Genomic DNA, 72,089 nt, shown 5'->3' on the forward strand with positions numbered 1-72,089 from the left:
ATGCTCAACGGACCATTTTTGGACTTGAAAAGATTGTAGATTTTCTGCTGTTGTGTTGCAGAGAAAACCTTCATCGCGTTTGCGAGGGGGTCTCGCGTTCGCGTAGAGCATCTGGGTGAAGCAGCTGAAATGTGCTTCGCATTCGCGATGATGTCTCGTGTTCGCGAAGGTAAGGACTCGTTGGCCTCCGCGTTCGCGACATGGTCCTCGTGTTCGCGTAGAGTTTGCTCGTGTAAGCTATGTGTTCGCGAGTGGACTTCGCGTTCGCGAAAGAGGAATTTGGCCAGCAGTACTTTTGTGCATCGCGTTCGCGAAAAAAGAATTACCTGGGCAGATATAAGATTTCAAAATCGAGGGTTTAGCCATTTTTATCAAAACTTAAGCTTGGGAGCTAGGATTTAAGCGAGATTTTGAGGGATTTTCAGAGATATCGATTGGGTATCGATTCTATACTCCTTTTTGCTTGTAACCATTAATCTAAACATAAACTCATCTTTTAATTTCGAAATTTATATGAAAATTGGGGAAAAGTTCTTAGACCAAGAAATTGAGGTTTGATTGGGGATTTGACATCGGATTTGGATAATTTTGATATGGTTAGACTCGTAAGAGTTTGAGGATTCTGAAACTATAAATTTTACCCGATTCCGAGACGTGGGTCCGAGGGGCATTTTGGTCATTTTACATAATTTCGCATATAAGCTTAGACTTTAATTGTAGAATCTGTTACTTGAAGTTGAAACTGAATTGAATAGATTTGGGCCATTTGGAGTCGAGTACTCGTGGCAAGAGCGTGGTTTCGGATTGATTTTTGAGCGGGTTCGAGGTAAGTGGCTTGTCTAACCTTATGCGGGGGACCTTCCCCTTAGGATTGGTATATTTGGTAATTGAAATGCCTTGTACATGAGGTGACGAGTACGTACTTGTGCTAATTGTTGGAAATTCGGTTTTCTTTAAGTAATTATTAGCATGTTTCCTTTCCTGTTTCTATTACTTGCACTATTAAGCCTGTTGTTAGCTTAGAAAAGCATGTCTAAGTGACTTAATTGCTCTATTTGTTCAACCTACCTTACTTGAATTTTGTGCAGCATGCTAGGCTAGAATCACTTGTTGCCTTCATATGAAATATTGTCATTTCTATATATTTTCCTGTTGCTGCTATGTATTTATTTTGGGACTACGGATGTGGGATTCCGGTAGCTCCCCTTTGTCTGTTTATCTTAGGACTACGGATGTGGGATTCCGGTAGCTCCCCTTTGTCTGTTTATTTTGGGACTATGGATGTGGGATTCCGGTAGATCCCCTGCACAGTTATATGGAACTACGAGAATGCACATGGTAGATTCCCCCAGTACTGGGTATTTATATTTGGGACTACGGCACGGGATTTCGGTAGATCCCCGCGCACTATGAGTTGGACTACGGGACGGGATCCCGGGAGATCCATTGGATATGTACATATGGGACTACAGGACGGTATCCTGGGAGATCCCCGATTGTTATGATTGGTGCTGAGCTATATTTCCTTTCCGTGTTTACCTTGTTTCTGTATAGTTGTTGTTGTCATGTACATCCTGTGTTATTTCATTGTTGTACTTATTTATACTATTCTGTTCTATACTGTTGACCTTATTATTTTATTTAACCTCAGTAGGGCCCTGACCTTCCTCGTCACTACCCAACCGAGGTTAGACTTGGCACTTACTAAGTACCGTTGTGGTGTACTCATGCCCCTTCTGCGCATGTTTTTCATGTGTAGATCCAGGTACCGCTACTCAGGCCTATCATTTTTGAGGAGGCGACTGCTCTAGAGACTTCGAGGTACATCTGTCGTGTTCGCAGACCGAGAAGTCCCTTTCTATTCCTGTTTTTAGTATTTAGCCCTTCTGTACTCTCCTGTTCTTATTAGACATTCTGGAGTTAGAGCTATGTAGTATTGATCTTAGCTTGTGATTCGTGGGTTTTCGGGTCTTGTATTTATGTATTGGTATTGAGAGTTAAACATGGTGTAAGCCGAGCGGCACATATAAAAATTGTTACTACTTTATTTCTATTTTAAATTGTTTGCTTCCGCAAATTTTGGTTTTTCTTTCGCAAATTAGGTTTACCTAGTCATAGAGACTAGGTGCCTTCACGATGGTTCACAGAGGGCGAACCGGGGTCGTGAAACGGTGGGAGTCGGCATTGAAGATGTACCCGCCTTTTGGATTTAGCTACCACTTGTCCTTGGTAGTATTGGATTTGAATCCTGCTTATGTACATTCCAAACATATGTTATATTTATTACATACTAGTTTTGTATATCTAAGTCTTAGTGGCTCCTAACTTGTACTACCACTCCTTGATTTGTTGTATAGAAACTCAGTTATTCCGTTTATTGATTTTTACTGTCTCACTTGAGTTGTGTTGACTACTGTTTGACTTACCTAGCAGGCTGGGTTACATGCCATCACGACTAGCCGAATTTTTAGATCGTGACACACACGAAATGTCAACAAAGTAAACCCCCGGGCTCACGTGTCTCAATTCTAAAAATTCTCGAAAATAAATATTACCCATAGCACCACAAACTCAAATATACAATTTATTCTTAATTCTATGTCCAATATCCTTGTTAAAACTAAAAAATACTATTTCTAGGTTTTCTTCCAAAATTCCATAATTTTCACTAATTTTCATGTTTAAATCCATATATAATCTATATATTTAGCTCACAATGAGTAGATATCACTTGTCTTATGATAGATGATGAAAATGCGCCTTCAAACCGCCCCCGAACGCGTCCGAATCACACTTAGATATTCTGGATCACAACCAAACTTCACGCACATGTTCCAATTAATAAAATGAACCTATCCAAGGTCTCGGAATATCGCTCGGAGTTCGATAACATCAAAGTCCACTGTAAGCGTAACGACCTGACCGATCGTTTCATGAGTTACCACTCCATTTTCTCCATTTCTGCTTTTTATTGTCTTGTTCAGCTGTATTATGTGATAGTGGTTTGGTTGGTTCGGGTTCGGAGAGGTTTTGGAAAGGAATGAGACACTTAGTATCTTTTGAGTAAGCTTAGGTTGGAAAAGTCAACCGGATGTTGACTTATGTGAAAAAGGGCTCAGATATGAATTTTGATGGTTTGAATAGCTTTGGGAGGTGATTTGGGACTTAGGAGCGTGATCGGAATAGGTTTTGGAGGTCCAGAGTAAATTTAGGCTTGAATTGGCGAAATTGAAATTTTGGCGTTTTTCGGTTGATAGGGGAGATTTTGATATAGGGGTCAGAATGGAATTTCGGAAGTTGGAGTAGGTCTGTTGTGTTATTTGTGAAGTGTGTGCAAAATTTCAGGTCATTCGGATGAGGTTTAGTAGACTTTTCGATCGAAAGTGGAATTTGGAAGTTTTGGAATTTGTTAAGCTTGAATTTGATGATGATTTGGTGTTTTGATGTTGTTTTGAGTGTTCTGAAGATTGGTACAAGTTTGAATGAGGTTACGGGATATGTTTTCATGTTTGGTTTCGGTCCCGAGGGCCTCGAGTGAGTTTCGGGTGGTTAAACGGATCAAATTCATGTTTGAAAAGTTGTAGATTTTCCTTCAGGTCTATTGCAGTAATTTGTTCATTGCGATCGCGTAGAAGTGTCCGCAATCGCGTAGGCTTTGTATGGCAGAGGTGGAATTTGTTCAGTGTGATCACAAAGGTCAGTATGTGATCGCGATTGGTTGAGAGATTGTTGTTCGAGTGTGGAGAGTTTGGGCATATGAGGAGGCAGTGTCCTTGTCTTCTTGAAGGTCCATCTTAACATAGGGGTCAGCCCTCGACTTCAGCTCCAGTTACTTCACCACCCGCACAGGCAGCTAGGGATGAGGGTCAGTCGGCTAGGGGTCACCCCAGAGGGGGAGGTCGATTATGTGGTGGTCAGGCCCATTTCTATGCACTCCTAGCCAGACCAAATGCCATTGCGTCAGATGCTGTGATTACAGGTATTGTCTTAGTCTGCCATAGAGATGCCTCTATATTATTTGATCCTGGTTCCACATTTTCATATGTGTCATCATACTTTGCTCGTTATTTGGATATGCCCCGTGAGTCTCTTGTTTCATCTGTTCGTGTATCTACTCCGGTAGGCGATACTATAGTTGTGGACTATGTATTCCGGTTGTGGGTGGTGACTATTGGGGGTCTGGAGACCCGAATGGACCTATTGTTGCTTTGTATGGTAGACTTTGATGTGATATTGGGCATGGATTGGCTATCTCCGTGTCGTGCTATATTGGACTATCATGTTAAGCCAGTGACGTTGGCTATGCCTGGTGTGCCATGGATTGAGTGGCGAGGTTCGACTGATTTTGTCATTAGTAGGGTGATTTCGTTCTTGAAGGCCCAGCGGATAGTTGGGAAAGGTTGTCTTTCATACTTAGCCTTTGTGAGAGATGTCAATGCAGATACTCCTAGTATTGATTCTGTTCTGGTTGTGAGGGATTTTCTCGATATGTTTCCTGCAAGCCTGTCGGGCATGCCACCGAACCGGGATATTAATTTTGGTATTGATTTGGTGCCGGGCACTCAGCCCATTTCCATTCCACCATATCGTATGGCACCGGCAGAGTTGAAAAAATTTAATGAGCAGCTTCAGGAACTCCTTAATAAGGGGTTTATTCGGCCTAGTGTGTCGCCGTAAGGTGCGCCTGTTCTATTTGTGAAGAAGAAGGATGGCACGATGAGAATGTGCATTAATTATAGGCAGTTGAACAAAGTTACAATTAAGAATAAGTACCCTTTGCCTCGTATTGATGATTTATTTGACCAGCTTCAGGGAGCGATGGTGTTCTCCAAGATTGATCTCCGTTCAGGGTATCACCAGTTGAAGATCATGGACTCGGGTATTCTTAAGACAACATTCAAGACCCGTTATGGTCATTATGAGTTCCTTGTGATGTCTTTTGGGCTGACCAATGCCCTAGCAGTATTCATGCATTTGATGAACAGTGTGTTTCGGCCTTATCTCGACTCGTTTGTGATTGTTTTCATTGATGATATTCTGGTGTACTCACATAGTCAGGAGGAGCACGCGGAACATTTGAGAGTTATGTTGCAGAGGTTGAGGGAGGAGAAGCTTTATGTAAAGTTCTCCAAATGTGAGTTTTGGCTCAGTTTAGTGGCTTTCTTGGGGCATGTGGTGTCCAATGAGGGTATTCAGATTGATCCGAAGAAGATAGAGGCAGTTTAGAGTTGGCCCAGACCGTTCTCAGCCGCAAAGATTCGCAGATTTCTTGGTTTGGCAGGTTACTACCGTCGATTCGTTTAGGGATTTTCATCTATAGCATCACCCTTGACCAAATTGACTCAAAAGGTGCTCCATTCAGGTGGTCGGATGAGTGTGAGGCGAGCATTCAGAACCTCAAGACTGCCTTGACCACAGCTCCAGTGTTAGTTTTGCCATCAGCCTCAGGTTCATATACAGTGTATTGTGATGCTTCGAGAGTTGGTATTGGGTGTGTGTTGATGCAGGAGTATAGAGTTATTACTTATGCTTCTCGTCAGTTGAATCCCCATGAGAAGAACTACCATTTTCATGATCTAGAGTCGGCTTCCATTGTTCACGCGGGATTTAGAGGCATTATTTGTATGGTGTGTCTTGTGAGGTATTTACTGATCACTGTAGCCTCCAGCACATGTTCAAGCATAAGGATCTCAATTTGAGGCAGCGGAGATGGTTGGAGCTGCTAAAGGACTATGATATCACTATTTTGTACCATCCGGGAAATGTCAATGTGGTGGCCGATGCCTTGAGTAGGAAGGTGGTGAGTATGGGGAGTTTGGCGTATATTCCTGTTGGGGAGAGACCTCTTGCAGTTGATGTTCAGGCCTTGTCCAATCGGTTCGTGAGGTTGGATATGTCAGAGCCCAGTCGGGTATTGGCTTTTGTGATTTCTCGGTCTTCCTTATTTGATCGCATCAGAGAGCGCCAATATGATGATCCTTATTTGCTTGTCCTTAAGGATAGAGTTCACCACGACGATGCTAGAGATGTGACTATTGGTGATGATGGGGTATTGAGGATGCAGGGCAGGATATGTGTGCCCAATGTGGATGGGCTTCGGGAGTTTATCTTAGAAGAGGCCCATAGCTCGCGGTACTCCATCCACCCGGGTGTCGCGAAGATGTATCAGGATCTGAGACTAATGCTATATTCTGGGCCGGGGCCGGGGCCTAAATGGGCCAAACAGACCGGGCTTAACGGGCGTGGGCTTAGCGGGCCTGGGCTCTGGCGTTCCCGGGCTTCGTGGGCTCAACGGGTGGAACCAGCCCGTGACGGGCCTAAGCCCATATGGTCCTGGGCTAAACGGGTCGGGCTCGTGGGCTTAGCGGGCTTTTTTATTTCTGGGCTTTTTTTTTAAATTTTTTTTGTTTAAGGCAATTTCTTGTAAACCATATCATGGCTATATAAATAATATATATGTAATATATATGTAGAAATCTAATTATTAAAGTGCTTGACGAAAAAGTAAAATAACAAAACAATAGTAAAACTAAATTGCCATGCATAATAAATTAATAAGAAAGTACAACATGAAGCATAAATACGTCTAATAATTTTAAAATAACACAAATTGTTGAAATATCTTAAAGACGAATTTGCGGATAAATACCATCAACACAATACGTTATATGCCTCCTTAAAATGCCTGTGGTACACCCTGAACGAAAATTTAAGACTCTTCCACAGTTCTTGCATTTTAATATTTGGCCTTCTTCATTTTCTTCAAGCACTTCATAGTAGTGCGAAACAAATAAGCGCACTCTTTCCGAACGAGGCATGATGTAACTTGAAAATTAAGATTGAGACTTGAAGTCTTGAAAATTGGAGATTGAGATGTTGAGAGAAATTTAGATTGAGAAATGAGTATTGAGTATTGAAATGAAGAAGAGGGAGGGGGGGTATTTATAGTGTTAGAGAATGTTAGTTTTGTAATTTGAAAAAAAATGGCTATTTGTGCAATATGGCCGTTGGTATCATTGGGGGTGGGGCCCTCATTTTGAATTTTGAAAAATCTTGTTTTGTAGTATATATAGTATACTAGTATAGTATATATAATATATATATATATATATATATATATATATATATATATATATATAGTATACTAGTATAGTATACTATATATAGTATGTTATGTATATATATTTCCAAATATAATTTCTTATAATGTTTTGTTGTATATTGTATGTTATGTATATATATTACCTTATATATTTTCTTGTAGTATATATTGTATGTTATGTATATATATTATAGCTTATAAATAATTGCAAGTTAAAGACAAAAAAATATTGCAAAAAGATATTCAAGGGCATGTCTTATAATTTTTATTACCAAAAATGGTATATCTTTCTTAGTCTTCCTCCCCCCAATGGAATGAGCACAACAAGGTACTAATACCACCATTAAAAGGGAAAAAAACTAAAAGAAGATATGCCAAAGTACAAGGTACACCATAATCTACATTGTATCTCTAACAAATTTTATAAATCCTTCAAGGTTCGGAGGAGGTTGCGTTGGTGGTGGTGGAAAAGAAGCTTGTTCATCACCACTTCCGGGCGAAGCAGCATCCTCCGCAAGTTCTGCCATCATTTCTTCATAAGCTTCATCTATCGCCGGTTGTGATCCCGCAATTCCAAAGTTTCTTCTTTCCGAGCGGATCCAATCTCTGAACATTACAGATTTTTCCAAGCTCTCCCTCATTGACGCTCTATGATCACCTATTTGAAGTCTTGCTTGACTGAAAGCGCTCTCTGATGCAACAGTTAAAACTTGAATAGATAAAATATCCTGAGTCATCCTTGCAAGAACCGGAAAATGTTTTTCCTTTGCCTTCCACCATTCCAAAAGATCAAAAGTGTCGTCTGGATTTTCCTTTTCAAGTCCCTGCGACCAATAAACTTGAAGCTCATTTAGATGTGAAGTTTCATCATAATTATCACCTTGAGAACCCCTGAACTCCGTCCAAGATTTAAGTATTTTTAAGCCTGCGCTCTTTTAGACGATTGTGAACTAGACGAAGTAGGGGTTGGAACATTTGGCCTAGCATGCTCTAAGGCAAGTTAATAATCATTATAAATTGTTTGAGCATTAATTTTATTTGAGGCTTTTGCATCTGCAAGTGTAGCAAATTCCTCATTTGAAAGATCTAAAGCCTTATAAATATTTGAGTACCAAAAATGAGGACCTCCTAATTTCATTGTAGGATTTAACATTGCAGCAACACCATAAATAGGAGGGATAAGGAAAAAATATTTTTTAAACTTTTCTTTCATTGCATTTATAGCAAGTTGATAAATTTCCCCACCCTCCGAAAATTCAACAAACAAATCACATAGTGCTGCAATATAAACTAAACAGTTTGAAATAGTAGGATAATATTGCCCAGAAAATGCATTTGTAGCAATTTGAAAATGTTCTAAAAAATCTATAAGAATTTTAACATTCGTCCAATCTTGAGTAGTAAGCATTTCATCATCATCCTCACCACCCACCCAAGCATTAAACATTGCATTAATTGGGTTTTTATATTCATATGCAACTACTAAACTTCCGTACATATAATTCCATTTAGTCGGGCAAGCTTTAGGAATCTTTCTTTCTCTAAGGCCATATTCATCACATTTTTTAAAATATTCTCTTAGTCTACTTCTACGGTTTGAATAAAAAAGCCAATTAAGAGCCATTCTAACCTTTTCAATTTCTAAATTTAAAATTCGCATACCATCACCGACAATTAAATGATAAATATGACAAATACATCTAACATGGAATATATTCCTAAATGCGGGATTTAGTGTTGTTGTAAGTATGCCTATAGCACTAGTGTTACTAGAAGCATTATCCATAGAAATTGCCATTATTTTATCTCTAAAGAAAAAATATCTACAAATATCTGCAACAGTGTTAGCTATAAACTTACATGTGTGACATGAATTAATTATTCTATACGCAATAATGCGTTTTTGCATTGTCCACTCCTCATCTATCCAATGACTTATAACAATTAGATAATCACAATCATTACCACTTCTACCAATATCAGTAGTAATAGAAATTCGATTACTTATATGAGTAAATAAATACCGCAAATATTGTTCATATTCATGTTTATATTTATAAATATCGCTCTTAACTATTGCGCGAGGCCAACCTTTATAAGTAGGATTAAAAACTCTTCTAATATAATGCACCCAATTAGGATTAGAGGGAAAAGAATAGGGTAAGCACATAACGGTAACCATCTTTGCTAATTCTTCACGATCTCTATTTGGATCGTAATATAAAATACCTCTGGTCACAGTGTTAATTCCTGGTTGAACTAGATTTGAACATGTACTAGGGTTAACATCAGAATCTACATGTGTTCCCTCTAGCTACGCTTTCATTTGTAAATATCTAGCTTTATCTCTAGGGTGTGTTTTTATGTGCCTAGTCAAACTACCCGTGCTGCTACGGTCTCCAGTATATTTATGCCCCAGTAATTTCCCACATGTTTTACACTTAGCCTTATTTTGTTCTCTTACTTGAGTAAAAAAATCCAAACTAATGATGTTTCTAGGCGTTTAGAAGGTTGTCTATTAAAACTAGGGGTTTCTACAGGTGGGTCGGACGGTACATCAGTTGGGTTATTAACAGGACTAGTAGGTGTATCATCTAAATCCGGTTGGGTTTCATCTTCATCCTCATTTTCCTCATCATTTTCAAAGATAGTTTCATTAGGATAAAGAGCATTCATAGTTTCATCATCTAAATTTTGACCTGGTGCAACATTATGGCAAAATTGACTATCGGAAAATTGAAAACAGGGGTTATCACTATCAAGAATAATAGGAGCAGCAGGACGTCTACCAGGTCTGGGTCGGGGAGCTGGGGGAAGGGTAGTAGGTTGGCCACTACTTTCACCAATTTTAGCTTTACCCTTACCACCAAAAATATTTTTCAAAAAAAATGTAATATTAATTATAATTATACTAAATAAAACTAACAAAACTATAATATTAAAACTTAAGAGTTGGAACGCGTTTACCGAATTGCCGAACAACTTCTTGAAAATTGAAAATCATTGAAGACTTGAATACTTCAATTCACCAACTTCACAATTTTTCACGAAATTTCAACAATAAAATAAGCAATTATAGTAGAGAGATTGACAGAGATTGATGAATTGGTGAGTAAAAATAAAAGAATGAGGGGGTATTTATAGTTGAGAATTGGGAAAAAGTGTAATTATATAAAGTTTGGGGTTAAAATAAAGTTTGGGAGCCAAATGGCTATTTTTTAAACTTCCAAACGGTCAAAATTGCAGCCCAGCAGCTATAATTTTAATTTTTGACCATTGCTATTTTTTTTAAAAAAATTAAAAAAGTAGCCGTTAGGCCTGGTAAGACCGGCCCAGGCCCGCCAGCCGGTCCTAGGCTTAGCGGTCCCGGACTCGTGGGCTTTTTTACCATACCCGGCCCGCCAGGCCCGTTAGGACCGCGGGCCCGGTCCGGTCCCGGTCCCAGCCCGGCCCACTGTACAACATTATCTGAGACATCATTATTGGTGGAGAAGAATGAAGAAGTATATTGTGAAATTTGTAGCTCGGTGTCTCAATTATCAGCAGGTGAAATATGAGCATCAGAGACCGGGTGGATATCTTCAGCAGATGGATATTCCAGAGTGGAAGTGGGAGCGGATCACCATGGACTTTGTAGTTGGGCGCCCACGAACTTTGAAGAAGTTCGATGCTATTTGGGTGATTATGGATCGGCTGACCAAGTCTGTGCACTTCATTCCTGTATGTACTACCTACTCTTTAGAGCGGTTGGCAGAGATCTATATCCGAGAGGTTGTTCGTTTGCTTGATATCCCAGTTTCCATCATTTCAGATAGAGGTACTCAGTTTACTTTGCAATTTTGGAGAGCCGTGCAGAGAGAGTTAGGTACTCAGGTGGAGTTGAGCACAGCTTTTCACCCTCAGACAGACGGGCAGTCCGACACACTATTCAGATATAGGAGGACATGTTGCCCGCTTGTGTCATTGATTTTGGAGGGTTATGGGATCAGTTTCTACCACTCGCAGAGTTTGCTAATAATAACAATTATCAGTCGAGTATTCAGATGGCTCCATATGAGGCTTTGTATGGGAGACAGTGTAGATCTCCAGTTGGTTGGTTTGATCCGGGCGAGGCTAGGCTTTTGGGTACAGACTTGGTGCATGATGCTTTAGACAAGGTGAAGGTGATCCAGGAGCGTCTTCGTATAGAGCAGTCGAGACAAAAGAGTTATGCTGACAGGAAGGTTCGTGATGTGTCCTACATGGTTGGGGAGAAGGTTCTGTTGAAAGTTTCACCCATGAAGGGTGTTATAAGATTTGGGAAGAAGGGGAAATTGAGTCCTCGGTTCATTGGGCCTTTTGAGGTGCTTCGGAGGATTGGGGAGGTGACTTATGAGCTTGCTTTGCCACCCAGCTTGTCGAGTGTGCATCTGGTATTTCATGTTTCTATGCTCCGGAAGTATATTGGCGATCTGTCTCATGTTTTATATTTCAGCATGGTTTAGTTAGATGATGCTTTGACTTATGATGTGGAGCCAGTGGCTATATTGGAGCGTCAGGTTCGAAAGTTGAGATCAAAGGATATAACTTCAGTGAAAGTGTAGTGAAGAGGCCGGCTCATGGAGGAGGCTACCTGGGAGACCAAGCAGGAGATGCGGAGCAGATATTCTCACCTATTTGAGGCTTCAGGTATGTTTCTTGACTCGTTCGAGGATGAACGCTTGTTTAAGAGGGGGAGGATGTAATGACACGGCCGGTCGTTTCATGAGTTACCGCTCCATTTTCCCCATTTCTGCTTCTTATTATCTTGTTCAGTTGTATTATGTGATACCGGGTTGGTTGGTTTGGATTCGGAGAGGTTTTGGAAAGGAATGAGACACTTAGTCTCTTTTGAGTAAACTTAGGCTGAAAAAGTCAACCAGATATTGACTTATGTGAAAAAGGGCTCGGATGTGAATTGTGATGGTTCAGATAGCTTCGGGAGGTATTTTGGGACTTAGGAGCGTGATATGGATTTTGGAGGTCCGGAGTAGATTTAGGCTTGAATTGGCGAAATTGAAATTTTGGCATTTTCCGATTGATAGGGGAGATTTTGATATAGGCGTCGGAATGAAATTCTGGAAGTTAGAGTAGGTTCGTTGTGTCATTTGTGACATGTGTGCAAAATTTCAGGTCATTCGGACAAGGTTTGATAGACTTTTTGATCGAAAATTTGGAAATTTTGGAATTTCTTATGCTTGAATCCGATGATGATTTGATGTTTTGATGTTGTTTTGAGTATTTCGAAGATTGGAACAAGTTTGAATAAGGTTATGGGATATGTTGGCATATTTGGTTGGGGTCCTGAGAGCCTCGGGTGAGTTTCGGGTGGTTAAACGGATCAAATTCATGTTTGAAAAGTTGCAGATTTTCCTTCAGATCTGTTGCAGACATTTGTTCATTGCGATAGAGTAAAAGCGTCCGCGATCGCGTAGGCTTTGTGAGACAGAGGTGGAATTTGTTCAGTGTGATCGCGAAGGTCAGTATGCGATCGTGATTGGTTGAGAGATTGGTGTTCACGAACACGTGGTCAATGTCGCGTTTGCATAGGAGAGAAGGAGCTGGTGTGAGGTGGAGAGATTGTTCTATGCGATCGCGTGGGTTGGACCGCGATCGCGTAAGTTATTAGAGGCAGAGCTCCGCAATAGTGTGGAGTTTATTGCGATCGCGTAAGGTTAAAATGAGGGCAGTCAGTTTTGTGCTTCGCGATCGCGAGGCATTTTCTGTGACGCGATTAAGGAATTTTAAATCGCTGGACAGAATGTTTAAAAGGCCATTTTCGCGATTTTTGGCCATAGTTCACCATTTTTGAGTCGGTTTTGGAGCTTCTTGGGGAATATTGAAGGGGGAATTCAAGAGAACTTCTTTGAAGTTTATTGAACCTAAAACTCGATCCTATGTTGATTCTTACTTATTTAAACATGAAATTAGTGGGATTTGAAGCCTAAAATTTGGGGAGTTAGGGCTTGAAATTGGAGACTTTGATTTAAGGATTTGAGGGGTCATTTGTGGTCGGATTTTGATGTGTTTGGTATGTATGAACTCGTGAAAGAGTAAGGATTCTAGTTTTGTAATTTTTATTGGAATCCGAGACGTGGGCCCGGGGGTCGGGTTTGGCAAATTTCGGGATTCTTGATGTAAATTGATTATTTTCGCATGGGCTTCGTTCCCTTAGCATATATTGATGTTGTAATTCTAATTTTGGATAGATTCGACACGAGTTGAGGCCGAGTCGAGAGGCAAGGGCGTCGTGGAGTAGTATTTCATTCGATTTGAGGTAAGTAACAATTGTAAATCTGGACCTGAGGGTATGAAACCCCAGTATTTCGTATTGTTTTGATAAATGAGGTGGCATACATGCTAGGTGACGAGCATATGGGCGTGCACCGGTAGGGATTTATGACTTGGTTCGTCTCATAGTGGCTATTAAGCCGCGTATTTGATTTGAAATCTTATGATATCCCGTATTTTTTAGATTGATACTATATTTTGGGTTGTACGCCATGTTTGGGGCCTTGTGCCGACCTGTTTAGACCCTTAGGGGTATTTTTACTACTTTCCTCACTCTATTTGTTTTGAAAGCATATCCTCAGTAACGTTTTACCTGTTTAATTGTTTAAATCCGATTTCATCACTCTACTTCTTAATATATGAAAACGGTTTGGGCTGAGTTCCCTGATTTCCACTGATATGCCCGAGTGGCTGTGAGGTTAATGACTGAGAGAGGTTGAGGACCTAATGGTGAGGATTATATATATATATATATATATATGGATTGGGATGCACGCTGCAGCGATATGATGCTTGGGCTGTAGGAGCCCCTCCGGAGTCTGTACACCCCAAGTGAGCGTAGTCGACTATAAACTATGGATCGGGCTACACGCCGCAGCAGTTATTACTATTATTATTTATTATTATGAGATATCTAATGAGCCGGAGTGCTGAGTGTGAGTATTGATTGACGTGAGCTGAGTCACGAGTGACTGAGTGGCTTGCCCGAGAGGCTGTACTTATGAGTGATACCTTGTCCGAGGGGCCCGTTTATGATATTTTTGCTGCTTTCACTCTTTTTTTTATACTGAGCCTCTGTTGAAAGATGTCGAATAAATGATTTCAAAGTATTTTAATTGAAACTGAAGTTTTACGAGATAACTGGCTATTGAACTGCTGAGTTTGACTTGATATTTCTGTTGAAAACTCCTATATGATTTTTAACTGCTCGTCACTGCACTCAGACCTTATTTACTTTAGTTACTTACTGAGTTGGCATACTCACATTACTTCCTGCACTTTGTGTGCAGATCCAGATGCCCGGGCATTAGAGTGAGAGCTTCCAGCACTCTCAGAGCTTTACCGGAGATCGCAAGGTAGTTGCACGACATTCGCAGCCCTGCCTTCCTCCTTCCTATTTTAGCATATTGTTGTTTCGGACTTATTTTGCATTATTCAGATAGTGTTTTGGTTGTATTTAGAGGCTCATGACAAGTGACACCGGATTGTTGGGCTGTGTTGGTATATTTTGTATTGATTTCCGCATATTCTCGTTGATTTATATATTTCATATGAGAATTTGTGACTTAATCGATTTTAGAAAAATAATTTTATAAAAAGAATTCACTGTGGTTACTTGTTGGGTTGGCTTGCCTAGTACTGTGATAGGTGCCATCATGACCGGGACATTTGGGGTCGTGACAGTAAGTCAAACTTTACTAATTCAAAAACCTTCAAAATACAAACCTCCAACAATATGCGTTGAATCGCTCCCGGGTCATCCGATACTTGACCCCAAGTCTAAAATCATCATACGAGCCTATAGGAACCTTCAAATCCCGATTCTGAGGTCGTTTACTTAAAAGTCAAATATTGGTAAACTCTTCCAAATTAAAGCTTCCGAATTGAGAATTCTTCTTCCAAATCAACTCCGAACTTCCTGAAAATCAAAATCGACTACATGTGCAAATCAAAATAAATAAAGTAAAGATACTCAAGGTCTCAAACCCACCGAACGGTAGGCTAGAGCTCAAAACGACCGAACGGTAGGCTAGAGCTCAAAACGACCGATTGAATCGTTACAAATGAAGGGGAAAAGGCTACAACCATATTTGTCATTCATCCTTGAATCCAACATCTCCCATATCTTCTACTAGAATTAATAACATCTTCATCTAGTTTATTGTAAAGTTCCCCAAATAATGTCAAATATAAAAGATTAAGATTTTAAATTTTAAAATTATATCCAAATATTTTAAGTTAATTAAAGTCTACCAATATATTCCTTTCAAATTCCACCTTGAAGCATATAAATGGTCTCAATAACTTTGAATTATCACGTGAAGCATGTAGAGCATAACACGATGGAACAACTCATTATGTAATCACCAATGAAACTTAGGTTTAGAGAATGAGATTGATCTAAATAAATTTACCATATTCACGATAAAAAATTAATCAAAGTAAGAAAAAGTTATCTAATCACATTGAAGCAATGCTATGGTGCTAAATATTGCTAGTGAAGTTATAGAACCTAATCTACGAGAATATTCGGGGTCGGGGACATGGGCTCATTAGAAATAAGAATTTCAGAAAAGATCATACACCAAAAGTTATAGTAATATTAATATTCAATTTACATAAAACTTTGGAATTACTATCACCAAACTTATGAAAACGAATTTCAGTTAGAGAATAAAAGTATAATTACATAATGTTGTAATTTGAAAAATATTTTCAGTAAAACATAGATAAATTACCAAATACATTATGGTCGACGATTGTTCGGTTAGCTTGTAACAAGTAAAAAGTGACAAAAAAAATAATTTGATATCAAGGATAAAAGGAATACACATGTCTCACAAACAAATGCACCTCTACTAACATATCTCTATTCAAATAGTAATCCACCATTATTGTCCCTCTGGGTTTAATTCTCAAGTTTGATTCTTCAGAAATAGAAAGAAAGTCCCCTTAATTTCTTATCCAAAACTGAAAGTAATAATTTTTTCAGTTTTTAACAAAATACTGTAACTTTTTCTAAGCAAATATACTTCCATTTACATTTGCAGTTTTAGTTTCTCAATGAACAAATATAACCTACTTTGTCGAGGAAAAAGAAGCTGAAAGAACCAACATTGCCTATTTTTGTTAATGTTATCTAATAGATCAAAGAAGCAAAAAAATACGGGTTATTTAAGCTCTTATTTCGTTAATGGTTCGGTCGATTTACATCTTTGTATGGCAGTACAAATATAATACAAATTTAACACTAAATGATAAGTGCTAATATGAGGTTATAGCAGCTTGGTCAGGAGTTTATGGATAATTGATTACCCAAGTGGCAAGTCGCTTTCACCAATCCGTCGAAATTCTCTTCATCTAAAGATGAGTAATAAAATATAACGATGAGGGAAGCAAAGAGTTTCCATCTTCTTTATTTGCTTGGAATTTGTAAAGGCAAGGAAAGAATAATCTTTGTGTAAGGAAAAAATTGCCAAACAGATAAATAGCTTGTAGGAATGATTGTATCTGCAATTTTGACTACTCCTATCTGAGATTTTTTTTAAACGACGATTAAGTAACCTTTAGAAGTGACTTTTTAGATTTTAATAGAGTACTTAATAAAGAAAAAGGCAAAAATTTAAGAAAAATAAAATAGAAATCCTAATCTCTAAAAGGTGCCATGTCAACACTCATTGACCCTCCTTTATGAATATATATAGATTAGATTAAAAATAATCTAAAGGTTATTAGTATTATTAATTATCTAATTTGGTGTCAAATTTTAGGGAATTGTATGCATTGCGTTAGGATATTGTCTAATTTCATGGTGTATACAAAGAAAAGGTCGTGTATATATTTTATTTCTCTACCCTTTGATGCATCATCACAATCGTTAGTTGGGGTTTGGACTCTATTGAAATCTTTTAAAACTCACTTGAGCTTGAATTTGAAAATTTGAGTTTTTAAAATTGAAATTTGGTTTGAGTGTGTGTATTATTGGAGTAGATTGGTGTCACGATCTAAAATCCCACCGGAGTCGTGATGGTACCTAACACTGTTTACTAGGCAAGCCAGCAACAAATACCCGGATGTGCACATGAAGTGCACAGTCTAGTATAAGTAGAACCGACCCCATATACTCAATAAGTAGCAAGCCTAACCTTGGGCTGAAAGCAATGACAAGCTTGGCAATGTCCGATGCTCACTTTACACAACCAACAATATCAATAACAGTAGAATAATAGCACATAAAGAAAAGCAGCTTAATTAATAACAGGCTCAACTTTACACAACAGGAGGAGAACTAGACATGCTTTCAGATATAACAGTCAGGGCATTAACTTCCATAGAATTCACTTAGAAAAGTATTTAACAAGATAAAAATTGTAATATCAAGCTCTAAACATCAAGTAGAGACATCAAATATCAATTAGCATGAAAAATAATATAACTCTATGCTTACATGTCAGTTATATATGCCAAATTAATGAAGAATCATAATTTAAATATCAAATATACACAATCTCATCACATTAAAAGTTCCTGGCACACAATACCCATCAATCATAGTCTCAGCACTCTCACGGTGCCTGAAAAGATACCCATGGATCCTCACGCCCACACATATACATACTCTCAATATTGTACGGGTGTCTGACATAAGTCCCTCTCCAAACACATAACGTATGTCTGCACTCATAGGGCCCAAAGTTGCACGGGTTATCACCTGACTTCGGAGGGACGGATCCTAGCCCAACCGCTAATTGAATCAAAATTCAACGATCATCATGACACAACCCAAATGTCCCGGCGTACGCGTCACCTCACTATCAATATCACTCAGCCCAATATGGGTCCTGACGTATGTGTCATCTTAATATCAATATCAATACGGCTCTATGGCCCAGTTCAATCATCAATCTGCTCATATCTTAATATGACAACATCTCACAATATCATAACCAATATACCGCACGAATTACGCCAATGTGCCACAAATCCACTCAAAACTATGTTACACAAGTAAGAACGCTAGCAATATGTAGATAACATGTATGAAGTATGCAAAGATAGTGATATAACAAGCGAATATAATATTATGGTTGAAAAGTATGACCACGACTAAGATAAATAGCTCAACATAGCAAAAATAAATCTATCATGCCTCAACAAATAAGTAAATATCCTATACATAAATTCTAGCATGAATAATAGCACATATAGTCATACAAGTAAAGAAAATACGATATCAAATAAGCATGATAGCAAAATAAGGCATATAATAGCCTAAGAACTATCGGGATCATGAATAACCACGGTACACGTATATACGCTCATCACCTTGCATATATGTCACCCCAATACATAACAAATATCACAACCAATGGAAAAAATACCCTCAAACCAAGCTTAGGCAAAATATTTACCTCATCCGTCTAGTCTTCAAACTCGAATCGCGTCAAAAACCTCGATCCAGCCCTCTAATCGCACAGATCCAAGCCATGTATCATCCAAGGAAGTCAACAATGCCATAGGAAGCAATCCCAATACATAAAGTTTTGATTTTTCGAAGAAATTATCAAAAGTCAATAAAAGTCAACTCGGGCACACGTGCCCGGAATTCGAACCAATACCAAAATCTGATGACCCACGAGTCCAAATATATAATTAATTTTCAAAATCGAGTCCAAATCGATACTCTAATTCCCAAAATATACTCTCTTAAAATATATACAAAACCCCAAAATTTTCTTTCAAAATTTAAAATTTTAGGTATAGACATCCATGCGTAATCAACACATAAAGCCAAATCCAAGTGAAAATTACGTACCTCCAATGTAGTAGTGAAATTTCTCTTTAACTTCTCCTCGTCTCGAAGTCTAGAGCTCAAAATATGATTTAATGGGCAAACTCCCAAAATTGACAACTTAAATAGTTTGCCCACTAGTGCATATCGCGATCGCGGCAGATTCACAAAAATCATCTTGCCTCAGACGTTGCTTCGCAAACGCATCACATAGCACGCGAACACGTAGGCCAATTGGCATCACTACTTCGCGAATGCAAAATCCGAGATGCGAATGCGACCTCCTATTGACCAACCTCCCCCAGTACATTGCGAACGCATGCCTAATACGCGAACGGAAGCTACCATATCTCTCTCCTAATGTGGTCCCTCCATCGTGAATGCATTGTATAAACCACCAGCGGCCCAAGAATCCTCCACGAACGTGCTCGTCTTTCCGCAATCGCGTAGCTTAACAGATGCACCAGAAAATCGAAACTACAATCTCAATAAAAAAAGGCCTAGAAATCACCCCAAATTCACCCGAACCCTGGGGAACCCCTTCCAATTATACCAACAAGTTCAAATACATTATCCAAACTTATCCAAAGGCTCAAAACACCATAATTAACATCAAAATCAAGAATTGATGGTCAAGATCATTCTCTTAACTTCATGAACTCCTGGCTTGCAACCAATCATTTGATTCAAGCCTAACCAATCTGGATTCCAACCAAACATTGCACACAAGTTTCTATTGACAAAACGAATCTATTTCAACTTCGGAACAAAAATTCGAATCTGATGCCGAAAAATTAACTCCCCATCAAACTTGCGAACTCTCAAATTCTTCAAATTGCCAACTTTCGACAAATAGAGCCAAAACCTTCTAGGAACATCCAAATTCAAATCCGAACATACATCCAAGTCCAAAATTACCATACGAATCTAGTGAAACCATCGAATCTTAATCCCGAGGTCGTTTACTCAAAAGTCAAACCTTGACCAACTCTTCCAACTTAAAGCTTCTAAATTTAGAATTACTCTCCCAAATCAATCCGAACCTCTCGAAAATCAAAACCAACTATATATGCAAGTCATCATGCATAATATGAAGCTACTCAAGGTCTCAAACCGCTGAACGAAGTGCTAAAGCTCAAAATGATCGGTCAGGTCGTTACAATTGAATATCAAGGAGTTTGAATCTAAATTTTGGGACAATTTACTTGACATTTGAGGTGGTTTGAATTGAAATTTGAGCCAAATTCAAAGTAGATGATAAATATGGAAGAAGATGATATGTGTATCTCATTTTGCATTTCCAATATATTACTTGTGTATCTCTATATATCCATGTATATGTATGCGTGAGATACATGTTACATACATATCGCATTGAAATTTTTACCTCGATTTAAACTATGAATTTTGACTCCAACCTAGTCCAAATTACCTCTATTTTTCTCAAATGTTATATATTGCGTTATCTATGTGGTTTCAACGAATTTCAACCAAACCCATCTATAAAAATATTTTTTGCCTAGGTTTTTCGAATGTTATATATCATTAATAATAAACTTTAATTTCAAGCTAGTCGAAATACCTCCAATCTCTCTCAAACTTTATATATTGTTTTGCTTATGTATTTTCAATGAATTTCAATTATACCCATTAAAAATTCTTTTTTTCTAGGTTTTTTGCATGTTGTATATCATTGGTAACTTTTTGGCTATTTTTAATAGCATGACTTAATAACTAATTGTTGGTAAGTCTATTTGTGACTTTTCCTATAGTTTTATTAGATGATTATTTGTTACTAATGGACCATATCAAATCATTTTTTATTTGGGTGATTAGATTTACATCAACAAAATTATAAACTATATCAAACTTTTAGCTTTCACTAAAGCGTATTTATATATGATCTTTGCAGGTATGTAAATAGAATGAAAATATAGAATATTTTTATTATTAGTCGAGTTGTGTAAGCGAAATCAAATTTCCTATTTTGGAACGAAAATGATGTTTATTTTGAGTCAAATGTGGCATGTCATTAAGAGTTTTGTCTTTCTAATCGATTCATACTAATTGGGTCGAAACAATTTTCAGATATAAAAGATTATTTATTTTTAGTTGAATTATGTGAATATCAAATTTTTTATCTTAAAATGAAAATAATATTTATTCTGAGCTAAAATGTGGCATGCTATTAAGTATTTATCTTTTTCTATCGATTCATGCAGATTTGTTCGAAATAACTTCATGCCAGATAGAAATGAATAAAAATATAAACAACTTACTTAAACAAGAATAGTAGTAATTTAAAATCTCTATCCCTTGCTCTAATGGATCAAATAAATTAAATTTGCAGTTCATAAAATTAGAAAAGAAATCAATAAATACTGATATTATGTTAGTTCAATTTTGGGGGGGGGGGATGTATATATAATAAAATTAAATTAATAATGAATTTAGTTTATTTTTTGGAAAAAAATGGACCAAACCACAAAACACCCATATTTATTCTCCAAACTCTTACAAATAACTTTTTTGCCTAAAAAAAGCATTAATGGACAAACCATAAGTTAAAAAGATGAAGTATACTGTATACATAAAAAAGTAGAATATTTTTAAAGGACAAAAGAATTTATATTTTCTCCCTTATCTTTTCTTTTCTTTTTTCCACGTAATTTTCTCCTCCCTTTTCTTCTTCGTCTCTCTCCGTGTCCCTCCCCCTTCTTCTGAACATTTCGCCGACCAGTCCCTTCTTTGTCGATACATACACACACTTCACTATTCATATATAAACAAAAACACTTCACATATTCACATACTTCTCTTCCGTTGATCTCTCTCTCTCTCTCTGGATCCTTATCCAACACCGTCACACTCTGGTATGCCAACTTTCTTCTGTCTTCTTTAACACGTTTTATGTACCTCCCCATCACGGATCACCTGCCGAAAATTTTGTTTCATTTCTATCTGTTTACTTTTACTTTGATCTGATTTATATGTATTTTTAGTTGTTTTGTCTCTCTTTTTTCGTTGTTCTTTGTTTTAATTGGCATTTGAGTCACTTGAATTAAATTCTTGGTTCTTGAGCTCTTCTTGATAACATAGCACTTGCAGTGCATTTACTACTCCCTCATCCCAAATGATTTGGGTTATTTGACTGGAGACAGAGTTTTAAAAATAATGGAAAACTTTAAACAGAATACTCTAAGTAGTCTTAGTACCAGAATACATTCTCTCTTTTTTTTTCTTTTTTTTTTTGTATCTACCGGACCCTTCTAAGTGTAAAATGAGATTGTAAAGATTATGTAGTTTCTAGATAAGGAAACGGTCTTCGTGCCAATTCTTTTGGGATGGATGAAAAAAGAGGAGTGCTACTAAATTGGAGTTGAATTGGCATGCGGATTCTTTTTTTTCTTTTTTTTTGGAGGGGGGGGGGTGGCTCATTGGTCTAGGCACTTTTCGATGGTTGCTGTGTTGTTGACGGCGTCCTTTAACTTTTCTGGATCTTTTCATAACAAATATGCTGCTATTGCTTTCTGTTTATGTAAAGTAGATTGGATTTCACAACAGCATGGATTTATCTTTACAAAGGCGTTTAATATTTTAGAGAATTAGGTGTAAATGTTGCATGGCCATGTGATTTGATTTAGTGCTTGGTAGTTTTGTGGCATTGAGCTAAGAATTCGATATCAGCCAGACTTTTAGTATATATGGATGCATAAAGTGTAATAGTCATGAACCAGGTGGCACCGCATTATTATCCTATGATGATATCTTTTAGTGCACCGTAAAAAGGAACATGTCTTCTTGTTGTATAATAATTGCAGATAAGCCTATAAGGCTATAAGCAACTACTCTGCGATACCAGCACAGTAGAAAAGTTTTGGTCCTGTGTGCTGCTTTGCCAACCATTTCCTTGTTTTCTTGTTCTATTGATAATGTAATGAAGATTCTGTTTTCCTTAACTTTCTAGTGAAATCCAGTTAAATCTAGTCTTGGAGCATGTGTTCGAGTTTCTACCAACTTATGAGTTATTATTGAGATATGATAACATATCATAGTTGATAAAGAATGCTCCCAATTCAAATGGAATTTGCATTGGCCTGATCTTTTGGAATATAGTAAACATGTGGATAACATTAATTTGTTTTGGCTCTTTCCTGTTGTATCTACGAGGGAAATCTAGACTCGAGAACAACAATTAGAGCTGGCACATCAGGTATTTAGTGGGAATCTGACCTACAATAGCTTTTGCAAATGATAACGATTTCATCATCTTCTGATCTGTCTTTTGGGAGCATATGGGAACTTGAATTGAAATAGATAGGATAGGTCCCAATGCTTCAATACACCTTTGAGTTTTCAATGGGATTTAGTTGAGATTAGACTCAATATACCTCCTCGACTTGTCAGAGATTTAATTTAGGTTATTTAGGGACGTTATTAGGAAAAACTCTCTTCTACAGAAACACTACCTTTTGTAACAGTTGCTAATTCTACAGAGTTTGCCTCTTTCTTTCCGCTTCTCCTTCCAGTCACCTTTAGTACATACACAAATCTAGGTTCTCTGAATGTCAAGTTGATTGAAGGTTTGGTGTAAACTTTACTGTCAAAGCAACAAGCATTCTAATGTCGAGATGTTCAAAAGGCATGACTAGTTGTACTACTCACGAATTGTCATTTTAGTTGCCTTTTCGCAGGTTCTCAAGTATAGACTATTGCTTCAGACAAACTATACTTATATTATGTAGGATTGAATCTCTGAGTAGCTTTTCTTGCTCTGTATATTGACAAACTCTTTGCTTTTGAGAAGTCTTTTCCCACGTGATGAAGAAGAAAAAGAAGTACAATTTGATCAAATTACTTCTAGATTAAAATGCGAAATGAATGAATCAACTTTAAATCTTTGAACATCAATAAAGCTAACCAGGAAAGCAAGCCTACTACCAGGGGCAGTTTGCACTGCCATGTGGATTTTGGGTTTGTTTAGTGTAGCCTATTAAGGCAATCCAGAGAACCTCCAAGAAATTATGCATCTTTGAGTCAGAGGTGGCTTGGGGAAGTTACCTTTTCACTTTCTGGAAATGAAGATGACATTGCTTAGGGGACCTTTACCTCCAGAATAGGAAATTGGTAGAGGATTTGCTCCCGTAGATTAATCCCTGGCACCTACGTAAAACATATTTATGCAACTGAGATCTTCAAGTTTCACCTAGAAAATCCACAAATGAATAGTAGTAAAATATCTAAGATGGGCTTCGACAAATAGTTGCATGTCTCTAAATTTAGAATATAATAAGCAGTTTGGGCTCAGGACAACTTGATATTGCAGGAATGCCAAGTCATTTGACATTCAAATTGTTTCTGCTGTAAATTATGTTATTTGGTTTAATTATCAACATCTGTTGATACCTGTGCTATGTGATTTTATGATTCTGCCTGGCAGTAGGCCAAAGTTATGAGTTGTTTAAATCATTTCTGTTTTTTTTTTATAAATATTTTCAGAAGGATTTTTTGTCCTCCCTTTTTTCCTTTTGCCTGCCTTAGGATTTTTCGTATTTTGTACACACCACCACAACGTAAGTGTGCATGCAGACATATACCTAACTCAAGCTGAAGAATATGTTAATATTTTTAATTTGTATATGCCAAACTTATCAAAAAAACATTGTAAATGTCAAATTTAATTTCTGAAGTTCCCTTTTATGATCTATTAGTTGTGGATAGATGCCAGTTGCAAAACTCCGCATAGGTGGTACTTCAGATGCAATGAAAGCAGATGAGGTGAACGATTCACTTGATACTTTCATTAGACAAGCTATGGGAAAGGAACCTCTGCTTTCTTTCCCAAGAACGGGGGAAGGTCCTGTTCAATGGATTCAATGGCTTAATTCTTTAGATCAGCCAGGTACCGAACTTAAAACCTGGTGTTCATAGCATACAACATTTCGTCTTTTTTTTTTTGTTGGTTAACCATCTGGTATCAAAGCACACTGGCCCGGCTAATCCGGATTCTAGCTGCATAGGGAAGAGCTCCCTACTAGAAGTTTTTCCATTCCTAGGGCTCGAACCCGAGCCTTTGATAAAGGGTGGAGGGAAAGGGATCCCATCCATTCCACCATGCTCCTTGGTGGTATAGTATAACACATTTCACTAGGTTCTCATGCATGTTAAATTAGTGGATCAAGGAATTTACCGATATTTCAACAGATGTGGATCCCTCAAGCTGAATAGAATGTGAGTTTAGTCATCCAAAATGCTTTAAGCGACAGTGTTTGATGCATTAGCTGCAGATGCCAATAAGTAGCCTGAAAAGGACTATCTGAAGATTCTCCAGACTGTAACAGGTCACATACAGGACTATGGCTTAAGTCATGAATATTGATAAGCTTCTGTTACTTTTTTTTGCAGATATTACTGGATGGCCTTTTTTGACACCTTCAAGAGTTCAGATGCAGAAGTGTGAGAAATGTTCGAGGGAATTTTTTTCACCTATTAATCACAGAAGACATATACTTGTGCACCGCAGATCCTTAAATCTTGATAAGGTATATCTCAGACTTGGAGGCCTTTTTCTTTTTACTTTGATGTGTTTTAATGCTGGAAAAGATTTGGAGGTTTACCATTTGTGTACATGTAGTTATTGTAAAGGCTCGCATAAATTCTAAGCTAGGTGCAGCACATAATGGGTGCTTCTTAAGCAGTGCTTCAGTGTAGGTTCTAAGGCGTTAGCACCCATGGTTCTCTCTTGATGAGAGCAACACTAACCATTGAATATAGTTTGTAAAAAAACAACAACAACAAAAACAACAACCCAGTAAAATCCCACTAGTGGGGTCTGGGGAGGATAGTGTGTACGCAGACCTTACCCCTACCCCGAAGGAGTAGAGAGGTTGTTTCCGAAAGACCCTCGGCTCAAGAAAATAAAAAGACAACAATTGTTAAGGAGACATTGTGAGCAATATGCTATTAGAATATGAATTTTAATCAATGTTAGCGAGACACTTCAGAAAAAAATCTTTCTACACTACTCAGAAATTCAAAATAACTTGTAAACTCAATTAATATATTTTTTGATTCATATAATTTACTTGCAGTTCTTTCAATCTTTGGACACCATATAATTGTTATCTGTGCTTATAGTTATTCTTGCAGTACATATTTATATTTTATATTTTTTTCTTCGTTTGCGCTCTTCTTCATTAAGGGGCACGCTTAAATAGTTAAATAGGGTTTTGCGCTCAGAGCCCCAGCAGAAATTGGTGTTTTTTAAACTCTTTTCACCTTTGAAAACACTGGCATATCTACTGTCATTTGCAGTATCATTTCCATTGTGGTGAATGTTCTTGTTTTTTGATTAGGTAACTAAATCTTGATATCATATATACTTGTAAATATAGGGTGCGTTGGGTGTGCATGTGTTGAATCTTATGTTTTATTTACATTTTGTAGGAGTCGCACAAATACAGGGATTTGTTGGCAGCATTCTGGGACAAGGTAATTTTCTCTTCCTCACTCCCTAATTCTTTGTGTGCCTTGTTCCATAATGGTTATTTATGTTGTCTGTATCGCTGCTGCATACAGCTCTCAGTGGATGAGGTTAAGGAAGTTGTATCATTGCAAGATATTTCATTAAAGGTAACTGCCTGATTCTATGTTCTGCTGTCTTATGTATGTTTTTTCTTGACTTGGAACTTAAAGTGAGTTTTTCTTAAATGGAAAAAATATATGAAATGGAACTGAAAGTGAACTCTTCCCCTTGCAATTTTGACACAGAAATGTGATGATAATTTGGAATTGACTGAAGGTTGAATAAATGCCCCTATGGACAGTAATAGAATAATAATCTAGGCTATTCGTGTTGTGCAGCAAGACAAATATTCCTCTTCTGTTCTGGTAGATAATGTGAACTTGAGAAGACCAGATAGAACACCTGCATGTGTTCCTCCCTTTGGCTATGAGAAATTACAGCTTATTTCCCCTGGGTTTGCATAAACTGGATGTAGCCTCTGTCTCCCTTTATTCAGCGATAATTTTCTGTAGTAATTGAGCATTTCCACATTTAAGCTCATTGTATTAGCTTAGTTTTGATTAGAACTAACTATATAGTTTATACAAATGGTAGTTATGCTAGAAATCTTTTCTTTTCAAAGCTGTTTATGACTAGCAGAGTTCTTTTGGGCTACTGATAAAAACTTGTCTGAGCATTTCTCCCCTCCCACACTTTATAGAGTGTTAGATTGTAATTGCCATATTTCTTTTAGGAAATTGCTGGATCTTCACTTGTTCATGCCTTGGCAACAGCTTTGGGCAAACCTGGTTTTTGGACTCTTCCTCGTGGTTATGTAAGGGCTGGTTCAAAGTTGTTGGTTAGTTCTCTATTTCCTTTTTTACTGAGTATTATTGAACCAACAACAAAAGAAAAGTGAGATAAGAGCCAATGACACTAAATAGGATCAATTTGCAGGAAGTCATCCAAGCTAAAACTTTCAGGCCTCCAGTGACTTCCCAGGAGTTATTTAGTATCCTTGAAGATGCTACTGAGAGAACATTCTTATGTGCTGGCACGGCTGACTCGGTGCAAAAATATGTTTTTGATGGGGAAGCTTCCAAAATTGGTTTTGACGCGAAGAATCTAGTTGCTTGCACCAGCTTCCTTTTTGAACAGAAACTGGTAGAATCTCTTTATTTTTCTGGAGAACTTTCCTGCTTTACGTGTTTATACTTTTTTCACATCTATATACGTAATGGTGCCATCTGTATTTGCATGAAACTGTTAGATTCAGTTCCTATTTTTATTCTTGGAAGTGTGGTTAGACGAATACATTCTTTTGATTATGCTTTACCTGATTCTGTCCAGCGAACCAACATCCATAGTAACTGGTATTCATTTATGCTCAGGTAAAAGCATGGGTTGCTGAAAAAGATGCTGAAGCTTTGAGATGCCAAAAGTTGCTTTTTGAGGAGGAAGAAGCTGCTCAAAAAAAGTGAGACACTTTTTACCATATCAACTCATCTTCCCTGATTTTTTTCTTTTTTCATGTATTCTACTGAGGTTATGGTGTATCATGATTGCTCCTATGTTCTGAGTGACAAGTTACTACATGATAAAGTCATATTTCTTATCTTTTTTGGATAAATAATAAATTTCATTAAAACAAAGGGCAAAAGTTCCCCGTATACAAGAAGTATACCAAAAGATAGAAAACCTTACAAAAAGACATGGTTTTCTGTTGTATTTCATCAAAAAAAAAACATGGTTTTCTATGATTGCTACCCAATCATCTATACATAAGGGTTGTGGGTGCACCAAAAAACAATAAACGAAAAGAGGCTATTCCTAAAAAATACAAGATCTTTCTCTACTCCATCAAAAGCTCTCCTATTCCTATCTCTCCATACGGTCATATTTCTTTTTTTTTTTGAATTGGTAACTATTGTATATATTATAAAAATCAGTACATAGGTTGCACTGAAAACCAAATTTACATAGAGAGAATTTGAAGATATTCTAATTTAAAACCTAGCAGGATCCTAGTATGTCTATGATTGTCAATGTATCTTCTGTGTACATCTGTTTGCACCAAAAACAAAATAGAAGAATACAATTGAGTTTGATCTTCTGCAGTGGATTGCTTCTGTCTTCAAAACATCTAGTGTTCCTTTCCCTCCAGACTGTCCACCAGATACATGCCGGAACAGTCCTCCATCTATCTCTGCTAGTTGCTTCAGCTCCAGCTTCTTCCCAGCTATAAATGACATCTTTAATCCTGTATGGCATTGACCATGAAATACCCCTAAGACTAATAAAGATTTTCCATAGTTGGTCTGTAATCTTGCAATGTAGAAACAAATGGTTGACAATTTCTGCATTTTCCCCACACAGAAAACATCTTGAACACATAGATATTCCCCTTTTTATGAGGTTTTCCTGGGTTAAAACCGCCTCCTTTGCTAGTAGCCAAGTGAAGCAAGCTACCTTGTATGGAATCTTTGTTTTCCATATATGTTTCCAAGGCCATGTGTCTACCTGTTGATTGTCGTGATTCAAAATCTTATATGCATCCTTCACTCGGTAAACCCCTCTGTTGTGCCTCTCCCACCATATTGAATCCAACCCTTCCTGTAATCCTGTAAATGCTTCCAGCTCTTTGTAGAGGTCAGTTAATCTTGTTATCTCCCAGTCATTCAGCTGTCTTCTTAGAGCTATTTCCCATCCTTGACAACTCCTTATTTCAGCTACTGTCTTATGCTGGTTTTGTGCTAAACCGAACATATCTGGGTATCTTTCCTTTAAGCTTCCAATTCCTAACCAGTTATCATTCCAGAAAGATGTGTTCCTTCCGTTGTTCACTCTTATGGAGGAGTGATTCTTCATTATTGGCCAAAGTTCTCTGATGGATTTCCACACACTTACTCCATGTGATGTTCTGACTTTTTTTGACACCCAGTTGTTTTCTTCACCATACTTTGCTTTGATCACTTTGGACCATAAAGATTGGGGTTCTTTAGAGTACTTCCATAACCATTTAATTCTAAGAGCCTTGCTTTGGTTCTTCAAATTCCTTATCCCCATTCCACCTTGTTTTTTATCCATTGTTAGCGTCTTCCAATTGACTAAATGGAAGATCTTTTTCTCCTTATTGCCTTGCCAAAAGAATGTTCTTCGGAGTTTGTCCAATCTCTGTAAAATGCCTGTTGGAATTGGGAACAAAGACATCATGTAAGTAGGTAGAGAGTCTAATACTGAGTTGATTAGAACTAGCCTACCCCCAATGATAGGTACTGCGATTTCCATCTTGACAACTTCTTCTCACACTTTTCTATGACTGAATTCCAGATTTCTTTTGATTTGGATCTTGCACCAAGTGGCATCCCAAGGTAAACAGTTGGTAGGGACCCAACTTCTCCACCCAATATCTGAGTCAGTTGCCCCATGTTGTTAACTTCATTAATGGGAAAAATATTGCTCTTTCTCCAGTTAATGTGTAATCCTGATACTCCCTCAAATAGAACCAAAATGATCCTTAAGAATCTAAGTTGGTCTTTTTTAGCATCACAGAAGACTAGAGTATCATCAGCATATTGGAGATGTGTGATCTCTAGATTGTTAGCCCCACTCCTGTTTACCTCAAAGCCTTTAACCCATCCATTGACTTTAGCTGTTTTGATCATGTTGTTCAATCCTTCCATGGCTATGATGAATAGAAAGGGAGATAAAGGATCACCTTGTCTGAGACCTCTGTGTGAATGAAAATAACCTTTAGGACATCCATTTATAAGAATGGAGAATTTCACAGTAGATATGCAAAATTTCATCCATCTAATCCATTTTTGCCCAAAACCCATTTGTTCTAACATTCTTAGTAGGAAGCTCCAGTTCACATGATCATAGGCCTTCTCGATATCCAATTTGCATAAGATTCCAGGTTCTTTCTTTTTTATTCTTGAATCCACAGCTTCATTGGCAATCATCACTGCATCAATTATTTGTCTTCCTTTGATGAACGTCATTTGTTGAGCATCAACAATTTTCCAACCACCCTCTTAAGTCTTTCAGTTAAGACTTTTGAGAGCAGTTTGTAAAAGCTCCCTATCAGACTGATCGGTCTGAAATCTCTCAATTCTTTCGCACCTGTCTTCTTTGGAATCAAAGCTATATATGTTGCATTGAAGCTTTTCTCAAACATCTCCTGTGAATGGAAGTTGTTAAAAGCTGCCATGATATCTTCCTTCAAAATGTCCCAACACTTTCTGAAAAATCCCATAGTGTATCCATCTGGACCTGGAGCCTTGTCACTTGCACACATCTTCAAACTGCTCAACACTTCTTGTTCCTCAAAGTTACTCTGTAAAGACTCCCTTTCCGATTCAGAAATGCTTGAACTATTTTCGAAATTGACTGTTGGTCTCCACTCTTCAGGTTCTGTGTATAGCTCCTTGTAGAATTCAATGATCTCGTTCTCTATTCTTTCTGGATCCTCGATTACTTCATGTTGAATCGTTATTTGGTCAATGTTGTTGTTTCTCTTGCGTGCATTTGCAGTCCGATGGAAAAATTTTGTATTCCTATCCCCTTCTTTGAGCCACAAAGCTCTTGATTTTTGTCTCCATGCAAATTCTTCATTCTTGAGTTGCACCTCAATCTCCATTAGAGTGGCTGCTTTCCTGACTGATTCCTCCTCTGTCAACGCTCTTAGTTGTTGCGTTGTCTCAAAATCTGCTAGTTGACTTAGCAATTTTGATTTCTGCAGTCCCAAATTGCCTTCGTAACTTCTGCTCCATCCTTTTAGCTTGCCCTTGAGAGCTTTTAACTTGCAAGCTAAAATGTAATCAGGTCTTCCTGAGAATTCAAAGGATCCCCACCACTCTCTAATTCTGTCCTCAAAACCTTCCACATTCAGCCACCAATTTTCAAACTTAAAGTATGATTTAGCTTGTTCCCACGCACCACAGTCTAGAGCCACAGGTGAATGGTCCGAAATCAGCCTTTGTTGGATAGTTTGCTTGATGTTTCTGAACCTTACGTCCCATTCTTCTGAAATAAGAAATCTATCAATTCTTGAAGCCGCTGTATGATTGTCCCCTTTGAACCAAGTATAGTTTCCTCCTTCAAGTCGAAGATCTATCAACTCCATATCTTCTATAAAATCCGAAAACTCCACCATCGCTCTGGACCTCCTTGAACATTCCCGTTTTTCAGAAGGATACCTTGTAATGTTAAAATCGCCACAAACCGCCCAAGGACCTTCCATCAATCCCCTCACTGCACCAATTTCACTCCATACTTTTTTCCTTTCTATTCTACAATTTGGAGCATACACTCCTGTTATGTGACATTGAAAATTCTGTAGAAGGGCTTCAAACTTGCACGTCAAAGTGTATGCACCAGTCTGTAACACCTTCCCTTTCCATACTCTGCAATCCCATAACAACAAAATCCCCCCTCTCGTACCGCTAGCTTCTAAACTTGCATACCTCACCCATCTACCACCCCATATTTGAATGACTATTTCCTCGATATCCCCCTCGACTTTTGTTTCTTGCATGCAAATAATGTCTGCCCTCCAATTCTGCACTTGACTTTTTATTATCTCCCTTTTCTTCTTATCGTTTAAACCCCTTACATTCCAGGAAATTACTTTGATCATCATATAGAAATGATTGATAAGTCTCTTTCCCTACTCCTTTTCCCATCACTCTTGAATTTAACATCGAAAGAAGTTAAACCTTTTAATTCCAGTGATCCTTTGAATCTTTGTTTCTTCACCTCCAGCTCTGTCTCCACCCTTCTTACCTGTCTGCAGCTGTCAATTTGCATTAACAATTCCAATGCTTCTTCTTCATGTCCTTGGAAATCCACTCCAAACATTTTCCCCAATTTGATCATATTTTGGTGGACCCATATTGTTGCATCCATGTCTTTATCCAATAATGGATTGTGTTGCTGAACTGCTAAAGGATTCACCTCCTCGATTTCCCACTCTTGAATAGAGCTAAATCGCTTTAGATGTTCCAGAGTACTTCCCACGTGATCATTCCCCATCTTTGAGTTTATGCTTTGCTCCCCTTCCTTCTGTTCCAATCTTGCTGAATCTGCTCCACCTTCTGCCTGACTGCAACTGGTAATTGTTTCCTTTTGCATACTTTCAAGATTCACATTAAGGTTTTGATCCCCCGGAGATGACTCTTTTGCCCCCGAGTGAGAAGGTCCTCCCATTTCCTCGATATAAGGCTTCAGCCCAGTATCTTCAGAGATCTTACACGAGAGGTCATTAAAAATGACTTGTGCAGCCATATCGGGGTCATAGGATTTCAACTTGACTTTTGACACTTTACTGCTTTGATTCATCGGAGTTGAACCTTGTGTAAATTGTCCACTTGCCTTTCCTTTACCAGTGTTTAGCTCATACCGTGTCTTTCTTTCAGCCCAGATTGGGATGAAAAATTTGGTACCGTCTCTTTCAATCCCCACCTCATTGGGAGTCTTTCTGCCATCACCAGCAATTTTGATTCTTGCCCACTTAAGATGTTTTTTGAGATCAGTTTCTTCTTCTGTAGCTAACCAACCCCCACAGAGATCTCCTATTTCTTTGAAGATCTTTTGTGACCATAGATGTAATCCAGCATGTTTCCTCAACTTGTGAGTTTGGAATGCAACCGGCAGTATGATTCCACCAATCCAGATGAAGCTTGAATTTTTTCCATCTCCATTCTCCTTGCACAATCTGCTCTGCCATGAATCTGTTTGGAAATTCAAACATTTCTTAATTCTTATTATTGTTTAGCGTAATCTGTTAATGCTAATGACGTAACTATTTCTGGAATAAAAACATTTACGTGCTCTGAAGATGTGCTCCTGCAGTTTATAACCTTATTTTTTGAAGCAGATTTCTCAACAAGTAGAAGACAGTTTCGTACTTTTATATGTTTGTCAATTTCTAAACTTACGGATATGGAGGTAAAGAGCGCCATTGTTACAGTGCTGTGGAGCTTGGAGATTTTGATATTTGCATTTAAAGACATGGCAAATAACTCATCCGTTTCACCTGGAAGTGACTTACTTTATTATTTGTTGGGAAGTAGATAAAGACAGGGCAGCGACAACTGTTGTAAGCATTCACCCCTAAGGGGATGGAGCAACTTTGACATTGGGAGCAAGTTCCATTCTACTTCAAATAAAAAGATTACTTAGTCAGATTAACTTACTTACCACGTCAGCTTGACAGTTTTTTAAAACTTTTGGCACTTTTTATTTGAATGAATCTTGGTTTGTCGCTTCTTTGAGGGTATAGCTATTGAATTCCTTTCAATTATTTCTCATGTGATATGCTAGGCAAGCTGAGCTATTGGAAAGGAAAAAGGTGAAAAAGCTTCGACAGAAGGAACTGAAAGCAAAGGAGCAATCAATTGAGGAGAAAGGAATTCTGGAGGCACCAGCTGATTGTTTTGAGGTTCCATTGGCAGAAGTCTCTAGCCTTCCACGGCCATCTGATTCCTATTCTAATATTCCTGACGTATCTCTGGACGTCTCCACCTCTCTTGAAATGGTTCAGTTCTCCAGCAATGTAGATACGAGCGTCGAATCCCAATATGATCTTTGTCACCAACACCTGGATTCAGTTAAAGCTCATAATCTTGAACCCCGACCAGTGTCTGCCAATAGTCGACGGCGTTTTGCCAATTCCCAGTTGCAAGCACCAAAATCGCAAAGGTCTGGGCGAAATGGTGGTTTCCATAACAATCAAAATCATCAAGCATTGAAAGCTGAACCTATACAGAAGCACAAGGACAGTGGTACCCCTGTTAATAGCAGTATGATATGGACAAGAAAAGTTAGAGTTGAAAGTGATGATACTTCAATACTGGAGGTGCAGAAAGAGGACATAGATCAGAAGCAGAGCAAATCTGAAGTGATAATTGGTTCTATATCTGTTCCCGTGGAAGATTGCAGCACTCAGCAGCAGGGAAGAGATGATTTTGGAAGCACAGAGCTTCGTAAAAAATGCAATGTTGTAGAGAAGCCAGCTAAGCATGATGCTCTTCAGGTTGGGTCAAATAGAGCAGCTGCCAAGCTTTGGAGGCCTGTGAGGCATACAGTTGGAAGACAAGATCCTGAAGAAGAGGGTGTCATGTGTTCAAAGTTTGATGATCGAACATCATTAAATGAAAATTGTTTGCAGTCATGTCCCGTGGACAGCTCTGGCAGTCGTAAGAATTGTCAGGATCCAGATGGAAATGCACATCAAGGTTTGGGATTTTCAAGTATCGCTGCAAAAGCTTTTCTTGCTCAGAGTATGTTTTACTAGCTCTCATGTTTCTATATATTATTATTACATGCATGCACAAACACAACCATGCATATCTGCTCCAAGTATTGTCTGCTTCTTCTTCATTCTGATTGATCTGAAAATCTATGTAGGATGGAGGGAGGCCATTGCTGGAGATCATGTCAGATTAGTGCTTTCTCCTGACACTGAGTCTTCAGGGCGCCCGGAGGTGCCAAGTAGCAGCAGTTCAGAAGCAGCCCCAGCATCAGATTCTGGGGAACATGGGGTTGTTTCCAGAGCTGACACTGAACTGGCAAAAAATGAAGTTCTTACTTCATCTTCAAGTGGAAACATTAAGGTCAAGTATAGGCCAAAGCCCGAAAAGGGTGTTAAGACAATGTACATTCCCAAGCAAAAAAAACATCATTTAGGATAAAAGGCAACATTCTTACTCATACCTGAATATGCAGTTTCTAGCCAGTGCAGCAGAGGTTCCTTTTTACCAGTTGTCTTCTGTGAGAGAGTTAAAGATAGGGTTTCTAGTGAAAAATAGCTTGTAGTTCCATCCTCTAGTTTGAGTCGTTACAACTCATTTTTGGCTCGGGCTTTTGCGCCTAACAATTTTGGCGTAATAAGTTTGGGTTTCTTTTTGGTCTTATTTGTCAATTCTTTCCGCTCACCAGATATCTCATATTTGTCCAGACAATGTATGAATGAATACAAATCAATTTGTGAAATGATCCCAAAGATTAGAGAGCAACCATTTTTGTCTTTCTTTTTCTAATTGCTATTAGATTTGGGCAACCCTCGCCCCTCCTCTCCATTGATGTCCATACAGTTCCGTTCGACTAAATTTACCTCTCCCTAATTAAAGGCTGGTTTTTGTTTGTTATGGCGCAAACTCAAAATGCAGCAATGGCCAATTGGCTCAATACAAGAACTAAACCAAAACTGGAATGTTTCTCATTGATGATGGTAAAAATGAGAAAATGAAGGTTGAATACAATCTGACTACAATGCAAAAATGAGTTAACTGCTATTATACAATTATGACATGTCACTGATTAACTAATCTTCCATATTACGTAATAAGCAACAGTCAAGCTAAGGATAACCACATTGCTGAATTACCAGCTCGATGATGCTATAGCTATATACTACATTGTTGCCTATTTTGAACAATGTAGTAAAGGTGATATTAAGTGAACTTTTTCTCGTCTTACTAAGCATTGGTTGTCAGTAATTGTGGTGGCAGGAGATATTAATTAGGTCCACTGTGTCTTAGCTGAGCTGTGTGACTGACTACTGATCTTGAAATCACTATTATCAAACTAAGAAAAAAGAAGCGTGGGAGGGGAAAACATGTGAAGAAGAGGACATCAAATGCAATTAAGACAGCTTCAAAAAATTTGATTGTTGTATGGGTCAAAATCTGACTAGACAAGAATTTGCATGGGAAGAGACGGCAAAAAGTTACTTGGGACTGTCGCATCCATACCACGCTGTAACAACACGCACCTCGGCCACGGCCGAGGTCATGTATTCAGAACGCCTGAGAGGCGAATTGGATATTACGGCACTTCAAGGGGTCAGCCCGTAGTATAGTCGAACGACTAAGCACTATGGTTAATGACCGCTGGGTGAAGACCTAGTATATAAACTAAGTGATAAGAAGAAGAAGGGGAGGCGGAGCAAATCCAGACACAGACATGTTTTCTAAAAGGAAGAGAAATCTTCACCTCTCTCTCCACCACGAAGGAGAAAGAAGCAAGGAAACTCAGATCATCAATATATATTGTTAGTCTAATCATATCAAATGTATGGGGTTCTACCTTGCTAAAGATCGGTGACCTTTCTCATTTGCGTCTTCTTAATTGTTGTTTAACATTATGAAAATTACCATCCTCTTCTTATATAATGGGATTCAATCACTGTTATAGTTAAATCTTATGTGTGCTATGCTTGTTTACTCTCATCTTCTATCTTAGATCTAGAGTAAATTATCGTTGGTTAAGATTTACCTAAAGTCTTCTTATTTAATTAGTTTAACAAAAAGCTCAGCACTTTTTGGTCAAACAATGGTAAAGTACTCAATGTGTGTTGAACCTTTTTTATTATTACGTACTATTTATGATGTAAATTGAGCTAAAACTTTGATAGCTTGAATTATAGAATACGAGTATTTTTCTATAACAAAGAGATAAAAGGAGATATTCTATAGAGACGTATATATGAGTCATGTTTTAAAATAAATTAACATCATTACCAAAACCAAGTAATACAAATTTGTTTGAAGTTATCTGTTCCATATATATGCGTTGGCGCTCGTTCACTGAGAAACAAAAATAGGTCAAAATAATGGAAATAGCTTAATTTTGAATATATATATATATATATATATACGACGAGTTACATTTAATTATGAGGAAAAAAAGAAAGAAGGGATTAAATAAATACGTTATGCGTGGGAAACAAAATTAAGGCGAGTAAAAACAGCTCACTGTCACCACTAGTTTGCCAAATGAGAAGCCTCTTTAGTAGATTTGACTAGAAGACAGATCCGAAAGAGACGATTATGACATCCCATTCCCAGCGTATTACTATATATCCTCATGTTCAATACCATCAACTGCCTTATATTTATAAACTTAAGACAGTGAATGTTAACTGCCACTGAATTCATCATACTTTTGTAAATGCATAAGTTTTGGACGCACCCACTGTTTCAGATCGATATGGTGTTTCTTGTTGCCTGTATTTCTGCCCAAGGCCTTCAAGATATACTACTCTCCTTAAACTCAAAGATAATGTCTATAGTTTTTCAGATATAAATAAGTGGTGCAGAGGATACTGATTTTACGTCAGTGTTGTTCGACAGTTTCATAATTGCTGTTTTGAACCTCGGATCATGCATTTGAGAGGTACGTGTCTTTTCTGAATATCATTTGGTTTCCCAGGATACATGTGTTGACTGTGGCATCACGGAGCCAGAATTTTCACTAAACAACAATAACAATATATATATATTCAGTGTGACCTCACAAGTATGTAGAATGTAGAGTATATACAGAATACTCTTATCTTATTTGAGGTAGAGAGGTTATTTCCTATAAATCCTCGGCTCAAGAAAAATATTTTCAAAATAAGTTTGAAAACTAAGCGAATAAAGAAGCTATGGTAAAAATATTAAAGAAAAGAAAAGTATTGACAGAAGATTGTACGATAACCAAAGCAAAATAAACAGCAGTAGTAATAAAATTGAAAAATAGATAATAGAGTAATAGAATAACAATAATAATAATAAATACGGGTAAGGAGAAGAGGGAGCATATAAGGCGCTCTAAACTAGAACCATGCTCTCCCACAAGAAAGAAAGAAATCGCTCGACTACCTACTACTATCATTTTCCCCTAATCCCCGACCTCCTTGCACTCCTATCTAGGCTCATGTCCTTGGTGAACTGAAGATGTGTCATGTCCTTTATAATCACCTCTCTCCACCAGTTCTTTTTCGTACTGCCTCTACCTCTCCTTAGACCTATCGTTGTCAACCTCTCGCACCTCCTCACTGGGCATTTGTGCTTCTCCTCTTCACATGTCTGAACCATCTCAACCTCGTTTCACTCATCTTGTCCACTATGGAGATCACTCCCCCCTGCACCGTATATCTTCGTTCCTAATCTTATCTCCCGTAGTATGCTTGCACATATATCTAAGTATCCTTATTTTCGCTATTTTCATCTTCTAAACATGGGAGTTCTTGACTGACCAACACTCTGCCCCATGTAACATAGTTGGTCTAATATCCACTATATAGAACTTACCCTTAAGTCTTGGCTTATCACATATACGAGCCTCCATTTCATCCATCCCGGATTATTAATCCAAGGCGCTTGAAGCTCCCTCTATTGGGGATCACTTGTGTATTAATCCTTACTTTCTCATTTGCCTCATGTGTTACGTCGTTGACCTTTCACTCCAAGTACTTTTGTTTTAGTCCTACTCAACCTGAAACCTTTAGACTCTAGGATCTGTCTCCAAACTAGTCTAGCATTAACTCCATCGGGTGTCTCGTCAATCAATATATACTATGCCATCTGCAAATAACATACACCATGGTATCTCGCCTTGAATATGTTGTGTCAATTCATCCATTATCATGAAAATAAAAAGCGGGCTAAGAATTGATCCCTAGTACAACCCCATTAAGATTGGAAAATGTTATGAGTCTCATTTTACTGTTCTTACTCGGGTCTTGGCTTCACTAAGTAGATTCAAAATATAAAGAAGTAGTAAAACATAAAGAAACTAAGAAAATTCAACATCTACTCAATTTTGAATCCCTTGTGTCCCCTAGCTTCACCCACGCACACGTACACAAACAGCACTCATATATTGGCTCGTCAGTTTGTTACCTTAGCTTGTTCTTTCTTCAAGCATAGGTAAGCTGGCTAGAACATCTTTTTCACTCAGTTTCCTCTCATAGGAGAAGCAGCTGGTGGCACCTTGAATATGTCACCTTGTGATACCAGCAATGTTATATAGAGAATGAATGTTAAGCTTCTAGGGCTTAACGTATTCATGACATAGATGTTGCATGGTTAAGATGGATGTGCAAACAATTCACTTCGAACAAATGGGAAAAGGTTGTCTAAAATAGTTAAGTCAATAGACCTATATCAGTCAGTAATTATAAATTTATAATTCTGGAAGGTTTAGAAAATAAACAATGTAGATCCTAAAATAACATTGAGAATATTTGTTTCGAAGTCAGTGATTTCATAGAATCCATGTATATTGTTAGCAAAGAATATAGCACAGCAGTACAGTATCCATAACAGCGACACTAAATAGTTAGAACTACAATTTTATCGTAATTGATACTCCATTTGATAAGCTTACATTAGGTACGGTACATGACAAGAGGCTCTTTAGTTTGAGTAAAAAAGTTGTGTGAAAACGTAGGAGATTCAGAATATCCATAGTTAGAGAAACCCTTAATTTGTCCTAAACAAATTATTGCATTTGGATACAAAACAAGCCCAAACCGAGCAAAATAGATATTGAAGATTTATTAATTAATTCCAACTAGTTTGAGATCGACACGTAGTGTCTGTATTTGCTAGAGCTCACAAATCGACAATTACCTTTGCGTGTGTAAGTGAAAGAGTAAACTTGAACAACCGGTAGCTTTGCATCCCTTTGCAACTTCCTGGACGTTCATATTAGTACAAGCTCTAAAATTCTCAGGAAAAGCGCAAGTCAGATCAGCCACTATTACAGTTGCAGAAAAAACCCAAAAACAAGATAACACCAACTCAAGAAGAGGAAACTTGATCCACTAAATTTAATATCAATAAGAAATAACAAAAGTACAAAATTTACATACACAGTAACACGACATTTTGATACGGAATTGAAACATAGAACCCACAAGCACTTAAGCCATTTCATGGCAAAAATGCTCATATTATATTCCTCATGTCACGGAAAAGACCCAAGAAACATTAAATTGAAAAGACCCAAAAAAAAAATGAGAGTGAAAAACTAACACAGCTTAATTTGAACTAAGTTATTAAAGAATAGGAAAACAAATCTAAGATTGGGAAAATTTTGCAAAATTGGAACTTGTATCTAGAAATGTAGGACTAATGAAATAGTGGTTACCATGAAACCACATACAACAGAGACTTTCCTTGTATCTCGAAATTCCCCTAAACTTCAGCCATTCAGGTCATTTCCCCAGGATTAGAAATCACTTTTGGCAGCTCGACAAGTCGAAAGAATTTTACAAGCAATAAACACTGGACTGTTACCGTCTTTAGTGGCAACAGTAGACACAGAAAGCCGGCATGTTAAGCTCGACTGAAGCCAAAAGATTCATCATCCACCATTTGAACCATTATCTCCCATCCAAACCTGCTAAAAAGATTCAGATACCCCATGAGACAAATAAAGCTTCCAGAACAAGCCAGCTCTTTCAGAGGATCCTCCAACAAGAAATTGGAGGCAAGCTCTACATAGTTAGCTGCTCCAACCACCCCAAACGTTTCTTGTTCTTTTATTCAGGAGAGGGCCTTACTTTTACCAAGTAACATCATGTTTATTTCGTTCTTCTGTTGTTTTCTTTTTTATTGCATTCGAGACAAAATGTGATCTGATAACCATTAATTTTGGTTGTCACAACCAGAACATAGCCAACAAAATTATACACCCTAGGCTTCCTCTGCCCTTGAGATTAACAAGTAATAGAACTAAGCTCCCAGGTGTGACATGACAAGGTGACAAATAGAATACTTCCCTATATGCATAGAGGGAGAAATTTTAAGGAGCCATAAAAAAATCAATGGCTAGATGAAGCCAGCTGCAGCAAGAAGTCTATGCTTTAGCCTTTTGAACTAGAACATGTAACCCTAGTAGATGGTTTAATGAGTCCCTGACAAACCAGTGCAAACCTTGCTGTGTGAAAACAGAAATTGGTCAACATTAACAAAAGCGAGTTTGACACAAGGAATATTTAGTTTACTATTAGAATTGCAAACTTAGCAAAATCTTTACGTCATAGTCTGGAGCCAGTTCTTAAACTGCTGGGTATTTGTTCCAGTTTCATCTTTTCAATTTGCTATCCTAATGCCTCATATTATCGCGGAAGTGGAAAAGTAAATCAAGTTTCATACTTTCATATTCTTTTATGACAAAATTTCTATAGTTTAACACAGTTTCTCAGAAACTTCCTCTCTGCTAGTTTCTGTTGTTTACAGATAAAAACTCTCCATGACATGCTCTACTCTATTATGATTTGTTAAGTACATTCCACTTCACTTCAGCAAAGATTATTCTGTGTGATATTGATTCAACTTGCACTTTTCTTAGTTCAGAATAAAACAGTAACCATATCCTGTTTTAAATATATAAAAGAAATCCTACCCGTATATCTCTTTAGGGAACCATTCCCATTCACAGATAGTGGTACAGGCCTCCTCTCTTGACCCAAAGACAAAATCTCCTGCATTCTTTCTGGCCAAACAGAGTTCAGTCTCCTAGCAAAATCCTCAACCTCCCTGCGATATAGAAATTCAGAATCAAGTATCTACAGTACATGACATATCAAATCGTATGACAAGTTAAGAAGTGCTTGCCCTAAAAAAGTCACAGCAGCCCATGCTGGCATGAAGGGTTTGATGGCCACTGGGGGAGGGGGAAATAACTGGATGGTCCCTGTGTGATGAATCAATATATAAAACTATGTTCAATTTTCCCTGCATCTGTAACGACGTGAAAAACATATCCTTCTTATATTTGTACGTGCATTTGTTCTCTCTTTTTTTCCTTGATAAGAGAGTAGATTTATTTTCTTTTGTCATCCCTTATTTTAGTCAATGAAATAAGATATATTGGTATGAAATGATTTTACTTGCAATTTTTTTTTGTTAAAATGTAAGGTAAGATGGGCTCCAGAAATAGAAACAATCCCCTCTGCGGTTACAGAATTCATATGGAACTTCTACTTCTTGCACAAATTAAAAGTAGCAATCATCATCAAATATTTGGAGATTCTATCAACACAAGATCCAATGAGGATAAAATGACAATGCTATAATGATTCCAATTTATCCATTAACTCCAATCTGTAATCAGATTCCAGCTAGAAACATGCTAACACTATAATGTCTTTTCCGTTGCTATCTGCTGATTATAGCTGTAGGGTTACTCTGTTTAAAGTTTGTAAGAGCTAAATGCAGCACTAAAATGCTAAATCCAACTTTGCACAAAGTCTAGAAAAGAGGAAAAGGGGTATGAAGCTTAGGTAAGAAATGAATGTCAGATGAGGAAAAAGACTAAGTAATAAAAATAGGTAAGAAGTTTCTGTCTATTTCACTTTTTCTCGGTTTTTGTTTCAAATGAAGACTAGACAAAAAATCGATTTTGCTTCTGGAGGTACTAGATTCAAAGTTACGATCCAGAATTTTGACTAGGGAAGCTATATTGCAGGCAAAAGCTCTCCAATATGCATGGATATGCATTGACAATTAATGGATGATTAAAGTATGGTTTTTAACACTTGCATGCAGGCTCCTAGGGCTTCAGTCTAGTGGTAAGAGTGCAATGCATGATGTCTGGGTTAGGCACACATCACGGGTTCGAATCCTGCCACAGACAAAAAAGCTTGTTATTTAAGCAGAGAAGAGTAGAGAGGCGAGCCCATCATACATCGAGCTTTGAACCGTCTCGGGGATTTCTCGGTTATCAAGGAAAAAGGAGAAAAAAACAACACTTGCATGCAGCCTCGGCAGAAGCCACTGTAACAAGGTTCCCCTTGAATAGCACGATCCAGGAGAAGAGGAGGAGGAAAAGAAAAGAACAGCTTTTCAGGAGTAAAAAGATTGTATCAACACACGGGGTAACTAATTACCCAAAAAAGAAATCCTTTCACCAAGGAAATAATAGTAGCTCAATACAACCACTCTGAAAGAACTTTTTATGATGGTGGTATCTGTGCCAGCTTGGGCACACCTCGATTATTCCACCGGATACATGCTATCTCCCACAAGCACAAGTACCGTGTAACTCTACCCACCTAGGCTTAGCAGATGGGAAGAAATAACCTAATATTTTGTCTCTGTTGGGATTTAAACCTTGGAATCCAAAGTTTTCACCCACTTCGATGACCACTAAGCCACAACCTTGGGTGCCTCTCTCGAAGAACATAATTCATTCAATAAGTTGTAAGTAACTACAATCACCTCATATAGTCTTTTACACATCCATCTACAGAGACAATAATGTAATTTGATCAGTGGAAGAAAACAATCTAAGTAAATAATCAAACCTGTCAATTTCTTCCTTCATTACAGGATCTAATTCATCGTCAATATCACCTTCATCAAATGCAGGGTCTTGCAGATCAGAAGGTTTACTTGGAGAAGGAACATCATCATTCAGGCAGCTAGATGCAGGAAAGCTAGATTCCTGTGTACCAACAGCACCAGTCAAGCCAACAAATGTCAAAGTGAAAAAAAAAAAAGACACTTGGAAGCAACTCTCTGCCCCCCCCCCACCCCCCCCCACCCCACCCCACCCCACCCCCAACAAGACACACACACATCGACCAAAAACGAAAATGAAAACAAAAAAACAAAGAAGAGAAAATCCCATAGCTCAACAGGTGCTAACCTGATTATGGTTACCAGTTTCATTATTTGTTGAGGAATTTCTAGCTTGTTCTTTTCTCCTCCTATTTTTCTTTTTACTCTTTGTTGTTCTTACACCCTTAGAATCTGCAAAATAGACCACCAAGCTCAAAATTGTAAGTATGATAATCAAACTCAAAGAATAACCCAAAAGAGGCTATAAAAGTTACAGTATACCATCAGAAGGTTGCGTCACCATAGAAATTATGGATCTGATTATAGACCAGCAAATAATACACAAAAAATATAACTTATAAGACTGATTGATAGTCATGGTAGATTCCACATTATTTTCTTAACCTTCCCAGAATAAGCATCACAAACCACAATATAAAACCTGAGACATAATGATCTAAAGATAAGAGTTATATATATATATATGTACGTATATATGTATATGTTTTATACACACACACATATATAATGGGGTAATGTCAGGCAGCCAAAATGCAACTTCACCAAAACATAATACTGGGTAATATGCAGATTATAGGCATGCAAAACAGTTCAATTATTTTAGTAATGCAACATGCAGAAAGCAGAGCAACCCTACAGCAAAAATATAGGGTGTTAACTAAGTCTTAATCTTACCTTCATCTTCCCCATTTATGAACGAAAGAAGATCATCAACTGATCGTTCATCCACATGCTGCTCTTCTTCTACCTCAACATTCTGGAAATACATAATGAGGAAAGGAAATAAAGCAAAGTCAGAGTGCATACACAAAAATTCATCAAGTAGCATCAAGCAACCATGGCCAAGATACAAGCACAAGAGCCAGATCTTAAAGTACCTTTAATTTCTCTCTTTCTTTTAATTCTTTCCTTTTCCTTGCATAAAGTCGATTGAGAAGGCGGATGCGTGGATCATCGGTCATATTTCTCAAAGGTTCCAACTTCTCCTCCTAAAGATAAACCATTTCCAAGTGAGAAACACCAACAATATGGAGAGAGAGGGCTACAAATATTTTCTGTCAGAATAAGGACCTCTGTTAGATCATCAGGTAAATGGAAAGTTTCACGTATTTCCTCGGGAGTTTTGCCTTCAATCATCCGAGCAAGTGCTCGACTTGTAAGGTCAACCAGAGGCCTCAGTTGAAGGCTGTCAGCAGCAGATGTCAGCTCACATAACTTCTTGGTATCTAACCGGATGAACTTTTCATCAAAAGTCTTGCGCTCCTACATAAAAGACATCCATTACACTCAAATTTTAAAAAAAAGAAAAAAAAAAGAAAAAAGAAAAGAAAAGAAAAGAAATGTCACATAAACCATGCACATGAACAGGCAAACCGAAAATCCTGCACTTTCTAGGAGGCACTGCACTGTTACAACAAGGAAACGGAGAACTGACCTTATTAGAACGGCCAGGAACTTGATGAAACCGACAATAATCCAGTATTAAGCCCAGAATAGCAGCATTGACTCGTTGAGGAAGTGATATTGCACAATTTTTTGAGGATCCCGCGCCAGTTTGAAGTACTTCTCTGCATATCATTGGGCAAAACATGGCAACCTCTTCCTCTACTTGTTGGATCGATCCATCAGCAGTTTGGAGCCAAATGTAGGACTTCATCTTAACCAATGAACCACAAAGCAATTACAAAAGCGGATAATGCAAAATAGCGACAGCTTTGAAAAGTGTAATATAGAAAGCAACAGAAATGCAACAAGGATCTACTGCCCACACCTTGGACTTTAAACAGGTTACAACAATATTATATTCCCATACAAAAAGGATTTTGGCCATTCTACAGTCGTTCAACGTACATTCAATACTCAAAGAAATAACAGTGTTTTCAATGAGAAAATGGATGATCCACCTACGCATTTCATGCAAGTAAACAAGAACGGTCAGACCCTAACAAAAAGAAGAAGAAAAAGCTTCAAGTCTACTATAGTCAGTCATGCGAATAAGCCAGCATTTCAAGCTATATAGTATTGACTTTCAAGTTGGATAATATGAAGCACAACGTTCAAGTGCATTGTTCTATCTAATTATTTCTGGTGTAAAACAACATGACATCATTACGCTAAGAAACACAATTCCTCTTCCAGCAATATCAATTTTTTAATTTAAAGTGAAGCTCACAAAACTAATGGATCGTCTTAGTAAAAAAAACAAATATTCCCCATCTCAAAGCAACTCATGGCTCAAGTAAGTGCAACCCTAAAACCCAAACAGAGCAACAGATAAAAAAGAGCCAGAAGAGGTTAGAGATTAGCAGAGGGGAAAACATTAACATAACTCGTCTCCACTATAAATATAATAATGGAGTCATGTAGCCTTTGAACATAAACCTCTGTTCTTCATTACATACCTCTGGTTTGACAACCGCCATACGGCCTTCTAACATGAGGAGATCAAACTGGCAAGATTATTTATGGGCCTTTGCAAAATAAAGCAACCTTAAAAGTGCTGATGAAATGGAAATAGGCTAAGCTTTCTTCTCTTCAAAAGAAAGTTGTCAGACACAGACCGCAAACCCTTCACAAAGTAACCCTCTCCAAATTCCAACAAGACAAAATGCATCTTCAACAGGATGATTTCATCAGTTTGGAAGCTCTGTACAAAGATGATAACAGCAAGTTGACCAAAATTACATACTTTAGCAATCAATGAAGTTTTCCCAACATGAACATACATGACATAAGTACACACCCACCCAACAGATTAATAAGAACTCAGAAGGAAAGCAGCAGTTGAACAAGAGTGACAAAAAATAATGGAAAATCACTTTGTTCACTCTTTTGTGTATCTTCAAAACATTCAAATAATGAAGAGAATTAGGGATATGAAATTTAGAACATAGATGAATTCTTGTCATATGGAAACTTACTCAGATTGTTAGAAGCTAATTATACCTGGAATTTCTTTAAACATTCCACATGCGCATACAATATGTTAGCCCATTTCAGTTTCTTCACATCCCCTCCTCTCAGAGTTTAAAAACAAAGCCGTCGAATATCAATTGCTTCTCATTCTGTCCTCTTAATAGAACCACAAGGAAATTTCAGATATTCTGCACTTTCTCCCATTGCCCAATCCACCTACGTGCCATTGGAGCATGGATAACCAAAAGGAATTTTGGGACACTTGAATACGCAAAGCTCACACACATTCTCACATCTATGCGATCTCTAAGTATATTCATGCCATGAATTTGACCATGCCAAATCTCATAACCCAGAAGAAACCTTAATCATATGTTAAGCTCCTTTATACAGTAAGGGACTTCACAAAGAAGTATTCCAGCAGCTAGCAAGGGCCACTTTCAGATGAAGGGTAAAAACATTTTTTTTTTGTGTAATGCATGTTCTTTAGGGTGTCTGGGGGTCGTGGGAAGCATGCAAGCATTTTTGTTTGTTTTTTATTTTGATGTCTCGTAGTAGTAGTTGTTGTTGTTTATATTGATTGACAACAGTGGTGTCATCTTGTGCACACCTCAACGATTCTAACAGGGGGCACGCAAATATACGCGTGTGTGTGTGCGCGCACACACACACATATACATATGTTTGGAGCGATGGGGGAATAGAACGATCTAAAGGGGTTGTGCAACCTAGAGAGATGGCCATATCTTTTTGATGAATGCGGTATCGAGGTTCGGCTTATTTGGAGAAGAGATCAATCTTAGGGGAGACCATTCGAATGGTTGAATTGATGACTTCGCTTCGATCTCTTCGATTGAACCCAAAGGAGACTTCAATCATTCAACTTTAGCTTCTGGAGGAGGAATCATATCACTTGAAATTTCGGAAAGTGAATCCTCTCTTTTGGTAAAACTTGTCTTTGATTGGGATTTCAATTGAAAAGATGTTAGGCTGCTTCCTCATGTACCTAAGAAGCCGAGACAATCTCGATTGATATATATATGTGTTTGACAAGCGGCAATAAGTTGTCTTAGGCAACAAGTTCTAACGAGTGAAACTGTTAGACCAAATACAGAAGCCTCTGAAAGACTTCAAATGGGATCAATTTCATAGTTATCAAAGAGAGAAGGGACAGGAAGAAACTTTAAAAGGGTTTTGTAACTTCCGGTTTTCTTCTTTTTATTTGTATTTTCTAGAATAAAAGATACACATACTTGTTAAGGAACAAAATTGAAGTTTCAAGGAAGTAAACAACTAAACCAACTGGGAATTTCTTCTCTCTTTTATTTTTTTTTTTTTTTTTTTTTTTTTTCCAAAAAAAAATAAATCAAACCAACTAGGACTATTAGAGAATTAATATTGAGCATCTGAAGTGGATGAATTCTCCTGCCATCATATCCTTCGGCAGATAATGGATGAATACGATTCACATTCTATTCAAGAATTTCCTTTGACATTCTACATATCTCGTAATCGTACACAACTACATAACGGCCAATACTAAAACCTCAATCATGTATTCGAGAATTCAAATGCTGGCAACATCATCCACCTAGGAGTCATTTCTAAATCCTATCGGGTAATACCAATCAGCCAATAAATTCCCAACCCAATTACCATCCCTTAAATCTGCCCTGCAACAGACCACTAACAACTACTACTACCAATCAATCGCAAACTAGTTGAGGTTGGCAATATGAATTCTCAATATCCTTCCCATATGCCTAACCTTGGTAGGTAGAGTTAGCCGGTACCTATACTTGTGCGAGGTAGCAGATACCCTATGGAATAGTCGGGTGCACTCAAGCTGGCCTGGATACTACCATCATTAAAAAAAATCTCTTTAGCTCCATTGGACCCAGTTCATTCCAGAATAAGCGGGAAATATTAAGATGATAATAAAGTATCCCTAGAAATAAAGCACGAAATAGAAATGGGTTGTAACCTTCAAATTTGTCCCAAGGAATGAGCCATCTTTAATCATAAAGGTAACCAATTAAGGGAAATGGGTAGTCATTTAATTAACAAATTACAATTGGAAAAAAAAAACAATAAGAAGCCAAAATTTGAGCTTATAACAAGTGCTTATCAGCTAATTACTTGGGAAATTGAGGCGTAAAACAAAATTAGAAATGAACAGATGCACATACCTGACGTAATAATTAATTGCGACACATGAAGCTGGTAAATACAGAGCAATAAAAACAAGAGATAAGAAAAATGATGAAGAAAAAATGGAGGGATAGCTAGGGTTTTGCAGGTAGCAAGAAGAAAAGGGGGAAGAAAGGAAAATTTTCTTGCGTTTATCAGGCTTCCGTTTGATTTCCGAAATGGAAACCAAGGGATAGTGTAATTCTATATTTCTATTTCTGTTTTTTTTTTCCTTCTGGTAATTGTGTTCTTAGCACGTGACTGCCAATTGTAATTCTCACGTGGATAGTGGTTAGAGCTCTTTGGCTATGGTGGCTGGGAAAATATTATTTACAGGATACATGATATTACCTAGTTTGCATACAATTCAATTATTTTATAGTGTAGAGGTCGAGCATTACGGTTGTATGCTAGGGGTTAGTCCAGCATTTTTCCTCTTTGTACCGGATAGTTTGATAGCATTTTGTCTAGGCATGTGATAAACAGTGAAAAATGCATATTTTTGGATATACTTTCATCTCATAACTTGTGTGAATGTGGGAAGTTACATGAGTTTTTATAGTGAATTATGTTAATTACGTGTATTCTTATGTGTAGGAGCGAGTTGGACGAAAGATGAGCAAAAGAAGTTGTTTACCTCGAAAAATGGGTGTAACAATTAAATACGATTTGTGATTTTAAATATATGTGATTTATTCTAATACTAGTGAATATACAAATAATATTAGGTCTAAGTAAGGAGAATTGATGAACCAAACCAGTGTTGCTAGAACAATAAGGACCTCGAGCTCGGTTTTCTTGGGGGCCTCGAGGTAAGCTAAGAGCAATTAAATATGAACAGTAAAGTAAAAGCAATAAAGTTGAAGAACACTTGGTGAGTACGGTAAACAAGAAAAGCAGAGTAGAATATTCTATTGCAGTGAATAATGTGAGATGATCCTTACGAAATGATAGGAATCCCCTTTATATAGGAGGAGAAAAACCCCAATATAGTACAGTCCTAATTGTAGTAAATAATTTTATTGGTACAGCCGTATAACAACCTAGTACGAACTTGTACTATTTTGTACACATCTTATCCTATAATTTATGCCCTCACCCATGTGTCCTTGAAAAATTCCCGCTCTTTCTTGAGTATCTTCGAGATTGTACTGCCCACGATGCAGGTTGTGCCAGGCCTTCGATCTGCTTCCTCGAGGTGTGTATCCTTCAGTCGGGCCCAACCCCTACTTCAAGTCGTCCGGACTCAAACTCATAGCCCAATTTAAGACTTCGAAATCAGCCTCCTTGATTTTGACCGTATACAGAAGTCGACTCGGGACCAAGAGATAAAAGAAGATCTTTGCTTGTTCATTCTCGCGTGCACACGAGAGAGTGAACGAGTTAGCTGAGGAAATCTTGAAGAAAAAAATAGCGAATTAAGCTAAAAAGGTGTGGAAGTACACAAGAGATTTGGGAGGCAAAGAAAAAAAGAAGTACTTTGCTTGTTCACTCTCGCGTGCGCACAAGAGAGTGAACGAGCTAATTAACCTGAAAAGTCTGTTTCAAAGTTGGCTTGTATTATTTCGCGCCATGCTAACCGTATCTCATATAAATAGTCTTTAGACTCACTTAAGGAGGAGGATTCGACCTAAGGAGGTTAGAACACACAAGGAGCAATGCGGAGAATTCTTCTACGAGTTTTTCACTTTCTTCTTTCTATTTTCGTTATTGGTTATGAATTTTAGTGGGCGTTTGGACATAAGAATTGTAAAATTCCAAAACAAGGTGAAATTTTTTTTCAAGTAAAATCGGTATTTGAAATTTAAAGTTGTGTTTGGACATGAATATACTTTTGGGTTATTTTTGAAGTTTTGTGAGTGAAAATTTTGAAAAATAGCTTTTTGGAGATTTCGAAAATTTCCAAAATGCATATTCAAGTGAAAAATAGAAATTTTATGAACAAACGCTGATTTCGAAAAAACGTGAAAATTTTTGGAAGAAAAGGAAAAATGATTTATGTCCAAACGGACTCTTAGTATTGTAGTTTTACATACTTTTATGAGTAGCTAATTCTGTCATCTAGGGTTTTGATGGAACCTTTTGTAGGATAAATTCTTGATACGTTTTGATATAATTGAGTCTTTGTATTTTTCTATTTGTTCAACTACATGTTTATTTTAGTTAATTGATTAGCGATGCCTGTTTATTATGTATTACTTGTACAAGAGTACATATTTAGGTGGTTGTTGAACAACTCACTCCTAACGTGTACGAGAGATCAATACGGAGGGTTTAAAAGCGGGATTAGAGATAACGAAGCTTTGACGTGATCATAGCGAGCGGTGAAAAAGTGTGAGCTATCGTGATTCTAGAGAATATGACTAGTATATTAATTGTAGTTGCTCGAGAGAGAATTAAATTAAGTCGAGTACTCACGATTAGTAGAGATAATTAGGCGAAATTATAGAATACGTAGCGGGAAGGATTCCGACAATTGAAAAATCATAACTCTAGACCTCCTTAATCTTGTCTCCAACCCTCACTATCTTTAGTTGTTAATTACTACTTTAATTTGTTAGTTAATTAGTTAGACATAAGAATCTTTATATTTATAACTTAGGAGTTGTCGAGCTTGTCTTCTTAGTGAAAATGAATAGTTGTAGCTAAACCTTAGTTCTCTGTGGGATTCGACTCCGGACTCTTAGACCGACTTATATTTATAACGACTGCTTACCTTTTTAGGACTAAAGTTGGGCTTGATCAGCCTGCTAGCGGTTTACACACTATTTTGTTTTATTTTACATAGTATTGTGTTATTGCCCTTCCACTTATTTGTTGTCTCTTATAATGCTGATATTATTTTTTTGATTTTTTTTAGTTGTTACGGATCTATTCTTTTGTTCTTTTCTGATATTATTATCTCTTCTGTTGAGCCGAGGGTCTCCCGGAAATAGCTTCTCTACCTTTTTCGGGGTAGGGGTAAGGTTAGCGTACACTCTATCCTCCCCAGAGTCAAAATAGCACGGTATAGCCATTTCGGACTGATCATTCAAAAATAGCCGCCGTTTACGAAGTCAATGAAAAATAGCCACTATTTTGCTGCAACAGAGACCGGTCCCGCATAATATACGGGAGTTCGGTGCATCTGTGTACGAACTCCAGCATATTATGCTGGACCGGTATACTTTGCTGACTCCTGTATAATATACGGGAGACTAGAGCACCGGTGCTCCAAACTCCAGTATATTATACGGGACATTTATCCTTGCTGGAACTCCAGTATATTATGCTGGAGTTCTAGTGTACTTATGCTGGAACTCCAACATATTATGCTGGAGTTCCAGCATAGTTATCCTGGAACTCCCGTATAATATGCTGGAGTTCAATCATACTTATGCTGGAACTCCAGTATAATATACGGGCGTATTTTCCGGGTTTTGAACAGTGTTTTCGCTCAGATTTATCTTTACATGAAAAGTGACTAAATTTCGATTACTTTTGAAACTGAGCTATTTTTGAATGACCAATTATAAATTTGGCTATTTTTAAATTTCTCCCCTCCCCGGACTCCACTATTCAAATTTTATTGAATTTTTATTGTTGTTGTTGTTGTTGTTGTTATTTATGTTATTTTTTACTAGCACAAGCTCAAGGGTTAGCACGAACTTTAATAATCATTGGATCACACAGGACATTTCAATAATTTTCTTCACGAATCTAAACAACTCACAAGATACACTATAAGAATCAATTTTTTCCTTATAAGTGGATTTTATACCTTCGGAATAAATGATACAAATCTTGATATATAAAATGTGCGATTAAACTATAGAAAATACTTTATAATAGCGGTTCAGATTCACCACAACTTATTGCCCCTTAATCATATATCTTAAGTATGAAAAATTAGTATGATTTGATACATTTACTGAATTTGGACGATTTTTATTGGCCTTGTTTGCCTGTAAAGTTTGGGATAGGGGTGGCAAAATGGGTAAAAGAAAATAGTTAACCACTCATATTATCCACTAAAAAATGGGTTGGATAATGAACTTTCTATAAACGGGTCAAATATGGATAAAAACCATATTATCCATTTAGAAAATGGATAACCAATGAGTAACCAATAGATAACCAATGAGTCTAACTTTTACATTTGTAAAGTCTCAAATTGGGGGTTCCTCAAGTTAGGGAGACTAAGAATTCTCTCAAAAGTGATCATATACAAGAAGTCATGGATAATATAGATAACTCATATTATCCGCCGGTTAACCCGTTTGTTATCCGTATTAAATATGATCGGGTTGAATAATTGATTCGTTTTTTTATTACCCGTTTTCGTCTCGAACCATATCCGACCCGACCCGCCCGTTTGTCACTCCTAGTTTGGGATGATGGGCTTGGACGGGGTAAAGTACATAAATAGTATAATTTTTGAGATCTTATTGAAAGAATAAAAATTTTAACTTAAGATATGCAGATTCGAAGTTGAAAATTGCAATTCTAAAGTTTCCAAATTCAGACCTGCCGGTATGAAGTTGGGTTCTGCCAAATTTTGGCAAAGCCAGCTTCAGAACCAGAGGTATATTTTAACATCGAAAAATGGTCAAATATGCCCCTGAACGACTGAAAATAGAGCAATTATGCTCTCTATTTGCATTTGTGTAAAAAATTGCCCTTGTTGTTAATGAAGTGGTTCACTTTTGCCCCTCCCCACTAATAGACTCCACATCAAGGACAATTTTGTACCCAAATATAGACGGAGGACATAATTCTCTATTTTCAATAGTTCAGGGATATATTTGACCCTTTTTCGTATAAAATAAACTTTTCTGCTGAGTTAAAAAAGTCCAAATATGCCCCTAAACTATTAAAAATAGAGCAATTATGTCCATTTGTATTTGGGTAGAAAAGAAGGGCACAATTTTGTACCCATATCGGAGAAATGTAAAAGTAAAATTTGTGATAGTAACTTATGGATGTATCAATATGCGGTTGCAAATTAAAATAGGAAGACGAAACGAAAAAAATTTCACCATTAATTACTTGGTACTCTAATAATAAGATTTTGCATTAAGAATTGATATTACAACGTAAGAGGTCATTTTAATACAGATACATCAATGATGAACAATGGCATTGTATCCTTTGAGCAGATCTGGATTGGAATCCCTCTAGGACTTAGGAGTTCAAAGAATATAAAAATCAAATCACATGAATTTGATCTAGTAAAAAAAATGAAGCACGAGGTTGTGATTAGCTGGCCGGAGGGATTTTCCGGTGAGATTTCTCGTCATCGTAGTAATTACTATGTAAAAGATATGGCAAGACATTACTTTACCTTTTTTTTTTTTTTACAGAGAAGACTTTTTCTACAACATGGATTTTCAAATCAGCAAAAAAGTATTATTTTACACGGAAAAGAGTCAAATATGCCCCTAAACTATTGAAAATAGAGCAATTATGACCTCCGCTTGTATTTGGGTACAAAATTGTCCTTGATGTTAGTGGGGAGGGAGAAAAGTGAACCACTTTATTAACGGCAAGACTAATTTTGTACCTAAATATAATTACTCTATTTTAAATAGTTCAGGAATATATTTGAACCTTTTCCGTTTTAACATTAACTTTTAAAACTTCAGTCCTTTAGGCTTTGATAGAGTCCAACACTACACCCGAAGGTTTGAAGAAGGAAAAAAAAGGCAATGGGAGATTCAATCTCAATCTTGTCGAAACTTGCTGAATATTTTTAAAAAAATTAAATATATTTTAGATAGAAGTGATATAAGCGGCTATCTGATTTCATTTCTGCGTTGGGTTGGGGGAGGGGGAGAATATGTCACTTCCATCGTCGCTTGACTTACATTTTAAAATCTTTCGGATAATGTAAATAGTGCATGTTGCTCAATTTGGAAAATACTAGTCATTATTTGTACTTGTATATAATAAAATAATATTTGTACTTTTATAGAATAAATATATGCATATTACTTGTCACTCTCGATATTTGCTCATTATTTGTACTTGTATATAATAAAATAATATATGCATATTACTTTTATAGAATAAGTAGGAGTTCGTCAATTATGCTCCAAGTGTCATCTTGGATTTTTTGTCCTTTTCTTCGCCAAGTGTCATCTAACTTAGATTGTCATTGCTTTTTTCGTACGACTAAATTCAGTGGTAGTTAACTAAACCACATAAAGATTTTTTGGTTTAAGAATTTCCAGTAAAATTCTAGGATATTATTTTTTTAATTGTCTTTCTTTTACTTTTCGGCGAATGAATAGTTGTTATGGAAAGAAAGGGAAGATTTTTTTAACATAGATAGCCTACAGTAGCCGATAAGCCAACTTTAACAACACAGAGAAAGCCGGTGACTTAGATAAAAAAGAAAAAACAATTCGGACAAATAAAAAGTGACTTGGAATGTGGCTTACACAAATCATTTTTGTCATACCTCATACCTTTTTGCCAAAATTTTGGTAAAACGAAAAAGGAATATGTTTCTTTTTTATTTTTGTAGATAAACTACATATGTAACTCAGCTCTAATGAAAGGAAGAAATTCAAAAATAGTCACAGTTTTAAAAGTAATCGAATTTTAGCCACTTTTTATGTAAAGATAAATTTGAATCAAAACACTGTTCAAAATCCGAAAAATACTTCAATATAATATATTGGAGTTTCAACATAAGTATACTAGAACTCCAGTTCCAATATAATATACTGATTTAAGAAACCTATTTAAATCAGCGCTAAAATGGATACATCGTACTTAAAATTAATATTATACAATTTGATGGTACAACAACATACAAATTTAATACAGATTGATATATCTACAACAACATAGTACATACTAAAAATAAATTTCATATAACTAATTATATAGTATACACTTATTTATAATTAATCTACAACTTTTATACATTATTTTTACCCAGTTAAAATACATCTACAATGTCATACAACTTAAATACAATTTTCATATAAATTTTATACAATATATCTTTTATATATTTTATATATTTTGTATCTGATTTGTATATATTTTATATGTGGTGTGTGTTTCTTCCTCTCTAAAAATCCAATCAAAACTTTCTCTCTTAATACAATTTTGATACATATCAACAACTTTATGTAAAAAGATAGTATTGATAACTTAAATGCAAATTTTATACAACGATTCATATATTGTACAACTATATATATATATATATATATATATATATATATATATATATATATATATATATATATAAACTACAACAGAATACAATTTACATATAATTATAATACTACTTTACTACAATTCGGTAAGTATGTTGTATGTCATGTGTTCTTCTTCTTCTTTGAGTTTCAATCTGAAATTCAACCAAAATCAAGTCTAATCTTCACCAAACACCCTCATAATTGAGATATAAACTCTAAACAATATTCCCAATTGTTTGCAACAATACCCAATCCAAACAAATAATGGTTTTTGAAAACTAAATTCAAATTCAAAGCTTCAAAGCTTTTTAATGACTGTCAATGTTGGAGAGTCAAACACCTTCAAAATTTATTGATTACAGTTTCAATTTGAACACCAATTGTGCAACACAAAAGGAAATTCCTAAGTTAAAACTCTATAGTAAAAGGATTGAAATCCATTGATGAATTCCATTAAAAATATATACAACACGAAAGGATAAAAAGTAGAAAATATCAGAGAATGAAAAATTGGGGAAAGAACAGAGAATGAGAGACGGAGAGAGAGAGAGAGAGAGCATGAGAGAGAGACGGAGAGAGAACAAGGATGAGAAATAACTGATTCATTATTCAATTCATAATATAAAAGGATACTCATTTAAAACTAATTTGTATATAATTGATAAATTGTATATGGCCATGTAATAAAGTTAAAACTTGATTAGGGAGAGAAATCAAGTTTCATATGTAGTATAGGAAGGTAAAAATTCCTTTCTCTGGATGCGCACGATGAGTCCATAAAGATCTGTTATTTAGCAGATAGGAGTATAAAATTTAGATGTACAGATAGTTGATAATCAGATGTTCTGAAATACGCAATTAATTTGCAACACGAATTACCTGTATTGCATGAATAATTTATTACGTCAGATCCAATAAATTCAAAGTATCGATTAGATAGGACATTCTATATCATGAAATATAATTGTGTGTCCGTGTGAAAATAAGCACCTGCACTTGGCAACATACAGTCCACTCCATTTCACTCTCGTGCTTTCCCTTGCCCGATCCTGCAAATTGTAAAATTCTCCCAAAGTTGGACCAAACCTACCGAAAAAGGTTATTTACCTTATTTTTATAACACTTACGTACTATATATAGTTACTTGAAATTCAATGCCTATATTAGGCATCGGCAAAATCAGATACAAGTAGATGGGACAAATACTTGTGCATCCAAAACAATATTTAACTCAGTGAGACATCAGATTGAAGCTACAGAAAGCAAATATCTTCCTTTGATTGTTCAATCAACAGTACCTGGAATATTCTAATACATTGTTTGCTTGCTGTACAAGAACCCCCCTCGGAAAGGGGAAAGGCAAAAAGAAAAAGGACTCTACCTGCTTCAGTTCCAGGCTTGCTCTTTTCTATCTTCTATGGGACAGCATAAATATACAAGTTTGGTACCATTAATGCCTTGATGAAGGATCAGCTGTACATTGAATAACTGGAAGCCAACCTCCAAAAGCAAATGAATCATTAGTTCTGTGGCTCATGTTAAGTCTAATCAGGCATACATCTTTGGACAAGACCCCATATGCCGAGAAATGATATTGGTGATAGAGGGTCAACATATTCTTATTGGGAAGTGCTTCATTATTGGAACACTAGACTCAAAGAGCATGTGGAGGAAATCAGGTTGATCAATCTGACAATAGATAATGAAGTTCTGCCAAGATGCCACTGCATTTCCTAGTTTCTCCTCTTAGGAAATCCTTATTGTGCAAAACAGCTTCCTTCAAACGTGCCAAGATATAGCAGATTTACACAGAAAACCCAGTAACACTGAAACTTTGAAGTTCTCCATTAATATGTCCGAAAATACATATCATGTTCCACCCGTGCGACTTGACAAGGGAGAGCAAGGATTGAGATCTACAGAATAAATCAATTTCACATGATCCCTCAAAAGTTGCTGGGACACCCGATTGGCCAAGGCTGATTGCGCATTGCAAAGTTCTCCAGTGGCAGGCCTCCCAAACTGCTTTCCCGGAGCATCATCCTCGAAGGATGCCAATTCTTGGAAAGCACGAGATCCTAATGGCGTCGCTCGTAAAGCATCAGGATCCCAGTAAGAAGGACCGTTCATATAGGGACTACTTGGAACTGTTCTGGCCTCTTGCATGTAAACTGACTGATTCATGTGACGAAATGGGATAGCACCATTACCTCCAGAGATTGGTGTTGATGAGCCAGATGTGTTGAGAGGGCTTGATATAGGCGAGGGAGACATCCTCCCGTTTAGGTTTTGAGGTGACCTTGGATGTAAAAGAGGGCTACCAATTGGGGAGACAGGGCAAGATATGTTTTTCGGAATGTGGATGTCCCTGGACAATAAAGAACAAGTCAGTGATCAAAATGTATGAATACTATTGTCATGAAGCTTTTTACTCGAAGCATATCGAGATGAGAAAATTACAAATTCAACGGGAACCCTTTTCCGCTTAAGAAATTTCTCAACAATGTAGAGGGCATTTGAAAGGTTAAGTAATCAAGAGAAGCAAAGACCTGCAGTGAAAATTAGATTTTGATGCTCTAGATGAGTGGATCACAAGCTTTTCTGATTCCAACGTAGGATAATTTCTTGCAGATCCAATGCCCTAGAACAAATTCGCAAAGAACACAGCAGTGAGCATCAATCAAAGGGCACAGAATTCCAAAATAAAGAAACCACGCCAGATCAACCTATTATGTTCTGGTCATCAATATGTTAAAGATTAGTTCTGTAAATTGAAAAGTTCGCTTGGAATTAAAATTTGCACACATTCACACATCGAGCATTTGTTGTACGTCTTTAACAGGGTTTGAGACTTTTATTTCTAAAACTATCTGGGACAAAAAATTATCACCTGACTTCTGAGAATAAGCCAAAATGAACTGAACGTCGTAATTTGCCACAGAGCAGCATGCAGGAGTAAACAATCCTAAGCATTTTTTATCAGTAAGATAGAAATTATATTCACAAAAGATGGCGCTGTAAGCTGTATGAGCAAACAATCCTAAACCTTAACAATACCAATGTTCAAGTTACATCATCTACCTTTCCAGAAGAAGCAATCTTATTTTAAGAATCTACGTAACTTCCATGCAACTGTCCAAATTACTCTATATCTTCCATGCAACTGTCTCAATTACTCTTACTGTAATATGCTCAAGTACCTTCTTGGTACCTTGTTATTAATAAAATAAAATTACCTTATCTAAAAATAAAAACAAAAACTCTTACTGTATGACTATACGATAGACTACTAGATGAATTCCATACACTGATATGCATATGAATCGGAATCCAGGATGGACTAATGAGAATATGTTGGCAGAACTCAATGATGAAAGCTTGACTATTGAAAATACGAAACCAATCAGTTTATTTTGCTCAATTGTTTATGGGTTAAGAACAAAAGAAGAAATACATAAAAGCATTTTACAAAAGTATAATGAGGAGCAAGAATTCCTGTTTCGCAACAGAAGTCTCCCAAATGTCCTAACAGAAGCAAAAAGATCTAAATAAACAGATAATGTACCAGAGGTTTTACCCCATTTGCAGCTGCACAAGGAGGATTGAAAGATGCAGGAAATATATTTGGCTTTTCCAGAGGGGCAGCATCTTTAACAAAAGGATGCTCCAATAGCTCAGCAGCAGTAGGACGACTTCGTGGCTCACGCTGTAAACACTTCCTCACAAAATCTTTTCCCTCGTCTGAAAGGTGTTCCGGGATTGCTGGGAGTTCTTTACTGTTCCCAATCTTAAACATGGCAGCAACCTTTGGCCCATACGACATCAAACACCACATAATACAGGTCAAGGGAATGAACTGCTATTGTAAAACATGCTAGTCCAAATTATATGAAAGCAAAAAGTCCCATCTTCCAACAATGTTCAGAAAAAAGAAAAAAGTCAAAAGATGCTCTAATTAAGCTTCTAAGCCAAAATTACTTACTCCTTCATACAGGTCAAGGGAATGAACTGCTATTGTAAAACATGCTAGTCCAAATTATATGAAAGCAAAAAGTCCCATCTTCCAACAATGTTCAGAAAAAAGAAAAAAGTCAAAAGATGCTCTAATTAAGCTTCTAAGCCAAAATTACTTACTCCTTCATACTGGCTCCAAGGAGGCTTTGATGTAGCCATTTCTAAGACAGTGCATCCAAGACTCCATATATCAACAGCAAGGTTGCAGCCACTGGAGTTCTTTATTACCTGAGCCAATGGTAAAGAGATGGTTTCACAAGTCAGTGTATAAGTATTAGCAATGGAGGTGCACACAAAACATTTAAATGCCTAAAGCATATTCCAACCTCAGGGGCCATCCAGTAAGGACTTCCTTTGAATGATAATGGACAGGATTGCCCTGTGATCTGCAAATTTGTAATTGAGCAATTAATGACACAGCTCCAGTTCCCCAAAAAAAAAAATCCAGTTCAGAAATGGTACAGAGCTCCATCTGAAAATGCAGCCTTGATGTTGAAGATATAAAATTCCAGGTGGGGAACAATTGCACCAAATGCAAATCTTAACAGATTAAATCCTACTTTTGTCTTTCAAAAAATAAGGAATTAAGTTTTGATGCCATGAAGCTAAAAACTAGAACAGTTTTTCTATCCATCCGACAGTGCTAGTCTCAAGTTAGAAGATAAAATGTCACCGGCTATTTCCGCTTAATCACAATCTTCAATAGCATTGGCATCATCTTACTAGATAACGCAGTTAGAAGCCTATGATTAAAACTTACATGCTTCGCCATTCCAAAGTCCGCCAACTTTATGCGCCCATTTGGATCAACAAGAATATTTGCCCCTTTAATATCTCTGCAAAAGTGAAGCTGCTATTAGGTAATCAGCATACACAGGTCAAGGCTGCTGAAAGGGTGATCTCACAAAATAATCCAACCGAAGAAATTGGGTTACCTATGCACAGTGCTTTTAGCATGTAAATATGCAAGCCCCGATAGAATTTGCTGAGTGTAACTACGGATTGCTGTTTCTCCAAATGGACCATATTCTTGTAAAAGCTTATAAATGGACCCACCAGAGACATATTCCAAGTAGATATAAAGTTTATCAGGAACCTGATTGCGGAAAACAATTCAGACGAAGATCAAGCTAAAAAGATTATTGGAATTTATGACAGAAACACATATAAATCTTGCAAGAAAGGCCCACTAGTTCTGCCAAAGTACTCATTAATCTCATGACTAAGCTTTGAAGTAAGCTGTTACAGATATAGAATAAGAAACCAATACTCTAGAACAATTTGAAGTCTGTTAACATAACTAACAGTGCTGGCACAATGACATGTCCTTCACCAGAAAATTCAAATATAAAGCTAATAGTGCTGGCACTATGACATGTCCCTCATCAGAAATTAAAATAAAAAGCTCTAAATTGAGAGATTTAGAAAATCAATTGACCATTGAAAACTGACCATCTCTGACCCATAATACTGAACAATATTTGGATGTCTTAATCGGCTCAACAACGCAACCTCCTGCAAAATACTTGAATATGAGAGGATGATTAAACAGGAACAGATCAGGAATACAAATCTCCAGGCAGTCCAAGGAAATAAGACCTAGCAGGCTGCTACCTACATAATAAACCTACCTGTGCCAACTGCTTTGCACTTTCCTTTGACTTTGAGTCATCCGAAAATAGGGTCACCTCCTTCATTGCACACATTTCTCCACTATCACTGCAAACAGACACATGGCTAATCATTAATTTTTTTTTTCTTTTTTGGAATTAGATGGCCAAGCATTAAACTAAGGCATCAGCAATCAATCTTAAAGAATTTGACATGTCAATGACAAAGTGATATGTAAAGATTGGATTCCTTGTTCACTTGAAAAGGCCACATGCATTGGAATTGGAAATAAAAGAAATTCAAATGCAGATTGTATGGATATACCTATTAAAACCAACATAAACGTGTCCAAATGTGCCTCTACCAAGCAACTTCCCCTTTTTCCAGCGAGATCCAGGGCTAGAAAGATTATCTGCTCTGCCAGGGCTTCGTGGCACTGAGGGAGATGTTGCAACTGAATTGGAATGAGAAAAGGGTGAAGTGTTGGAAATTGTTATAGGAGGACGGGGCAAAGGATGACTTTCTGATTTTGCATCATCAGGCCAACTAGTCTGCAGTTCAGATGCTCCACCTCCAGCCCTAGGATGAATTGGTGTGACAGCGCCACTGTGAATTCTCGAGCTAGGTCCAGGACTTGTCATCCTGGGACTAGGAATTGGAGAGTATTCTGGGCTCCCTCTACTAGGCTGCCAAAACAGTTGCGCTGCCATATCTCCTCCCATGGAATTATGTCCAGAATTCTGACCAGACCCTGGGCTTGAACAATGGCCAGATCCAAGTAAAGGAAGATCCGGATAAGTCTTTCCTGCCCACAAAGTAGAACTAGTAATTTGCTCGCAGCCAGCAGCTCTCATTGGACTTCTAGAAGGACTTGAAATGGAACTAACAGGAGCACTGAAGAGGCCACCACGAGAAGGGATCTGTATACTGGGCAAGTGGCTATTTAGTGGTCGTCTCTTAGGAGATCGAGAGGAGACACGTCTACTGGGAGAAAGATTAACTGGTTCAGTTGCGTCTTTTGTGCTTATTTGTCCAACAGCAGACTGATCCTTAACAGGCAAACTTTGAAACCAAAAAAGAAAAAGAAACTATGTCAACATGGGTGCTGTAGTTAAAGAAAATAGCAAACTAAGAAGTTAAAGCAATAGTTGTTTCAAATAGGGAACAAAATTAAATAAAACTCATTAGTGAATATATTTCATTTAAGTGACATTCAGCATTTGTTTACCTGTAAGGGCTACCCAAGGCAGCCCGGTTGCCAGTTTCAAAATCAGATGCTAGTGGACTACGCTGACGTGAATCACTCGGATCATCACTTTCAATAGAGCACTCACTTGAAACTGATGCAAAAACAAGCTCTCCATCGGCATCTGCAGGGTCAAGTCTGTGCCTGATGCATGCAGGCTTTGAGAGAGGCAGAAACAGGGATGGCTTTGAGCCCTTCTCTGTTCTGGGTCTTGCTGATTGACTGAGTCCAGAGTCTGTTCGGACTACGCTTGCTGGTGGCAGACCTGGAAGTGGAAGTGGCTGGGCTAGAGCACTTTCAGCAAAGCTTTGACATCTCAAGGCATGCTTGGAAGGTGATGACGACCTTGACTGTGCTTGGGACTGAGAACCCTTCTCAAAAGCAATGTCACTGCTATGTCTTCGAGATCCTCCTGATTTACTTGGAGACTTAGCTTCACTTGAACTTTTAAACTTGCGATGCAATGTATCAATAAAACTTTCTTTGGTCACTTTCTTCTTTGCTTCCTTTGAAGATGACTTTCCCCACCATGAAGGCATATTTCCCGGTGCTAAAAGATTTACGAAACCAATAAACAACCCATTAAAACAGATTCTTCCGACAAGACAGACTTGCTATATGACAACACATACGCGATGCAGAAAAGAGACTAATACGACCTCGGTGAGAACTTGAGAGATAGTTTAAACGATCTGTCGCTATATGTATGTTATCATCTCTCATATTTGTCAATTAAAGATGCTGAAGATCAATATTTCATCAACAATATCCCGAAACAGACTCATAAAGAGGTTCAGAAACCGAAGGAGCAGTTATAAATGATAGAATCAATCAATTAAAGCAGTCACCTTTGTAATACAACCATGAAAAGCCAATTAAGCGACTTCATTGACATAAGATAACATGGAGAATCAAGTAGTGCCAAGTCGTTAAGATTCTAGATTAGCATAGCTAAAACGAGACGACTATGGCTTGTCTCACCTCCCTATTGTTTGGGCTAGATGATTGTCTCGTCGCAATTTAATGTCCAAAGGATTTCGAATTGTAACACTATAACTGTGCACCTTATCTGTGCTTTTATTTTTCCCAGGTAACTTTGCACCGTTATTCTGTCATGGTGTCACCAAGACTATCCCAACAATCTTTTTTCCATTTATGAAAGTACCTTCCCGAAAATCTCTGAGACGCACAAATACGCAATTTACTTAAAATAGAGCCAGTTTCGTATAATAATTTCCTTCCACCACCAATCTCGCAAATGAGGAACAAAAAATTTACTTTTTTTCCCTGCAGAAACCCAAAAGGTACTCGTACATCTTCGGAGGAAAAAATTCAAAAATGAGACCCTTCGATCTACTTCTACTCCATTTTCTGTTTTTTTCCACTTTAAAGATCTACCTCGCTAGATCTTTTTCCTAATAACGATGGTGCCTCAACCAACATGCACGCACCTGGACTATTCCACTCGGTACCTGCTAACCTCCAGCTACACATGTACCTGGTGACTCCGTCCACCAAGGATTAGGTAGATGGGAAGAAATCACATAGTGCTTTTTGTGTCACCTGGGTTCGAACACCGATTCCGAGGTTTGCACCTACTTCATTGACCATTAGGCCACACCATTGAGTGCCTACGGTCGCCAGACTTAAGAACTTTCAACTCACCAACAAAAGCAAATTCATGAGAAAAACTTGAGTTGGACCTTCCTTACCCAATATGGTACACACCCCCCCCCCCCGCGGGCCCCCTCTTGGAACTTATACACGCTTTGATGCATTCAAGTATTTCCAATATAATTTTCAACATCTGTCTTTCAACACACTGAGAAATGTCAAGATTTTGAGGGGGGGGGGGGGGTCATGTCTTCTCGATGTACTGGGTAGAGTACTCTTTCCTGTTTTTTTGCTTCCTTTTCTTTGTGTCTTCGGAAATGCCACCAAAAGATTTAACTTTTTCATTTTTTATAACAACAATGTCCTACCAACTTAAGCACACCTCGACTAATCCATCAGGCATCAAGTATCAATTACCTCCCACCCACACTACTTAGACAAATGGGAGAATTCACCTAGTGCAATCTCTACTGAAATAGGAATCTTTATTGTCAAGGTTATCATTCTAACTCTTCCACCACTATAGGCTCCCACACCGGGGTTTAATATTCTGACTCTCCTTTCCCATCTTTTCACTTTCTCCATTTCCTTTACATGCAACAAAAGTAAAGTGATCCTCTACTAATCTCTAATTAATTAGTTTCATACTTTAATATTGCATACTAAATCCTAAAAACACAGCATTTCCGCGCAGATCTAGAACACTACAAAACACAGCAGGTAACTGAACTACAGAATAAAATATTAAAAAATCAGAAATTGCACCAAAACTGAAGCAATAACAGCAACACTCACCTTTTAACTGTTTAGTTGTAGCATCGCGAGCATACAAACGGCTCCCTTCAGATTTGGCCTATGAATCAACTCAGGATTAGCTCAAACGAAACCCTAGAAGTATTACTCTCTCTGTCCCGCTCTGAGATTTTACTGAGACAGAGAGGGATAGGAAGTTACTGAAGAAGTTGAGTTGGAAAAAGCTTAGAAGAGATCGCGTAAGAATGGTGAAGGAGAGAATAGGAGTGTGGAAGCTAAGCATCAAGATAGGGGAGTTACACGCAGTTGTCTCAATGGTGAAATGAATTAAATAATTACAGTATTCTTTCACATTGATTTTTTATGACCAAATTTTACTAAAAATGAAGTATTCCTATTTAACACTTACTTTAATATACAGTAGTACGTGTAACATAGGATAAAATTTTAACTAGATTTTTTAGTTCAAGCTACGAGAATGAAGAATACTTTTTCCTTTAATTAGTTTTATGTGGCGTGAATCTGAATTAGTCGAGTTAGACGTCGGTTTAGAAATAAAAAAAATAAAAATACATTGCATAAACATTTAGTTGTATTTGATGTTTATATTTACACCAAATAATTTGTAACTTTGACCTCACAAATTAAAGCAAAAAATATCTATTAAAAATACATCTTATATTCATTAATTCAATATAGAAATTGAGTGAGAAAGAAATACTGTTCATAAAGGGAAAATGCCTTTAGTATCTAGCAATTTATCAATTCTTATAAGCCTATATCATTTAGGACGAATCATGGATGTGAAGTATATGCTCGTAAATTTTATTTTAGGTCCACACCCGTGAGACCTTATTTTCTAATAGCCATATGGCAGTGGGTCTCATTAGCCAATTTCCTTGCCCCATTCTTTATTCTCTTTCTAAATAAATCCTCTTTTTTTGGGTAAAAATAGCACGGTCTAGCCAGTTTTCGGAATGGTCATTCAAAAATAGTCAGTGCTTACCAAATCAATAAAAAATAGCCACTATTTTGCTGTAATAGAGACTGGTCCAGCATAATATACTCGAGTTCGGTGCACCTGTATATGAACTTCCAGCATATTATGCTGGAACTCCAACACACGGAAAGTTCCAGCATAATATATTGGAGATTCGAGCACTTGTGTATGAACTTCCAGCATATTATACTGCACCGGTATACTTTGCTGGAACTCCATTATATTATGTTGGAGTTCTAGTGTAATTAATTATGTTGGAGTTCCAGCATACTTATCATGGAACTCCAGTATAATACTCCATTATACTTATCCAGCATACTTATCCTGGAACTCCAGTATAATATGCTGGAGTTCAAGTATACTTATGCTGAAACTCAAGCATAATATACTGCGTATTTTTTGGGTTTTGAACAGTGTTTTCGCTCAGATTTATCTTTACATGAAAAGTGGCTAAATTTTGATTACTTTTGAAACTGGGCTATTTTTGAACGACCACTTATAAATCTGGCTATTTTTGAATTTCTCCCTTTTTCTTGCCAGCAACAACGTAAAAATTGCACGGGGCGCCCTATTTGGTCGCCCCCATTTAACATATGCCCATTTTTTAAAAATCTTTTAACTTGTACCCACTTTTTAAATAACTTCAACCCCCTTTCTTCTCCTCCGTCGTTTTCAAGCAAAGGAAATGAAAAGTCACAACTGCTTCAGTGAGATAAAATCACTTAGTTTCTTTTATCCAATTAATCAAACAAAATTGTGGTTTCTTTCTTAGAAATACAGGTTGTGTATATGAGTGCATTGGCTATTATTTCAGCAGTTTTTCTTGTCGACTTTTCAGAAATGAGTACCTCAAATAAGGTTGTGTGGTCTATACCCCAAACAAGATTTAGTAAATTTGTATAGTTAATTATAAAAATATTTAGATAAATATTGGGTGAGAGCACCCATAACTAAACTCTATTTTCCTCTTCTTTTAGAATTTTTATCAGTGAGCACCCCACGACTTTAAAATCCTGGATCTGCCACTATCTGTAGCAATCATTTCATAAAAGCACTTTGTAGTTGTGTAGGCACAATAGTATGCGTTCCATTTCATCGCTTTATAAATAGACTATGTTTGATTTAAAAGTAAAAAAATCAATACGACAGTTTGTAGCGTTTGAAGTCCATAGATTAACGGGGTTCTTTTGCAGTAAGTTATTTTGCTATCTATGAGTTTTGCTTTCACAAACAAAATACAGATGACCAAGATCCCAAACAAACATAAATAGTGCTGAAGTTTTTACAAATGAACTAAATAACTTGCGACAGTTACAAAACAAAAACTTCAGCTCTAGAGCTGAAGTTCGTCAGTTACAAAACAAAAACTCGCCAATTACAAAACAAAAACTTCAGCACACTTGGTTCAACACACTTGCTACTTCAAGCCCGTCTACTAGAGTGCTGAAGTTTTGCGTGATTGTCTTTGCTACTTCAGCCCCGTATGCTGAAGTTATGCGAAAAAGTGGGTACACTTGCAATTGTTTTTGTAAAGCGGACACAAGTTAAAACGTGACACAAAAATCGGGTACAGATGCAAATGCCCCAGTAACAACAACCAAACTTCACTTAAACTCATAGGTTCATCTTGAATAGAACAACAACAACAACGATCCAATATATTCTTACAAGTGAGATCTGGATTCATTTGACCCAATTATTTCACACCGTGGGATCTGCTTGAATAGGAATAAATAAAATATAAAATAAAAATAAAAAAAAGGAATTTGATCTTCTTGCTTCCATGCCAAACTAGGACCAATTGGTACTATTTCAAATTTTCTCATTCACGTCTTATATATTTAGTTCCTCCAAGAACCCGTTTAAACTTGTTTTAATACCATCGCCCTTGCTTTGGCTCTCCCAAGATTTTTTAATATTTTATTACACACATCTAAATAGAGAAAATAAAAATCACTATTATTTTGGATTAAAAGTTTAGGAAACCAAAAATAAAATTAATTTAATGAATTATCATTACTAAAAAAAATATAATCTGCCGATTTTTGCTTGTTGCGAATTAAAAAAGAAGAGTTCTCTATGCTATAGTACAAAATTTATATATGTCAGTTGATACTTTTAATACAAAAAAGAAAGTTTAAAAACAGGAATATGAAGAAGCGCATAAAGACCCGCAATGGACACTTGTCACACATAAAGACCATCGCACAACAAGCATTACTTGAGTTTCACACGAAATAACATTTCTCCTTTTAACTGGTTTGAGGAGAAAATGTTCTTATATTTACCCACTATTTGTGTTGGTGGATTTAATTGTCATAAATTTTAGTGGATAACTCACACATAATATCGGAGCCAAAAATGGCAAATTCAGAGAAATTCATCGCATGTTAACTACGTATGCTTAAAATGGAATGCTAAGATTTGAGATAATTAAAAAGAAAAGGGCCTCGTACTAAATAAAAGTGAGAGGGTAATTAATGTGAACGAAACGAAAATTAATTTTATAATTTATGAGATGATGAAAGTTGATTCGTGTGAATGTTCTTTTTTATTGTTTTCTTAAATTTCTATATTCGCAAGTTGCTTTATTTTGGCGGTAGGCTCATGTTGTCATGTTCTATAGAATCTACGCTTGCTGCGTTCGTAGGACAAATGATCTAATGGTCTGAAATTTTCTAATTTTTCTGCTTTGCTTTTTCAGGAATTTATCTTTATAGTTGTGTGTGAATTGTGATTAACAAATTTTTAATATTGAGATGGACAACAAAGAGCACCTTAGTTCTTGAAATGACAGGTGATTTTAGAACAATTTTATTACATACTTTATAATAAAAACAAACAAATACGGTATTTTCTCGTTAGCAAATATCCACTCCAAGAATAACACCACGAGATTTGATGTTCTCATTCATGTCGAAGAGAGAATGTTGACTTGCACTAATCTTTTATAATGTATACTTAATTACATTCACGGCAGAAAGAATCTCTTTTAGAGCACGAGAATTAATATATTTAAATTGGATAAAAATATAAATTTTAATTTCACAAATTTAAAAAATTAAAATACGTGAAATTATATAAAGTATTACTCTAAGTTAAAACTAGTTATAATTAAAATATCTAAGTAGCACTTCAAAAATACAATTTCGCTCTCTAGGGTTTTGTTTACTCTTAAAATGGTATAGTTGAATTTATACGTGGTTTCTAGACAAGTAAATTAATTTGATCCTAAAATAATAAGATAATTGATAAAATATGCAATACTTAGCCTTGAGATGGAGACGAAATAGCAGAAACAATGGTTCTGAGTACAACAACAATGAAATAAAAAAAAGCAAGAAGATAAAATTGTATTAAGTTTTGGATAGAATATAACATAAGTTTTTAACGAAATCTCCCCTTACAATGATAGCTGATCTCACTATTTATAGCTACGTCTAGGGGAGGAGGTTCTAGGATCGTGCTCCTCTGTAATGTCAATTATGAGGGCGATTGATGAAGTTGTAACGGTGAACATAAATGCCAAATTTCTTATAACAGGTGATCGTACTTAATGCCATGGAATATTCCCTATTAAATACTACCAGACAAAGAATATTTATTACAACCTTATGAGCGTTATTCTTCACGGTGACAGACAGAATAGTTGCCTTCGGTCTTGGACATCCCTCCTCTCGTCTTAGGTTCCATGTGTCCCTTTTTTGAACGGCCACATGACATAACATATTTTACCTTATACAGATAGTCCCCCTGCTTTCTGGTGACATAACTTTGTGTCACCGAGAAGTTGGTAGAAATATTCTTTTGGCGGGAATTGCTATGATTCTCCGGGCCTGCTTTTCGTTCTTCCATGGCCGGGGAAAAGAATAAGAGAACGAAGACTATTGCCCCGGAGTCATATCTGGAAGTTGTGATCACTAGCCCTCCTCATGGGCCGGTCATAGACACTGTGATGATTGACGATGATGGAGAAGCTAGTGATGATGGAGCTTCTCTACACAGAAGGCGATGATCATCATCAACTCAACAGAATGCTCAATCTGTTAAGTTAGTTATACCAACCAAGGATGATGTCTCGGCACTTTAGGGGGAGTTTGATTTAGTAGAAAATGCCAACTCCCGCTTCCGGGGCCTAATTATTGTGCCTGGTACTGCGGGGCTGAGTACCAAGTCCCTACCGTCTTTGGTTGGCGAGCATCCAATAACCAGCATTGCATTTATCGTAGCTACTTCTCATTCACCACCATCAGCTTCATCTCCATCTTCCCTAGCTCTTCCACCAGCAACTATTACATCATCTCCACTGGCTGCACTTGATCATGAAGGAGATGTTCCTCTTCCCCAGTCCCCAGTTCATGGGAATTTGGGGCAAAATTATGTTGCCCCCTCTAAAGATCCACAGAGGAGGAGGAACGTTACTCTCTCAATCTCCACTGGATGCAACTTTCTATCTCGGCCAATAAAGATTGCTAATTATCTTAAGCCTTTGGCTTCAGAGAAGGATTGGGAAAAGTTTCAGGCTCTCGTGGGAGAGTGATTGTTGAACAACGTCATGCACAACGCCGCAACGGTATATTTTTTACTTTTTTTGTTGTTTCTTCTATTTTTGCCTAAACATACCCTGAATCTTGCCTTTCTTGCTTTGCAGGCTAACTTTCTTATTTCCGAGGGCCTTCAAAAATTGATTCGGGAGAAGGAAGAAATTACTTCCGCACGGGATCAGCTTTTGGCAGAGCTGGAGCAAAGTGTCGCCCACCTCTTGGAACTAGAAGCCAAGGCCACTAAGGCCGTTGTATTGGAGGCTCGTTTGCAGCAAAGCAAGCAAGAGGTGGAAGCACTTAGCCAAGAGATCGCCCCGTTGAGGGTTCAATTTGAAGAAGCTAAAACTAAATGAGTTGAAGTCCATAATGTCATTCTTGCTGCATCCGATCGTGAGGCTGCCTCCGCTGAAAAATTGAATAATTTGGAGGCAACCTTGAGTTCCAAACTAAAGATCTTGCTGCTAGGGTGGGCGGGGGGGGGGGGATATGCCCAGTAGGAGGAGAAGCATAAGAGGACCATTGAGCATAATAGAATTTTCAGCTCTACTGTCCGTGACCTCGACGTCAGCCTCAAGTCTGTTCGATCTGCTCGGGAAAGCCTTTCTGTCGAGGTAAACTGACTCAAAGAAAAACTCAAGTGCCGAGAGGCTTCCCTCATTCAAGACAAGAGTTTGGATCATTTTATGTTTTTCTTTAACTTAAACATTGTTATGATGAATTACTCCATATCTATGGAGTAGTTCTCTTTAGGGTTTGATGGATTTAGTGTATTGATATTTGTTTGTGGATATTAACTCTAGTTTTATGCATTGAATCTTTTTGGATGTTTTAACTATTGCATCTATATTCACTGCGTTCATATAATCGAGAGAGGCATAACTTGTGATATCTTTGCATTATATTTTGTCGGTTGAAGTCATTAATTCTTCTTAGTAATCGGAAGAGGCTAGTTGAATTGTTAATTAAACTTAGTTAGGAGGATAATCAAGAGAGGTTCTCCTAAAGACCAATCCACTATGAATTTTTGCATATCTTCATGAGCTTAATTTTGGTTCATCTTGTGAGGTTGAGACTTAATCGAGAGAGGAGTTTCTACTTAAAAATTGAATTAATAACCAAGTGAATTCGAGAGACTCACTTGAACATTAGAAGTGAATTATTTAGAATTAACTCCCAAACATTTGTCTTGCACCTAACCTATTAACCCTATCT

At 37.2% G+C, this 72,089-nt stretch overlaps 3 protein-coding genes across 8 annotated transcripts; 1 reads left to right on the forward strand and 2 right to left on the reverse strand.

The window, feature by feature from the left end:
• Positions 1-21,582: 21,582 nt before the first annotated feature.
• Positions 21,583-35,458, forward strand: LOC104210967 (uncharacterized). 3 transcript variants are annotated; one of them, XM_009759949.2, is made up of 10 exons: positions 21,583-21,796; positions 24,635-24,825; positions 25,329-25,465; positions 26,370-26,414; positions 26,502-26,555; positions 27,182-27,286; positions 27,385-27,591; positions 27,819-27,904; positions 33,754-34,712; positions 34,840-35,458. In XM_009759949.2, exons 2-10 carry the CDS (start codon positions 24,645-24,647, stop codon positions 35,121-35,123), a joined length of 2,058 nt encoding a protein of 685 aa, XP_009758251.1. In that variant the 5' UTR covers positions 21,583-21,796; positions 24,635-24,644; the 3' UTR covers positions 35,124-35,458. The 3 variants fall into 3 exon arrangements, with proteins under 3 accessions (XP_009758251.1, XP_070030646.1, XP_009758252.1); XM_070174545.1 differs by having other exon boundaries at positions 24,645-24,825; XM_009759950.2 differs by lacking the exon at positions 24,635-24,825.
• A 4,549-nt stretch (positions 35,459-40,007) lies between these two features.
• On the reverse strand, positions 40,008-49,093 carry LOC104210968 (SKP1-like protein 21). Of its 3 annotated transcripts, XM_070174547.1 has the most exons (11): positions 48,899-49,093; positions 46,740-46,925; positions 46,196-46,440; positions 45,229-45,450; positions 44,865-45,056; positions 44,672-44,782; positions 44,469-44,550; positions 43,861-43,964; positions 43,517-43,656; positions 41,614-41,747; positions 40,008-40,608 (listed from the first exon to the last, which is right to left on the reverse strand). In XM_070174547.1, exons 3-11 carry the CDS (start codon positions 46,229-46,231, stop codon positions 40,589-40,591), a joined length of 1,041 nt encoding a protein of 346 aa, XP_070030648.1. In that variant the 5' UTR covers positions 46,232-46,440; positions 46,740-46,925; positions 48,899-49,093; the 3' UTR covers positions 40,008-40,588. The 3 variants fall into 3 exon arrangements, with proteins under 3 accessions (XP_070030648.1, XP_009758256.1, XP_009758254.1); XM_009759954.2 differs by lacking the exon at positions 46,740-46,925 and having other exon boundaries at positions 40,008-40,605; XM_009759952.2 differs by lacking the exon at positions 46,740-46,925.
• An 8,249-nt stretch (positions 49,094-57,342) lies between these two features.
• On the reverse strand, positions 57,343-65,654 carry LOC104210969 (mitogen-activated protein kinase kinase kinase YODA-like). Of its 2 annotated transcripts, none has more exons than XM_009759956.2 (12): positions 65,376-65,654; positions 62,949-63,516; positions 62,045-62,782; positions 61,741-61,828; positions 61,562-61,624; positions 61,045-61,205; positions 60,870-60,945; positions 60,436-60,495; positions 60,230-60,337; positions 59,661-59,900; positions 58,645-58,736; positions 57,343-58,463 (listed from the first exon to the last, which is right to left on the reverse strand). In XM_009759956.2, exons 2-12 carry the CDS (start codon positions 63,503-63,505, stop codon positions 57,965-57,967), a joined length of 2,682 nt encoding a protein of 893 aa, XP_009758258.2. In that variant the 5' UTR covers positions 63,506-63,516; positions 65,376-65,654; the 3' UTR covers positions 57,343-57,964. The 2 variants fall into 2 exon arrangements, with proteins under 2 accessions (XP_009758258.2, XP_009758259.2); XM_009759957.2 differs by having other exon boundaries at positions 59,673-59,900; positions 65,376-65,653.
• Between the last annotated feature and the right edge of the window lie 6,435 nt (positions 65,655-72,089).

The sequence above is a fragment of the Nicotiana sylvestris genome, chromosome 5 (genome assembly GCF_000393655.2).
Source record: "Nicotiana sylvestris chromosome 5, ASM39365v2, whole genome shotgun sequence".
NCBI classification, from domain to species: domain Eukaryota; kingdom Viridiplantae; phylum Streptophyta; class Magnoliopsida; order Solanales; family Solanaceae; genus Nicotiana; species Nicotiana sylvestris.

Coding starts and splice junctions, on each gene's coding strand:
- LOC104210969 (XM_009759956.2), bottom strand. CDS start 63,505: ATGCCTTCATGGTGGGGAAAGTCATCTTCAAAGGAAGCAAAGAAGAAA. Junction 62,783..62,948: donor GCCTTGGGTAGCCCTTACAG/GTAAACAAATGC, acceptor TTGGTTTCAAAG/TTTGCCTGTTAAGGATCAGT. Junction 61,829..62,044: donor GTTTATGTTGGTTTTAATAG/GTATATCCATAC, acceptor GTCTGTTTGCAG/TGATAGTGGAGAAATGTGTG.
- LOC104210968 (XM_009759952.2), bottom strand. CDS start 46,231: ATGTTAGAAGGCCGTATGGCGGTTGTCAAACCAGAG. Junction 43,965..44,468: donor CATAAATGGGGAAGATGAAG/GTAAGATTAAGA, acceptor TCTATTTTGCAG/ATTCTAAGGGTGTAAGAACA. Junction 40,609..41,613: donor TTCCCTAAAGAGATATACGG/GTAGGATTTCTT, acceptor GAATCTTTTTAG/CAGGTTTGGATGGGAGATAA.
- LOC104210967 (XM_009759949.2), top strand. CDS start 24,645: ATGCCAGTTGCAAAACTCCGCATAGGTGGTACTTCAGATGCAATGAAA. Junction 26,415..26,501: donor TGGCAGCATTCTGGGACAAG/GTAATTTTCTCT, acceptor TGCTGCATACAG/CTCTCAGTGGATGAGGTTAA. Junction 26,556..27,181: donor TGCAAGATATTTCATTAAAG/GTAACTGCCTGA, acceptor TATTTCTTTTAG/GAAATTGCTGGATCTTCACT.